The 71,199-nt window shown below is 41.5% G+C and overlaps 4 protein-coding genes across 4 annotated transcripts; all 4 read right to left on the bottom strand.

Annotated features, from left to right (window-relative positions):
- Positions 1-608: 608 nt before the first annotated feature.
- Positions 609-11,945, bottom strand: LOC107122984 (vomeronasal type-2 receptor 26-like). Its single transcript, XM_015426135.1, has 6 exons — positions 11,746-11,945; positions 9,592-9,883; positions 8,147-8,980; positions 7,263-7,490; positions 3,737-3,863; positions 609-1,513 (listed from the first exon to the last, which is right to left on the bottom strand). Exons 1-6 carry the CDS (start codon positions 11,943-11,945, stop codon positions 609-611), a joined length of 2,586 nt encoding a protein of 861 aa, XP_015281621.1.
- A 4,460-nt stretch (positions 11,946-16,405) lies between these two features.
- Positions 16,406-28,137, bottom strand: LOC107122983 (vomeronasal type-2 receptor 26-like). The gene is made up of 5 exons (XM_015426134.1): positions 28,100-28,137; positions 24,060-24,351; positions 21,964-22,194; positions 19,706-19,832; positions 16,406-17,316 (listed from the first exon to the last, which is right to left on the bottom strand). The coding sequence occupies exons 1-5, from the start codon at positions 28,135-28,137 to the stop codon at positions 16,406-16,408; spliced, it is 1,599 nt and encodes a 532-aa protein (XP_015281620.1).
- A 3,961-nt stretch (positions 28,138-32,098) lies between these two features.
- LOC107122982 (vomeronasal type-2 receptor 26-like) lies at positions 32,099-44,054 on the bottom strand. Its single transcript, XM_015426133.1, has 6 exons — positions 43,855-44,054; positions 41,166-41,457; positions 39,683-40,516; positions 37,571-37,798; positions 34,998-35,124; positions 32,099-33,003 (listed from the first exon to the last, which is right to left on the bottom strand). Exons 1-6 carry the CDS (start codon positions 44,052-44,054, stop codon positions 32,099-32,101), a joined length of 2,586 nt encoding a protein of 861 aa, XP_015281619.1.
- Positions 44,055-48,570: 4,516 nt separating this feature from the next.
- On the bottom strand, positions 48,571-61,750 carry LOC107122981 (vomeronasal type-2 receptor 26-like). Its single transcript, XM_015426132.1, has 6 exons — positions 61,551-61,750; positions 59,057-59,348; positions 57,640-58,473; positions 55,581-55,808; positions 52,837-52,963; positions 48,571-49,475 (listed from the first exon to the last, which is right to left on the bottom strand). The coding sequence occupies exons 1-6, from the start codon at positions 61,748-61,750 to the stop codon at positions 48,571-48,573; spliced, it is 2,586 nt and encodes an 861-aa protein (XP_015281618.1).
- Between the last annotated feature and the right edge of the window lie 9,449 nt (positions 61,751-71,199).

The raw sequence follows: 71,199 nt of genomic DNA, 5'->3' as shown, positions 1-71,199 counted from the left end.
TAGGATAACTCTTTGATTTGACAGAAATTAAATAGAGTTTCATATAATTTTAATAAAATAAATAAAAAGGTTTGGTTACTTGTGTACAACAGCCCTGGGGACCAATGAGATTCAACTTTGGACTCCTTGAGAAGGGTGCCCTAAGTTTTGCCAAAACCATAGAATTTTTGAGAATCCTGGAATGTCCTCCTGATGTTTTACACTGGTGTCATGCTCCAACTAGCTCCCACTAAATAACTGAGTTGAGGTGTTTGGCATCAACTGGAGTCCTTATACTGCTGTTCCTTATACTGAAGCTCCTTATAATGATGTACAATTTAAAGAAGAAGATGCAAGCCAACACTGGAGGCAATGATGGAGAAAATCTCCACAGGTGGCAAGTGTTTTCCTTGAGTGCTCAAGTAGGTAAGAAAAGAGGATTCCCCCTGCAGAAGACTAACATGCTTTGGCACTGAGACAAAAGCAGTTTATGAATATTAACAATCAGTTACATACATGAATGCAAAACAACAATTCTGTTTCAGAAGAAGAAATCAAAACATGAATGAAGCTCATATAGCATATACATGTTAATAAATTGATATAGTTAGGAGAATACATGCTCATATTCACTGATGCTTTCTTGGTATTAACTGATGCCTGTTGTTCAGCTCAGGCCTCATCACAATGATGTAGCATTTAGGGGAAAATATGCAACCCAGTAAACCAGCACTGGAGGCCAAGATGGAGAAGATCTCCACTGCTACCACGGACTTTCCCTTAATGCTGTAATAGGTGGGAACAAATGGTACCCAAACACTACAAAAGACCAGCATGCTGAAGGTGATAAATTTGGCTTCATTGAAACTATCTGGCAACTTCCTGGCAAAGAAAGCCACAGTGAAGGTGACAATGGCCAGGAAGCCCATATAGCCCAATACACAGTAAAACATTGTAGCTGAGCCCTCATTACATTCTAGAATCATTTTATCATCTAGTGACTTCATGTCCATGTATGGGAATGGAGGAGAGGAAATTTGCCAAGCTGTACAAAGCGCTACTTGAATAAGAGAGCAGGAAACGACAATAGAGTTTGCCATTCTTTTCCCCACCCACCTTCTCACTCTGGATCCTGGTTTGGTTGCCATGAAGGCCAGAACCACAGTGATTGTTTTGGCCAATACACTGGAAATAGCCACAGAGAAGACCATGCTAAAAGAAGTTTGCCGGAGAAGGCAAGTCACCCTCCCCGGCTGCCCAATGAACAGGAAGGAGCAGAGGAAGCAAAGCAGGAGGGAGATGAGGAGGATGTAGGTGAGGCTCCGGTTGTTGGCTTTGACTATGGGAGTATCACGATTTTTTATAAAGGTGATCAATATAAACACTGTCGTTAGAGAAAAAGAAAGAATAAATGACACTATAATGATCCCCAAAGGTTCTTCAGAAGTCAGGAAAATAATTCTCTTGGGGAAACATTCATTTTGGGCCTTATTTGGATATTGGTCTTCAGGGCATTTGATACAGCCATCCATGTCTGGAAAAAAACACACACACAAGAATCTCAGAAATATAGTTAAAAGATAGAGAAAAAAAATTGGGGGGGATATGAGGGGAATCAAATCAGGGCTGTTTTAAAGGGAAATTAATGCAAGAGATCTATGTGGGTCAACCTCAAAGTTAAGGTGGAGGGATTACTTGCACCTCAGATGTCAACTCCCTCCTTGACTTGCTACTGCTATTTGTATTATTATTTATTGGAAGATGGTTGCAATTAATTTTATGCAGATGTGTTCTCAAAAACCTTTGACTGAGAGGCCTAGTATAAATATTTTAACTAAATTATGTTAAATATAGGGAATTTGAAGCAGCTATTCGAGATGGGATAGTTTGAGACAAAACTGTGATACAAGGATGGGATAGGGTAGGGTTTAACTTCAAATATGAATGGCACATCCAGAAGGTTATCAAGGATTTAATGTACCAACAGAGACATCTTTTACAGGGAGCTTGTATTAGCAGTGTATTTGAGATTTCTAGGACATGCTTTGTTGGAAGGAGAGGGTTAGTGTTATCTTGGGCCCACCTACTGAGAGTGTCCATCTACTGTCCACTGGAAGAGTCCATATAAGAAAAATGCTGCCCTCCATCTGCTGAGATTGCCTGGAGATATCTTGGTATTTGGTACAGTTAATATCTCTATATATATCTGTATTTTCCTACTTTTCTTCCATCCCCAATTTTTATTTATCAGACATTAGAAAACATACACCCAAAGATTTCTATCGAATAAGTCCAAGAACACGAGATCCCATTTCTTAAATTTTTAACCAACTGAATTGTTGATCATCTATGGAAGGGATTCCTTTACTGGAAAGGAGAGTCAAAACTGGTAACCATAGCTCCAAATGATCTACCTGAGTCATAATACCTGGAACTCCAAAAAAGAATGGATTGTCCATTATTCTACTAATTAAAACTTGATCCCATAATTTAGCATACCATAAATTTAAAGAAGGGGGAATCAGTTGATTCCAGGCACTAGCTATAGTTAATCTAGCAGCCACTAAACTATTGGATATCAATACTTTGTTTGTGTGTTGGATACATACATCCACCCTACAATCAAGTAGCAAGAAGTCAGGAGAATAAGGAAGTTCTAGAGACATTATGTCACAGATCAGGGAATGAATTTGTTTCCAATTTTTTTGTATAATTGGATATATCACCATAAGTGGTATGCTCTGCTGATGTTGTTGCATTTTCTCCAACAGTAATTTATGTGGGGAAATGTACCAGTGCGAAAGCAACTTAAAAAACTGCACTCAGGTATTAGTTATTGAGGAGATATTTGCCAGTTAAGCCCATATCCATTTCCATTCTGCCTCATTAAGAACCTGAGGAAGTAGGGAATTCCACTTAAGTTGGTAGGTTAACAAGGCTTTACTTAAATTCAAGATCAAGAATTTATAGATAAGAGAAATCAAGCCCACACAAATTGGGCTTATCCTTGCTTATGAAAGTTTCAAAAGACATTAAGGGCTTAATAAAATCATTTTTTGGACCTCAAGTCATTTAGACAGGATTATAATTGATAATATGTTAGTAAAGGAGTCTTCTGACCACTGAAGTGTTCTGCTTTTTCCATCTTAATTACCATCTGAACAAAGCCAGAGAGTGAGGCTAAACATACCTTTCCCTCTCCAGCTACAAAAATAATCTACTCAGAAACCTAGACCAAACCACTCCTGGTGGGTAAGCATAGAGACCAGTGAAATTGGAGGTGCTAATGTATTTCTATGTCTATCCCAGACAGGAAACAGATTACATAGAATTGGACTTTTCCTCATGTCTGAAGCTTTGAATCTCGGTCGTGCCCACATTGTCTCTGATATCAAAAGAAGGAATGCATATTGAGATTCTTTATGTGCCCAACCAATATCAGACAGTTTGTAAGAAGGCTGAACCAAAGAGAAAATTATTGTGATCTCATAAAATGTTTTAAAATCTGGGACTCCCATACCCCATTTCTTAGTGGGTCAACGCATTATCAGATGCCTCACTTTGAGTTTTGTCCTGGTTCTATATAAAGGAGTTGATTAAGGCCTGCCAAGATTTACATTTTGAATCTTTTAATGAAATCAGTAGACCAAAATCAAAGCAAGTAATCTTAGCAATACCCAGGTTTTAACTATAGAAATTCTTTCTAACCAGGATAACGACTTTTGATTCCACATTGTTAAATCTCTTATTTTCCTACCTTTCTTATCAGAAATCTTCCCATGTGAACATGGAACACAGTCATAGCAGCAAAATGGCTCTCCCTCCTTCTTTCTCTTCCTGTAACCTGGATTGCAGTTCTCATTGCAAACAGAAAGTGGTGGAACCTGCCCATAAACATAGGAAGTGCCACTCAGAAAAATGCCTGGAAATTTTAGAATGTTTGGCTACTGAGCAAAATGGGCAATGTGGATATTGAGATGATATAATGGCATTATTGACTTGGAAGCCTTCTTTAGGAAAATATATTTTAGTAGTTCTTTGAGTTTCACAGTTGCTGCCAATGCGGTGCATGATTGGCATATAAAATATATGTGGTTGTTCCCATTAAGCTCTGGACAATGCAGTTATTTTTTCATGACATCTTGATGTTCAGCTGACTACTTTTCAGACTGCTGGGGCTTTGTCCGTATGAAACCCCTTGCTGAAATTATTTATTTATTTATTTATTCATTCCACTTTTACCCCGCCCTCCCCGCAAGCGGGCTCAGGGCGGCTTCCAAAACTGACAAGCAGTATTCAAACACAGTAAAACATAAATACAAGCATCAGTTAAAAACACAAACAATCCATATAAAACATTCATTAGATGGTGATAAAACTAAAGTGCAGTTTAAAGACACATTCAACGGTGCCCCCACGTTAGGTCGTATTGGATCGAAGTTCACACAGGGCGCTGCTGGTACGCCATCTCTCCTATTGGAATGCCTGCCTGAAAAGTTCTGTTTTCACAGCCCTGCGGAACTGTGACAACTGTGAAAGCATTGAACAGGCTTGTTTTTGTGGCAAAGAGGGCTCTTTAAAGTGTTATCAGAGTACATATATTGAAGAGGTGGCAAGGAGCTATAGATAGATTTGTGTTTGCATCTAAGAAACCAAGGACAGCTGGTAGGTATAGATATTATGGAATAAAAGATGGGGGGTGGGGGATTCCCAATATTAGTATTTATTATGATGCATATCAATTAAGGCATCTAATGATTTGGCTGGAGGGAGAGTTAGGAGAAGATCTTGGTTGGATAGAATGGGAAAATTTAGAGGTGGTAGGAGGAAAGGAAAGTTTGTTTGATAGGAAGAATAGGAAGAAGAAGATAGGTAATGAATTATCAACATTTCTGGGGCCTTATATGGTGTGGGAGAAGTGGAAAAAAGAGCTTACTCCGGGGATATCACCTCTTACCAAAATGTGGTATTATGATAAATTCACCCCATTAAGGGGATCAATGTCAAAGGAGGTAGGAGATACATTAAAGAAGATTACGATTAAGGAGTTGAAAAAGATATGGGGAACTGACGGGATGATGGAAGAAGAGAATAATGTGTTGAATAAGATGAATTGGTTGCAAAAAGGTCAGATTTCCTCATTGCTGAAGGAAGAAGAAATTAATCATATTGGGAAGAGAATTACTACTCCCTTTGAAAAATTGGTGAAAGAATATGGAGAAGATAAGGCAAAAATAGTTTCAAAATTGTATAAGGTGTTATTAGGCATAGGGAAATCACCGAGAGAAGTTTTGAAGGAATATTGGGAAACAGATCTTCAAGGTAAAATTTTGGATGAAGAATGGGATAGGATTTTTAGGTTACCTCCTTTTGTTACAACGTCTAGGTTAATACAGGAGCAGGGTTTGAAGATGATACAGAAATGGTATTCTACACCGGTTAAGCTGAGCTATATTTCAAAATCGGGAAGTAGAAATTGTTGGAGGAAATGTGGAGAGGTGGGAACGTTCAGTCATATGTGGTGGGATTGTCCTTTGGTAAAGAAATTTTGGGATCAGATTGGTATAGAAATGTCGGGGATTGTGGGAAGAAGGGTTAGAATATCTAAAGCAATGGCACTTATTAGTTTGGATGGTATAGGGTTAAGGTTAAAAGAGGAATGTAAATGGATAAATTTGATGTTAGTAGCAGCAAGACAAGTGATTGCAAGGAATTGGATAGAAGCTGAGGAACTGACGATTAATCATTGGAGGGAAAAAATGAATAACAATAATTTTAGAGTATCTTACAATGAAGATTCATAGAATGAATGGGTTAAAGGTTAAAGACCAAGAGGAGGACTGGTTTAGAAGGATGGCAGGGTATTTGGGAAAGTTTTAAAAAATTGGGGTGCTTAGTGAGTTAATAGGAAATTGAGAGATTAATTTGATTATAAGATTAATATGGACGGTTAATAGAGTAAAAGAGTTGTACTGAGATTGAGTGGGATATAATACTGTATGGAATTTTATTTATGTCTCTAATGCCTGGAAGTTGCACATGGGTGGTGTTGGTGTTGGATATGTTTTATGAAATAAAATTTGTTATTAAAAAAAATAAAAAAATAAAGTGTTATCAGAAGTTATATTAGTGGTTATCCTTTGCAAACAGCTGTCATCTGTAAACTTTGCTGACTTGCAGTTTCACCAGACCCTTCACAGAAACATGAAGTAGCACTGGCCTTAACACAAATGATCGAGACTCCTGTTATATTCCTTTCACCACTACAGTTTTGTTCCTTCATTGTGCTTCATGAATTTTAACCAGCTTACACTCAATAACGGGTCTTTCCTTGGTATCCTAAATTTTTTATTGTAGCAATTTCTTGGATGCCTTTGATAAGGCAGATTTATGCCTCCTTATTTTTTCATAATTCATTTACAGTCAATGATCAGGTGAATCTTGATGCTATTGCTATTATTTAGACTGACCTGGAAGGGGTACCTAGCATTGAGCCAATGGGGAATTAGCCCGGGAAAAGTAGCTTCTATTGTGATACAGATTGGTTGTTTGTTTTCAGGTGACTTTCTTTCTAGGGGTCGAGAAGAAGGACAGATTCTCCATTATCTCTGTGTTATTGTTGAACTATAAGCAGCTTAGAAAATGTAGCTGTTAGATGTTCTGTTTATTTTGTAGTTTCCCTGTGTACCTTTACCCTTAGAAATAATTGTTTTTAAAAGCAAAGAAATCTCTTCTTTCCCATAGAGCAAGATCCATTGATACTCTGAGTATTTTAAATATTTTTGACTATTTTTACAACAATTCTAAGCTCTCAGGACTATTACAGGTCAATATGCATTTATGTTTCCATTGTTAAATTTGCTGGATAATTATGTTCTGTAGCTATGTTTTGATTGTTTAAAATGGTGTATACTTATTGTTGTAACCTGCCCTGAGCCCTGCTGTGCAGGGAAGGGCATGCTAGAAATTCAAATAAATAAATAATGACTGATGACATTTGTACTTTCCTAAGACTGGATCAGTCCAAACACATGCATTTTCCCAATGATTTAATCATGGAATTATTCAGCAGCTCATATCATCTTCATATAAGAAGACTTCACAATAAGCTGGAAAACCATAAAGATGGTGGTAAAATTACAGGCACACAAAAGAAGGGCAAAAGCCACATGTTGTGAACTGTGCCCTTCTTTTGAAAATTAGTTAAAAATAAAGTCCCAAAGTTTTGTTTTTTTTAAAGGTCACTTGCCTTCTGTGCCAAAAGATCTGCAGTTCTCTCTTACCTGGGTAAACCATTCATGCCACACTAGGTTCTCATCCTGAATTTTCAACGTCTTCCCTGGGGGAGCATGAGGATCTAGACTTCCAACTTTCACTCGAACAAAAGAGTTATTTGGGAAAGTGACCCAGTTTGTAACATCAAATCCTACAATCAATTCTCCATTGTTATCAAAGTGCACAGCATCTCCTACACTGTTGTTGAATGAGATGCTCCTTAGAAAACGATTCAGCTAGGTTCGAAAGAAACAGTGAGAACAAAGAGTTGGAATCCTTGTGAACGGGTTGGTAAAAAATCTCTTCTAGATCTGTTTCCATTGCATCTATATCTGTCCAGATGCAGCCACAGGAATGTTCTTCCTTAAGACCAACAAACATTCATTCATTGAAAACATTTTGGCCACCTTTCCACCCCACTTAGGGTCCCCAAAATGGCAAACAATCAAAATATTACAACATCATTTATACATATGTACATATAACCACGGGTCATTTCATAGAAAAAGAGGTGCAGGAGCTCATTAGCATAACTCATTAGCATAACTTATTTGCATATGCCACACCCCCTGACCAGAAGTGTGTCAGAAGGCAACACCCACCACTCAGGCTCCACTGGACTGTTTTTGCAATGCTACTCATGTTGAAAGAATCATAGAATTTATAGGGAAAAGCTGATGTGAGGAGGAAAATGGCCAGAAATAAGGAGTCTTTTATTCGATCTGCACAAGGAAGAGGGAACATTGAAATGAGAATTTTCAGACAGAAACAGCAGGACAGAGACATTTGAAACTATCCTTCTGGAAAGAATACATCTGTAAAAATTTTACAAAGATTTGAAAGGTACTGGTATGCTGTCTGAAACAAGAAAAAAGAATTGGGCTAAAATTACCTGCCATGCTTTTAAATTCTGAGGTTCCAGCCTGAGTTTTGAACTGGATTCAAATATAATATGTATAGCATGTGATATGGCATAGACCGCGTTGTAGATATTATAACTATGGCCAGTCATGCTCATTTCAAAGAGAGGCCCTGGGAGGTCTTCCAGGTTTTCCTCCCCTGTGCAGGTTGTCTTGGGATCCACACTCTCACTTTCATTGGATTCTTTCAATAAACAGTCAAATGCCTGTTCCCAGAAATCCTCGATAAAGCCATCTGTTTTTGCCCAGGCAGGATTAACCCTCTGAAGAAATGTCCTGAATCCTGTTGGCTGATTTGAATGAATCATAAGGGATATGGCACCATGGAAATGCTGTATATCCCAATCTCTTTGATAGGTTTTCGATTCAAAATCCCAATGTGCAGTCACTATCCACACCTTGCCTATTGGTGAATTTAAGTCTACAACAAAAAGTTGCCAGTATAAATTTTCCATTGATGGAGGTTCTCCATGGACAACAAACACATTGACTTTGCTTTCCATTAAAGATGGAAATGTTTTTGCGTTACTGGAAAATGACTCCATCATTCCATATAGGTAATTCAGTTTTTGGATCCTATTTATGAAAGCAAAACAAATGCCATTCTGGGAAAACAAAGGAACTAAAGTCTGCAAAAACGTTTCCCCATTGTCATCATCAACAACAAAGAGTCCAACCCATATCCATTTAAAATGCACAAGCAACTGGACAATCCCTTTGTACTGATGGCCGTCATTGGGGGCCATCTTGTACCATGAAGAGAGGAGTTTATCATTCCTTCTTGAGAGAACAGAGCCATAGGAAAGCTATAATAAAATGTGGATAGATTTTGTTAATGGTGTATAAATATTGTGTGATCATAAGCCCATGCAGTAGATTTGCATAGATACACATGGAAATACATAAAGATACATAAAAACTCATAGGAAAGGGGACTCTCATTCCTCCACCCATTCTGTTTCTTCTACCTGCTGAATGTAGCCATGAAGGCATGAATACAGTGCATAAATTAAAAACACACATTGTTTTAATAGGAAATGGAATAATAATTTCAGGACAATGAGTCCATCACAGATCAGTTCATACCTGGTCTCAATGCCTGACATGATGTACAAGATGACTGTGGCTTTTACCCAGCTTTTCCCAAGCTATAACTCAAATAGTGAGACTTCAAAAGCTATAGTTTCTGTTATCTGTTGCCAGAAGTCAATCTGGGGAAGACTGGGAAGTCTATTCAGCCGGATGAGAAGGACTGGCATTTATATTAAAAAAATCTTTATTGAGCATGTCTACACAGTGACAAAAATGCTTACAAGGATGCAAATGGTTTCAAGTTACGCTCAGAGGAGCTTAGCTATCACTGTTCATTAGATGAGCATGGAATGTGATATTCTACCCTTCCCACTACAAAATCTACCTGTGGAGTCTTGTAGATCTTTAAGATGGTGTCCATGTAGATGGAGGTCTTAGAACCAAATCCACCAATGACAGCAACCAAATTATTTTGAACATCACACTCGTAGTTGGGGACGTGTTCATGCTGTGAGGAAAGCAGAGCTAGTGTAGCCTTAAAAGTCATGTGTGCATTGTAGTAGCTGTCATAAAGGTGGAACCCCAAAGTGATGTTAGGTAAGATGCTGGGATTGTGATTGATTTCCTTCACAGCAAAGACCAAAGCAAGGATGTGCTGATAGTGTTTTGTGTCCACACTGTAACGAGAGATACATGAACAACATTTGAAGACAGTGGCACCTTTAATACTAACCAAGTTTTATTCAAAGTATGTGCTTTCATGTACAAGCACACTTCCTCAGATGCAGACTAAAACAGAATTTCCTCAAGCCCTACATACAGGAAGCTGGAAGTGTGCAGACATACATGAGTCATAGCAACATATCTAAAGGTTCTGTAGCACCATAGAGGAAGTTTACTGTGGCCGGAATCTTTACTAGCAAAGAGATGTCTCCAAGAAAAAAAGTGACCATTCCTCTGAAATATTTTTTTCCTGAAATATATGTAACATCAGTATTCTGCAATTCTCTGCTCTTCTGGCAATGCTACCTGCAATGTGTGTTATTGTTTCAAGTCATTAATATATTTTGTTCCGAAATTATAGTTATTGCAAAGTCTAGTGTAGCCATATTTGGAACTATGGATGGAACCTTTATGAAAAGCTTAGCATTTACATAGCACTTCATAATTCTGAGACAGTTTTTACATGCGATACATTGTTATGGTACATTAACATTTATCTTTGCATCACCCCTGTGAAATAGAGAAGAATTATTTTCTCCATACTGGAGACAGTGGGGCTGAGGCTAGGAAAGCAGTGCACGGCTGAAACAAGAAGTTACTGGGGCACATTCCACTCAGTCTTGTGCATGTTCACTCAGGTTCAGGACCACCAAGTTCAATGGGACGTCTTTCTAATTAAATGCATAGGCTTGCTAATTAAACAAGACTTGCACTGATATAATGAAAGCAAGGAAGCTTGATCATTTCCATCCACTTCGTTTGCATTAGTTTATAATATGATACAATCCACCAGTGTTGAGAACTTTAATGTTGTTTGGGTTTTAAATTGTATATTGTATTTTTGTACTAAAGTATTTGATGTTTTTATGAGCATGTCTTATACTATGTAAGCCGCCCTGAGCCCTACGGGGGAGGGCGGGGTATAAATTCAAACAATAAATAAATAAAATAAATAAATGGTTGATTAATTAAGTTGTGAATGCGGATCTCAAGAAGGCAACATCCCAAGTATATATAGATCATCTCTAAAACCAGAATGTCCAATTTTGTTTTGCACTGAAATTCTTAATATCATAACTATGTAAATGTAGTTATAACACAGAATACAAAGTTTTTGCTGTCATAGTGCTTTAATGAAACAGAAGGAGCTACTGGGTTTGGAACCATGGTGGTGATGGAAAGTGCCATCTAGTTGCAGCCAATTTATGGCCGCCTTGTAGGGTTTTCAAGGCAAGAGTCATTCACAGGTGGTTTGCCATTGCCCGCCTCCGCAAAGCAACCCTGTTCTTTGTGGTCTCCCATCCAAGTACTCACCAGGGCTGACCCTGCTTAGCTTCCACGATTTGACAAGGTCAGGCTAACCTGGACTATCCAGATCAGGATATGAGAACTATAGAAAGAGCGAAACATTTCCAATTTGAAAATGGGAATAAGAGGTTTTCTTAAAAAGGAAAGCATAGTTGTATTGGAAAAGATAGACTGATTGACAGGAAACGTGAGAAAGAAGGAAGTATGGGAGGAGACCAGAGCAATTTTTGGTTAATTAAACAAGGTGTTCTGGAGGCAAAACTAAGAGTTTGACTTGACGAGCTAACAGTACACTGGACTATAGTTTGCATATTGAGTGGGATTCAGCTCCCCCCCCCCAATTCTATGAACCTTCCACATACAAGAGGGTCTTCCATAAGAAGCAACCCTTCAAAATGCAGTCCATCTGTTCTTTACGTATCCTTTCTTTTGCTATAATGATCCATTCAGTTATTATGGTCTAACACAAAAGCTTAAAACTTCTGGAGAAAAAGGAATGGATCCTTACAATGCCACCTTGATCAACATCTGAGAGGGCTGCTCACTAAAATCCATAGGGTTGTAATTGAAGAAGATCTGAGAAGCAATCCCTCCAATGATAAGATCTCCGGGCTCATAAAATTCATGTGGAATAGGGATGAAATCATTTCTGTTGCACTGAATTGAATGAGTCTTCAGGTTGGGATGAATGGAACATGTCCTCCACATGACAAGCATCAGCACGAGCAATGACACCAGTGTCTTGAGTCTCAACAAGAAAGGTGGATGATAAATGAAATAAGTAAATAGTTTTAAAAATAGGAGCCAAACTTGGAGGGCAGAATATTCTCCTGTTGTCATCATCCTGGCTACACCCACTTTGGATTGACTTGATTGATTTCCTGCTTTGAAACCTATTCCTGCACCACTGATATCACTTTCCTCACCTGTGTTCTAGGCTCATGCACCACAGTGTTCCAATGCCTGTGCACTGAGGTCTGATAGTAACTTTTAAACAAAAATCTAGAAGGAGGTCACTCTGAAGGAAACAATCAGCACCAGGTGAGGTCTGCTCAGGTTAGTTATATTGGGTTCAATCTGGTACAAATCACAGCACCACCAATTAGGGAAGGTACACCCCTAGGGCAATTGCATGCAGAGTTACTTTGGTCTGCCTCTGCATAAAATTGCACTATTCCAAGTATGTACTTCAACGAGCTTCAAGTGGCAAAGCCTATCTTTGCTGTCTGATCAAGCCAATCTATTATTACTAAGCCATTATTGAGGGCTTCATGTGTTTATTTTCCTGTGGTCTCTGCACTCCAGATGGTTCTTGGCAAGAAGTTCAGAAAAATAGTAATCATTATGGGAGAGGAAAGTACCTCCTCCAATTCCAGAAACTGCTGTGGTACCATAGGCAGAACGTGCCTTGTAAAAGTGCCCCCCCCGATAATTTCCTGAATGCTTTCCAAGGGTCTAATTTGATCATTTGCATAATGTGAAAGAGCAGGTGGCAAACTGACAATTACATCAGGATTATCCCCATCCACAGCCACTGTAAGTGCAGCCTGTTGACAGGATAATCATTGCAGAAAATGTATAGAGAAGATTTCTCATAGAGAGTCTCATGAGTGGTCATGAGTGATCACCCTTGAGCTTCATCTGGAACCACTTGTGTTTCCTTGATGGACCTTTTGCTTGGTACATGTTATACACATTCAACAGTACCAAAGAAATGCACTCTCCTGTGAATCTCAGATCCAGCCTGCCTCTATGCCAGTCCTTCTCTTGTCAAGCCACAAACATGATTTCTCCAAAGGGGTTGAAGAATAAACGGTCCTTACATGTGCCTCATGATATTGCAAAATATGAAAGCCATGAAAAGTACTGTTCTCAGCAATATCACTAGGAAATCAAAAGGAAAGATGAAGAATCGGGGCCTAATGTCTTGTCATTTACTCTTCCCATTTTTCCTCAGCCTATCTTTCTACTAGCCAGTGGTGGATGTTGCTGGCTATGCAGAAGCAGTATACACAAACTTGAAATATTGTGCTTAAAAATTGCCAGAGACTCAAGAGCATAGGGTGCTCAATGGAAAAGTCAAGGAGGGTTAATTCCTTTTCACTTGTAAGGATCGAAGCTAGGAATGCCAGTCCATTACCTTCCACTCCTGGGAGGATTTAGAGATTGGGCAAAGCAAGGCATACTGGAGCCAAAAATCCTAACTATAAATATACATTGCTGGGGTCCGAACTGGCGGTGATGGAGATCTTGAAGTCATGGTAGATAACTCACTGACAATGTCAACTCAGTGTGTGACTTCAAAAAAAAAGGCAAATGCTATGCTGGGGATTAGTAAGAAAGGGACTGGAAAAAAAATCAGACAGTGAGGAATTTTAGACAGACGATATAATCCGGAAGAGGAACAGTTCCCAAACAGTTTCTGGTCTGTCATTTCAGACAGAACCGTTTTTGAACCGGTTCCCTACCAGAATATATTTGTAATTTCACACACAAACGCTTCTGTTCCATTTAGGAAATGGGGCTGAAGCGTTTTACCTGTCAACCACTTCCAAGTAGTCTTCAGTTTCCGCTCCCAGTTCCTATACGCTATTTCCCGCTGTTTTTCACCCGCGCGGGCGATCTCCGGCTTTTTTTTAATGGTCATTTTATAGCGCTATGACAGTATAATGCTATAATGTAACTGCCTTATATCAACCCCATTGGAATGCCTGGAGTGTTGTGTTATAGCGCTATAGCGCTCTAAAGCAAACGTTAAAAAAAGCTGGAGATCGCCCGCGCAGGCGAAAAACAGCGGGGGGAAAGCTGTGCAGTCTGAAATGGCAAACTGCTTCAGATCCAGCTCTTTACCAGAAGGTGAAAGTCATGTGTGAAATGGCAGCCCTATACTGGTTTACTCCATGACCACTCAAAAACTGCTTCAAAACGAATTAAAAAGGGTAATGTGAAATTCCTCAGTATCATAATGGCCCTGTATAAATCAATGGTGTGGCCTCATTCGGAATACTGTGTACATTTGTGGGCACTGCAGCTCAAAAAAGATATTGTAGCATTGGGAAAGGTGCAGAAAAGGGAAACTAGAATGATGAAGGGGTGGAACACTTTCCTTATGGAGAAAACATAAAGAGGTTAGGGCTCTTTATCTTGGAGAAACAAAGACTGAGGGGTGACATGATAGAAGTTTACAACATGATGCATGAAATAGAGAACATAGAGAAAGAAGTACTTTTCTCCCTTTCTTCCAATAATAAACCTTATGAGGACTCAATGAAATTAATCGTCAGTAGGCTTAGAACAGATAAGAGGAAGTACTTTTAGTTGAGGGTTTTAGATGAAATAGCGGACATCCTCCTATGCCTGTGATAAGAGGAAGTACTTTTAGTTGAGGGTTTTAGTTGAAATAACGGACATCCTCCTATTTATCTATCTATTGGGCTTCCCCTTCTTCCAGGAAGAACAGACATGCAACCTGACCCCAGCACTATTTTATCTATGTTAATCTCAACCAAGATCAAGTTAATTCATGCCATAGTATTTCCCATTACTATGAGGGGGTGTGAAAGTTAGACACTGAAGAAAGCTGACAATAGGGATGGGCATGAACCTGGAAAAAGTTGATTAATTGTGGTTTGTGGTTTGTTTCAACTATGAACTTATATGAAAGTTTCTGTTTCCTAAATCAGCTGGTGGTTCATTGGGTTACTGGAATGCTCCCCCCCAGAAGTGAGCCCTGAAGACATTTAAATGCCTTCACATTCCACCTCTGAGTTTGGCCAGCCCAAGTGAGCTCCGAGAGTTAGCCTTGAAGGCCTATATAGACCTTTGTAGCTCCCAGACTGGACTCCAAAGTCTTTTTTGGCCTTACATGCTCTTATATGGGCAGGCCCTTATATGGGTAGGCCGCACCTGCAAGTGGGCCTGCCCATATAAGGGCCTGACCACAGAAGGGCATATATGGCCTATAAAAGCCTTCAGAGCCCACTCTGGAATCTCAGTTGAGTCAGGCCTCAGTTGAGTCAGGCCTATAAAGGCCTTCAGAATCACTCTTGGAGCTCGCTTGGGCCAGCCAGACCCAGAGGTGGGCTCCAAAGGCATTTAAATGCCTTTGGAGCTCACTTAGGTGAGGCTGTGGGCCAGTGGTGGGTTCTGATTGTATTTAATTCCTTTGGAGCTCACTTTTGGGTGTCCCACCAGAACCTAAAGTACACTCTGAAGTTATTTAAATGCCTTTGGAGCCCATGAACTTCTCTCCAACAAACCTCATGAACCTCACAAACCTCCGTGAAAAACATGGTGGTTCATGGGCGGATCGTGGGAGACATGTTCTCCCAAATTCCTGATTTGCAAACCAAGAACTGGCATGGTTCATGCTTGAACTGGGATTCATTTGGAAGTTAATGTTCATCCCCATCTGACAGGAATGCAGTTGATTCCTTTGAAACGTGGTGTTGGAGGAGAGAATTAAAGATATTGTGGACCATCAGAAAGACTGATTACTGTAAGAATTCTGCCTTTACTCTCAGTTCTGGACTGTACTCAACTGTTTATTTGCATTAATGGAAACAAAACATTATTGGAAAATAATTTCTATATAATCGTAAGTGAAATGATGTTGTGTACGTAATTCACAATAGGGAAATCCTCCCTAAAGGTATGCTTGTTTCTCAGGTCTATTAGTGTATGATACTAATAACTTACTTTCAGAATGTGAAAATATTTTAATTCAATAAAAGAAAGTGGATTACAAAAGTACACCATGGCCATGCTCATCATTAGATCATGGGTATTATTATTATGTCATGTTACATACTGGGTTGGATTCATCCAGAGATTTTGCTCAATCTTACCCATTTTTTCTTTCTCTTCTCAACATCACCCCACCCTACTGTCTTAAGACATCAATTGCCCAAGATAGGCTGACAAGGGGGAAGCCACAGTGTACAGAGTTTGCATCAAGGAGTTTTTCCTGCATGAAAGTTCAAACCATCATCTAAAAAACCCATTTGTAAGCTATCTTGTTCCTAAAAGAAATGCCACACAAAGTTCCCTATTCACTCATTGTGAACAAATTGAAGAAGAGAAGCAGAGTTCCATGTGGAGGGATATGGACTTCCCAGGTATAGTTGGGAGCATGGATAATTGTACAATTATTTTCATAGCTTACAGGTCTATTTCTCCTGACCATGTTTAGTTATTATATAGTTCTTGCTATTTAGGTTAGGCCGCAGGAGAATTATAAAACATTTAGGGGCAAAGATGCAAAATAATAATCCAGAACCAGAAGACAAGATGGAGAAGATCTCCACAGCTACCATATATTTGCCCTTGGTGCTCAGGTACGATGGAACAAATGATAGCCAAACACTGCAAAAGACCAACATGCTGAAAGTGATTAATTTGGCTTCATTAAAAGTGCTAGGCAAATGCCTAGCAAGGAAGGCTACAATGAAGCTCACCAGAGCCAAGAATCCTAAGAACCCCAAAACACAATTAAACATGACAACTGACCCTTTACTACACTCTATCACTATCTCCTCAGCCAGAGAGTGCATTTCAACATTTGGAAATGGAGGAGTGGTGCATAGCCAGATGAGGCAAATAACTACTTGAATGAGGGAGCCTGAAACAACAATGGGGAATGCAAGCCTTTTCCCCACCCATTTCCTCATGCTGGATCCTGGCTTGGTAGCCATGTAAGCCACAACCACAGTCATGGTTTTGGCCAAGACGCAAGAGACAGCCACTGAGAAGATGAGGCCAAAAGCCACTTGTCGAAGAGGGCAGATGACCGTCCCAGGATGGATAATGAATAATAGTGCTGAGAGGAAACAGAGGAAGAGAGAAGTTAGTAGAATGTAAGAGAGACCACGATTATTGGCTTTGACGATGGGAGTGTGTTGATGCTTGATAAAGATTCTCAGTGTCCAAGCAGTGATCAGAGCCAAACCACAGGCCAAAACACACAAAGTGATGCCCAATGTTTCATAGTATGACAGAAAGTTTAAGCGCTTGTGAAGGCATTGATCTTGGTTTTGATTTGGATACTGGTCTTCTGGGCATTTGAAACAATCGTCCATATCTGAAAAGAACAACAGAACCCTTTTCAGTCTATCATAACATCACTGTGCCATGCTCATAGAAGCAATAGCAAGAGGTAGTCCTAATATTGTGAGTTGGATTGATCTTTGTCACTTGGGGAAAGGAAGAAGGGTTTCCCCTTTTGTCACCCAGAAGGGTATGCTGTGCTTCATGGGACCTGTATAGATGATAGCCATGTGTAATGGGAACTGCTATAAAGAGGTGAAACATGTCAGTATTCCATGTTAATGTTAAGTCATGCTGTAGATCTAAGGCATCTAACAGACAGGAGCTGACAGCTCTAAGTGACAGAGGAGCTGGCTCTGACCAGTTCTGGCTGGCTCTAGCCAGAGCTAATTAACTCTGAGTAAGAGTGACTCAGCATTGGCCCTGATTGGTCAATGGTAGTATAAGTTCAGTGAGGAACTGTACTGTTCATTCCTTATTGGAATCTGGTTGTCTGCAGAGCATTACGTCACTCAGTGTAAAGTATTGGTGGAGGCTGTGTATAATAAACTGTAAATACTTGTACATAAGCCTGAAAGACTCCAGTCTTCATTGGATAACCTTGCACCCATGCCCTGTCTGCAGTGGGCTAACACCGCGCAACACTGACAAACCAAACAAGATTTAATGAAAAATCTGAATGGCTGGATTAGCTTTATGAGAAGTATTTTCCTTAAATGTCCTCAAATGATGTTATAATCTATACATACAAAACATGAGACCCTTGATTCTAGCAGAAGAGGGACAAGATAAATGGTATGAAGAGAAGCATAGTCTTGACAGAAGTATCATGCCCCCCATAGTTCCTGGATTATCAGTAAATAATATTTCTTGAAATGGTTTTAGTAGTGATCATATGTTCTACTGAATGACCAGGCACACATTATTGCTACCCAAATTACTCTTGGCATTGTTGGAAAGTGCCATTAAGTTGCAGACATCTTATGGTTACCTTGTAGGATTTTCATGGCAAGAAACATTCAGAGGTGGTTTGCCATTACCTGCCTCTACAAAACAACCTTGGACTTCCTTGGTTATCTCCCATCCAAATGCCATCTCAACCCTGTGTGGGCAGCGAGTGCGTTTTGGGTCACGCATGGAACCAAATGGACCCTATCCGGCTTCAGATGGCTCTCCGGGATCTGATGCCCCGTGGTGGCTCATTAGATGAGCTTGTAGAGGACTGACATAGCCAACTCTCTGTATCCATTAACGAAATCACTCCCCGATACCCTCTGCACCCTCATTCTAGGCTTGCTCCATGGTACACTAGAGAGACAGTGGTGCTCATGACGAAGCTACAAGAGCATCCTATAAGATGTTTATGAGATCCTATGAGATGGCAATCAAAGCTGCAAAGAGAGAGTATTATGCAGCTATGAGTGCATCTGTGAGCACACTTGACCAGGGAAATGCTGATCACCACTTTGGGGTCAGGATGCAAAGGGGGGAGGCAATTGTGAATTGGACTAGATGACCCTGGAGGCCCCTTCCAACTCTGTGATTCTTATGATGAGACTGTGAGGGAGCTCTGGAGGCTTAGCCAAAGGCCTTGTTCTTTGGAAGTTATGGGATACATCTTTACAAGTGGATAGAGCATGAGGCTTGTACGTCCTGGCAGTGGGGAGTAGAAAACAAAACTTTGTTCCATCCAATTATCTTTTTAAATCCCCTCTGCCCTTCTAGAGGGGAGATATGCTCATTCTCTGCATGGATATCATCTTTGTCTATGCCAATCCAGTCTGAGAGAGACAACTGAGCTCATCCTTTTATCATGTCATTTTTATCAGGAGATCCTAATAAAGTACATCACTCAAATTACTGCTACTTATCCGGGCAGACCTAATCAATTTTATTCTGGTCTCTTTTTAGCTGATTACTGCAATGAAACTACCACCAAGGTAGCAAGATTTTGTGCCCTGGCCTATTCAAACAGGCAGAAGATCACAACATCTTTTAAGAAAACACGTTTTAACAATTTTATTTACTTAGCGCATATTCTCATTAAATGATCAGGTATAGGCAGATATGTAATCAGTGAATTTGCTATGTATTAATCAATGTTCCCTCTAAGCTGAATTAATTTGAGCTAGCTCACAGTTTTATAGCCCCTGGCTCACACATTTCTGTCTTAGCTCAGGAAGGATGGCTCCAGAGCAAACTAATTTATGCAGTAGCCAAATCGCGCACTCACAAATTTAATGCCAGTAGCTCACAAAGTAGAATTTTTGCTCACAAGACTCCACAGCTTAGAGGGAGGATTGATATTAATGTATATGCTGCTTTAAATTCTGATGTTGGATCATAATAATAAACTTGAACTTGATGAACAATACAATATAGTGATACTGAAAGTGATGCTTATAGTGAACAATGTCTCCTACCTGTCTGGTTCGAAATCTTTCCATCTGGACATAAAATACAATCATAGCAGCAAAATGGTTTCCCCTCCTGCTTTTTCTTACTGTAACCGGGGTGGCAATTCTCATTGCAGAGAGAAGAAGGTGGCACCTGAACAGAGAAAGGTAAAAATAATTTAGTTGATGCTTAGTAAGTTAACTTCTTATTGGCTAGAATTAATTAGTGTTGAAATGATTGCCAGTTAGTTTTATTATGAAAGCATAATCCCAAAGTAATAGAAAATATATAAGATATATGAAAATTGAGCACCCAAATGACAAATATAATGCCAAGGAAATATTCCTATTAATAAAATCTATGTTATTATACCAGCATTTAATGAATAGTACCCACATTCTTCCAAACTGTACCACTGTGAGGAGGGAACATGCTAAAGCGAACTCTGTTGATTAATTTGTCATTTCTACCAAATCCAGATCTCTCTGTAATATTGGTTGTATTCTTCTCGTAAACCCCAAGGTTCTTAAAATTACCTTTACAATGCAGGAAAGCATGATAGCACAGACACTTTGACACCATCAGGTTAATGTCAAAAGAAATTCTGCATCTGAACAAACAGTGAATCCCCTAATACTTAGCGGTGATCTAAAACCAGATTGTCTTGCATGACCTCCCTAATTTGCTCTCCAAATCTTGTCAAACTGGTATAAAAATATTAACTTAAAACTGTGCTGTGTTTTAAAGTAGTGTTTTCTACAAAGGCAGTATATTTGAGTCTGTATGCAACTGTGGTGGGGCTTTCAGAGCAAGTGAGGAGCAAAGGTGGTTTGCCATCGCCTTTCTCTTCAAAGTGTTCCTTGGTGGTTGGTCACCCATCCAAGTACTGACCCTACTTCTTTTCAGAGTTCCCTCCCACCAATTTATAAGACTTGAAAAACGAAGCCACTCAAAATGGAATCAATCCCTGATAGCAAAAGAGATTGTCCAGTGTCAGAACTGGAACTGGAACACTTTCTGCTTGTGCTTGGTGTCTTATAAGGTACAATCAGATACCCACCCTATTGAAGATGCTTGGCCACATTATGCGGTTTTCGTTGAGGATTAACTCTTGGTCTCCTGAATCCGGGGGGTTCATCCTTCCCACTTTCTGACTTAAGAAGGACTTGTTTGGGAAATAAACCCAATTTCTGATATCAAAGCCAGCTGTCAGTTGACCATATTCATTGAAAGACACCTTCTCCCCAGCAGTGCTGTTAAATGAAATTCTCCACAGGAAATGATGGAGCTAAATTGTGGGAGGGGGATGAATAAAATTGATGTTTGGTACACAAATGTATGTATGTATTTATTTATTTATTATTTGCATTTATAAATGTATATGGTATATGTATGCATATATAAATGTATATGGTATATCAACGTTTGGAGCTTATTTGGACCCTTCACAAAGATCCTTCGACCATGTGCCATTTCAATTTCACTGAACACAAATCTCTGTTGTCAGCAGAATCCTTATTGTGCACATTTATTTGTTTGCTTGATTGCTTTATATCCGGCCCTCCCATGCAAGCAGGCTCAGGGTGAGTCACAACATATCAATTCAATATTTAGAAAAGTTTAAATCACGGCAACGCAGATTTTGAAAGCAACCCTAATAAGACAATACCTCCCATGGTTGTGGGAATTGCTTCCTGTCTTTCTCTGTCATTGCTCTGAGTCTCCGTCCCACTGAGTGCATGGCATGTAAAGCATGTGCTATGACATAGACGGCAATGTAGATGCTGTAACTTTGGCCGGGCATTTCCGTTTCAGAAAGTGGTCTTGGAAGGTTCTTTGGATTCTTCTTCCCAGAACACAATCCCTGGTTCTCCTGACCAACATTGAAATGTTGAGCTAAACAGTTGAATACCTCCTTCCAGGAGAGCATTGATCGGCCATCTTGTTTTGTAAAGTAAATTCTGAGAAAGTGCAGAAAAAGTTGGAAACCCAGCACCTTGTGGGAGTGAATTGCCAATGACAATGCACCATGGAAGGTTTCTCTTGTAAAACCCAGTGGGAATTTTTCTAGTTGGAAGTCCCAGTGGGCTGTCATGATCCAGACTTTATTTATAGATAACTTTATCTCATTTGCCATTTGGAATAAATACAGCACAGATAGAATGCATGGACTGTTAAAATATGTAACAAATACTTTGGTTTGGGTTCTGTTTAGAAAGAAGCACAATCTCAAATAGTCTCCTGTTAGTTCTGCTATCGTGGGCACCAACAAAATGTTTTTTACTTTTTCCGTGAAAGCAGTGCAGATACCTTTCTTGGAAAGCACTGGGGGCAGCGCCTGTATGAAACCTTCTCCTTTCTCATCATCCGGTGCAATGATCCCGACCCATTTCCATTGGAAATGCAGGAGTAGCTGTGCAATCCCATCATTCTGATCTGCTTCACTGGGGATTGTGCGGTACAAGGAAGGGATCTTGGCTTTATCGTGTTTCTCCCTGGAAAATGAATAACTGATCTAAGGGGGGGAAATCATCCATTATTACATGACAGGAATGGGTTATTTTAGCACATCTATCATCTCATTTAACACACCCAACAAATATAACCATTTCAAATTACATCCCGATAAATATATATTTGCTCCATAAGGCTGGTAATGAAAGATTTACTTGAAAATGTGGTCGTTTATAAGATTGGTCCTCAGAATCTGAAATACCCCATGCAAGATCATGGGGTTGTAGTGGCTAACACAATGAAAATGTCAACCCATTGTGCTGCAGAACTTGAGGGCATCCAATGAAGCTGATGGGCGATACGTTCAGGGTGGAAAACAGGAACTACTACTTTACACAGAGAGTGATTAAAATGTGGAATTTGCTGCCAGATGTTATAGTGATGGCCACAGGAATAAACAAAGAGAGAGAGAACAAAGCAAAGGTCAGGAAGGAGAATTCTTTAAGGGAAAGCTACACAAAAGGAAGCCTTCAATTGCTGTTGGAAGACAGTGATAGAAGGGGAGAAACAAAAATCTTTCAGTAGGAATTCCACAGTTCTAGCACCATGTTCGGTAAGACCCTCTCTCATGTTGCTATCCATCTAACTTCAGGAGGTGAGGCAATCAAAGCAGGGCCTGAGAAAATCTGTGTAAAATTTATGTAAGTTCATATGGGGAAGGCCCCAGGCTTTTGGGGGCAATAGCACCTTGAGTAGTGCCTGCAAACGAAATGGGAGTCATTGTCAATGGACCCAAACTGGAGTGATATGGTCCTGATGACTCAATTTAGTCATCATCCTAGCTGCAGCATTCTGTAGCATTTGACGTTTCCAAACACATGTTAAGGATAGCCCCACATACAATATATTGTGCTAATCTAATCTAGATGTGAACATTATTATATTCTATTTCCTGTTTGAAACATGGCAGTAGTTTAGAACTATGGCCCCGGTCACACGGAGCAGTAGGCACGCTAGAGAGACGGAAGATAGGCGGATTTTCCGGGCACGATCTCACCAACACATCTGGGAAGCGTACAGCTCCCGTGGCTCACCCGAGGCTTCACTACAAAGATGAGCTGTAAAAACTGCCGGGCAAGGGCCGGCATCAGATCACATTTCCGGTGTTAGCTCGTGGCATCCGGCAACTGCCCATGTCCCGTTGCGAAAACTTTTTTTTTGGTCATGTCTCCACGGGTGCACACAAGCACCCAACAGCACATGTGAACACTTGGGTTAAAAAAAAAACCACAACCCCCACGGTGCCACTTCTTTGCCACGCCGCAGGAGTGAGGTATGATCGGCGCCTCCCCCCAACCACGGAACGTCGGCAGGACGTTGGGCGGGATGTCTGATCCAGCTGCCGTGCGGTAGTTCACTCCGGGGCAAACAGCCATGCCTCCCCAATGTGATATCCGGCCCATGTGACCGAGGCCTATGTTTGCATTCCACATGCTGTGCTTTTGTTTTGTTTTGTAATGGGGGAAACAAAGTGTTGCCCTCAAAAATGAAGGGTTCTTTTTGTTTGGGCATTCAGAATTGCACTCCGTCTTCCACTTCAGCTTGAAAAATCCACCCACATACTCAGCTTAACTTCATCTTTGCCCCAAGCCACAGAATGAAAACCTGAGATTCTGAAGTGGGTTATACTGACATTAATTAATGGCAATTTTCTAACTTTGCTTATGTTAAGCATTGCCTTTATTTTCCTCCTTCAGTTCAGCATACCCTACCAGGCAGCCATTATCTAACAGCAAATAGGAAACCCTCTCTTGTATCAGTGAACTCATTCTCCTTAAGTTCTCCTTCTCACTACTCCTCAAGCTGTGTAATTTCAGGCTACCTTTACACGTCAAAATCATGAACTCCATATTGCCCAGATGGTACCTGTGGAATCTTGTAGGTAGTTAAAATGCCAGCCATCGAAAGAGAGGTTTCAGAGTCTGGTCCTCCAATGAAAGCTATTGGTTTCTTCTGGACATCACAACTATAGTTGGGGACATTCCTCTCTGAGCCAGATAGAAGTCTCAGAATGGTCTGATAGTTTCTTCCCTGAATGTGGTAGGCATGTTGGCTGTGGAACCCCAGAGTCACATTTGGTAAAATCTTGGAGTTGCTGTTGATCTCATTTATAGCATATGCCAAGGCCAGGACTTCGGGACTTCCTTGTGGCACAATACTGAAATGAGAAGTGATGCACAGACACACATACTTTTTAATATCATAATCCTATATCATGAAAGAAGATAAAAAGGGGAATATGAACATTAAATCTCAGTTGTGGTGTGATACAAAAATTGGTTGAACATGGAAGAGATGTGTAGGGGAAAGATGTCAAAATATTTAGGGTGTTGTACTGGAGGAAGGGTACTATTGTTTGGAACAATTCTCAAACAACACAGTTTTTTGAAGTTGTAAGTCTTTGAACATTTACTTGTGAGTAGATCCTGTTGAGTCCTCATTTGGCATAATATTTTTTTTAATAGTAAATTTTATTATCATTATTGTGTAGTTATATATTGTTACACTTTAAAATAGCAGCAGCAATGTCAAAATACCTGTGACAACAAAAAGAAAAGGGGCACTGGAACCATATCAGGGGCACTGGAACCATATCCATTTGGCATAATATGAACAGTTCTGGTTATTGTATCATGGAATTGGAAAAAGTACAGAAGAGGGCAACCAAGTATAATGTGGGGGTTGGAGAACCTTTGCTATGAGGAAAGGCTGAAGAGTCTGGGACTTTTCAGTCTAGAAAAGATATGGTCTGGGGGGAAGGAATGTGATGATAGAAGTTTGTGAAATCATGCACAGGGTAGAGAGAGTTGAGATAGATATTTTTTATTTGGAATAGTGCATGTATTCTGGAATAATTTTTTACTTGTGCATAAATATTGTTGAAGTGTGTATGACAGGTGTCTAAGTGACCAAGCAGGAGATGAAAAGACATGAAATTTTTTATAAAGAAGGACATTTGTTATATTTTCTGTTTATAGAGGTTATAGCTTGACATGTGTCTTGAAATGTTGAAAAATAGAATTACTTATAGGGTATAACTTTCCACGCGCTGGGATGATTCCTGAAGTCAGCAGGATCAGGCCTGGAGCTGAATTCATGTATGATTCCACCAATCAGAAGATCTCCTCGCTGATGATAGTACTCGACTGGCATGCAGAGGGGAGAATTCAGGCTGCATGTAATAGAGTGTATGCTACGATGTGCTTGAAGGAGCAGCAACAGGAGACGCAATAGAAATGCCACAGTCATCCTGCTCTCTCTCCATACTAAATCCAACTTTCCTTTAACTGATTCTTATCTACTGTCTGCAGATGAAATACCCTTCTGTCTATATCATTGACTTTTCTAATCAATTGGTTTCATGCCTAGTCTCTAACTCATTAAGTTAAAAAAAAAAAAAAAAAAAAAACAAGGTCCAGCCTGAAAACACTGTACTTGCCTGTAATCTTAGCTACAGTTTATAAAATGTTTCAGAGCTGGTGATAGATGTTGCTTATTATTGCTGAAACTGCATGTGGGCTTTAAAGGAAGATGGATCACAGTAATTTGAGATAATTGCTTGGTTTCCAACCAGCCCCCTAAGGTACTGTGCTCCATGTGACATAGTATGAAGTAGAGAAGCTAATGAATTAATGCTTTTCCTGCAAAAAAGTTGTTGGTGAAAAGATTTAACCCTTTTTGATGGGCTCTGATTCAGCATCCTAGACTTGCCAGGCTCCTGGTGGGGCCTGGAGATCTTCCAGTATTATAACTGATCTCCAGATGACACAGATCAGTTTTCCTAAAGAAAAGGGCTTCTTTGGAGGGGTCGACTCTATGGCCTGTGAGTCTACTGGGTTCCCTTTTTTGCCTAGGCTATATCCCCAGATGGCCAAGAATTTAATTTCCAAATCAAGAATTGGAAATCCTAATCTGGACACCTTCCCTTTCTAACATCTTATATTTATATAATGTAGATGTTGTAACTCTCTGGTTGAAACAGTGTCTATAAGGACACCAAGGTTTTTGAGGTTTTTAAAACAATTTTTAACTTCTTTTTACTCCACTGAAGAGTAAATTTTAGCAGAGCCCAGCAGCTGTGTGGCTAGGCAACTTGCCACCCCAGTTAAGATAATTAATTTGTTTGATTTAAATGCTGGGAGTCTGAGAGGATTCCAGGGGAAGTCTTAAATTTGACCTCAGACTTTGTGGTCTTAAAGGAAATTTTCTCCTGGGAGTCAAAAATTAGTAAATAAAGCAACTCCCTACAGAAATCACCAGATGTATTTTTATACTCTGCAAATAGAGGAAATGAGGCCTCAAAAGCATGTGAGAGAAATGGAAGCGGTCCCATACCTTGTCTCTAAACAATCAAAGATTGGTGGTTACTTCCTGGAAATAACTTGTTCTTCTTAAATTTCTCAAATCCCACTTCCTAACTAGCTCTCATTACTGGCGGATGCTCCTGACAACACGCTAGAAGCTTTCTCCTCGAATGCTTCCCCTAAGACTGTAAATAATGATGCAGGATATTCAGTTCCTTCAACCCATGAAACAATGCCACTGCTGTAAGTGATGCAAGTAAAGCCTTTTGAACAGTGAAAACAGTGAATTTTCTTTGTAGAGATCAGAAGCTGCTACACTCTAAATTAGAGGATATTTCCAGAATGATACCTGGTCCAAGTAGCAATAGGGCTGATTCTGAAGCCACTAATCTGTCTAGATCGGTCAGATTTGTCAGCTTTTATTAATTATTATTTATTTATTAACTAGTCAGATTTTATTAATGGCCCAGATTTTAGTCAGATTTTATTAATGGCCCACGGCCAGTATATAAATAGATACTACAACCATCATTTATAAGAAAGATAATAAAACAATAGCATAATTTAAAATATTCAAAAATTGAATGCACAAATTTAAAACTCTGATAGGATGGTTATGTTCCTGTAGAAACTAGTCAGATTTTATTAATGGCCCAGATTTTAGTCAGATTTTATTAATGGCCCACGGCCAGTATATAAATAGATACTACAACCACCATGTATAAGAAAGACAATAAAACAATAGCATAATTATTTTAGTCAGATTTTATTAATGGCCCACAGCCAGTATATAAATAGATACTAAAACCACCATGTATAAGAAAGACAATAAAATAATAGCATAATTTAAAATATTGAATGCACAAATGTAACACTCTGATAGGATGGTTATGCATATCAAGTTCCCACTGTTCCTTTAGAAACATAGATGGAATGGAATGTTATCTCTTGAACACAAGATTTTGCTATTTTCTTAGTAGTCTCCATGTTCTCATCAGAAAGAAATTGGAGATTTCAGGAACTTTCAGTAATATCAGCGAAACAAAGGTCAGGCAAATTTCATTGTATATCAAGCAGTGAAGTAAGATGTATGTCATCTCTATTGCATCGATGTTACAATGTTACAAGGACATACTCTCTCAGCTTGAGGGATTGAATGGGCGAGACCATATTGCATGTTGCAAAAATTGGAGAAGGATAATTGCTTGATCCAGGAAATGGGCCCGCATAAAAAAGACTCAGGTTGTTCATCTTAACTTTCTAAATTTGTTTTGAGAGACAGACAGCCAGATGTTCCCATTGAAGGCTGTAGAGGGAGAGGATCTGTTCCTGCCTAAGTTGTTGACTGAAGGTGTAGGAGCTGAAGGGTTGGAGCATCTACAGATGGCCTCCACCAGGGCCGGCTCTATCACTAGGCCAGCTAGTGTCTGGCCTAGGGTGCGCCGGCCTTCGGGGCGCCAAACTGCGTCCCTGCAACCCCCGCAACCAGCTGCCGCCACCCTAACCAGGCACCCGAGCAGCAGGAGCCATCGTGCATGGAGGCTGAAAGGCAAGGGGGTTCCTTCCAGCCCACAGAGGTTGCCACCAGTGCTGACATCTCACCCAGGGGCCTCCGACGTGGGTCCTCCCCCTGGCGCCATGGGGGCGAAGAAGGGGGCGAGGCGCCACCTCCAGCCTCCTCTTCCCCAGATGCGCCGGATCCTTCTCCTCGGGGGGTGCAGCAGCCACCCCCCGCCTGCCGGGTTCCTCCTCCCGAGTAGCCCCACTCGGATCTGCATTCTAGGGCACTGAGGAGGAGAGCAGCCTGGGCGAGGCTCCTCCTGGTGGGGGTGGGGGGCTTTCCCCCCTCCCTCTGCAAGCCCCGAAGGGTTTAAGCCCCGCAAGAGTTCCTGCTGGAGCGGCTGAGCAAGAAGCCGTGGGGGAAGGGGGGGCTGTGGAGGAGGAACCACGTGGATCAGCCCAGCAGCCGCGGGGAGGGGTCCTTGGAGGTGAGTCGCCCACTGGGGGGTACCGAGCTTGGAGACCTCCTGGGAATGGGGGGAAGGAAGTGGGGGCCACGCCCTGCACATTTGTGGGGGGGCTGCATCCTGGGAAAGGCCCACATTGGGGGGGCAGAACCTACATGCGGGAGGCCTTGCCAGAGAGAGCCCCTCCCCTTCCCGTGCCACAACTTTCTCCAGGAGGTGGGGGACTGATCTCGGTCAGCTGGAGGGGGGGCGTTGCAGCCCTGGGAGGACCTGAGTCCCGCCTGGAGTGCTGAGAACCCCGCTAGGTGCCAGTTTGGTGTTGCTCTGGATGTGAGATTTGTGGGGAACCCCCCCCCCCCGATTCCCAGGGTCTCCGGCTCCTCTTCGCCCCAGCGGCAAGGGGGGCTCCTCTTTGCCCCAGCGGCAGGGGGGAGGTGAGCGGCAGCTGGGTGACCCTCCTCCCAGCCTGGTTCTGGCGGAGAGGTCTCCAGGCCCTGCCGGGAGGTTGGTATCTGTGCTTGCCTGGAGCGCAGGACAACCTCGGGCCGTCCCTGGCCTCCACTTTATCACAGCAGCAACAGGATGAATATAAACAAGTGCTGAGCTGTTTCCAGCCTCTCTTCTCTGGCCAGAGTGAATTGCTTGTCCATCATATAGAGACAGGGGCATATGCTCCAATAAAGTCCAGTCCTTTCCCTATTGAATGGACCCATGAAAGAGATTGTGGCTACTGAGATTCAACAAATGTTGAAGTGTGTGTGTGTGGTGGGGGTAATCAAGGAGTCTCACTTTGATTGGAAAGCACCTGTGGTTGTTGTGCCAAAGAAGCAGTTGTCAGAGGATGCCCACACTGAATATCACTTCTGTGTGGGCTTCAGAAAACTGAATGAGTTAATGGTTGAGGATCTTATCCTACTCCTAGAACTGAAGGCTTGATTGAGGACTTGGCTGGGGCTGCTTATATCAGGAGTATTGATTTGGTGTCAGGGAACTGGAAAGTTTTGCTGAGCCCTGAAGCCTCTGCTAAGTCTGCCTTTGTGTTACCTTTGGGACATTACCTATTTGTCAAGATTCCATTTGGCTTAAATCACCTTCAGAGACCTTCCAAAGACTGATAACCTGAGTACTGTATGAACTACCTTTTGCTGCTGCTTATCAAGATGATATTGCCATCTATACCCCCCCCCCACTTGGGCAGAACATGGGGACCATGTGAGAGAGTTCTTCCTGAGGATCCATCAACTTGGACTCACAATCAAGGCATCTAAGTGTCAATTTGGGTGTAATTGTGTATTTGGGGTAAATGGTTGAATCAAATAGCATCGGGCCTCATGAGACCAAGATTGCTAGTATTGTGGAGGGGCCCAAACCTTTCACACAAAAAAGGAGGTACAAGCATTCCAAGGCTAGTAATTTTTTATAGAAGATTTGTAAAGGGGTTCAGTGCCTTTGCTGCACATTTGACAAATTTGTGTAAAAAGAGGACCCCTAATAAGGTGATCTGGACCCCTGAGTGCCAACAGGCCTTCATGCTAGAGCCCATCTTAGTTCCTCCCAATTATATTTTTAAAAATCCTTTTGTGGTTTGAACTAATGCTTCAGAGAGGGGCCTGGGTGTTGTGTTACTTCAAAACAGAGATGATGGAAGCTTCTATATGATCCTGTAGTCTGTTTGAGCAGGAAGCTCCTGTCCCATGATCGTACATTTTTTACCCTGGAAAATGAAGGCCTGGTTCTGGTTTGGGCCCTTAGCAAACTAAGGTTTCTGTGTATCTGTGTGGTGTCAAATTTGTTGTGAAAACAGACCATAATCCCTGTTGTGTTACTTCAAAACAGAGATGATGGGAAGCTTCTATCTGATCCTGTAGTCTGTTTGAGCAGGAAACTCCTGTCCCATGATCATACATTTTTTTACCCTGGAAAAGGAAGGCCTCGTTTTGGTTTGGGCCCTTAGCAAACTAAGTATCTGTATGGTGTCAAATTTGTTGTGGAAACAGACCATAATCCCTTGTCCTGATGAAGAGAAACAATGTACGGATCCTGAGATGGGCTTTAAGCCTCAGGATTTTAGTTTTGAAACTGCTCATGTCAAGGCCATCCAGGACATCGTGGCTGACAGTCTGTCCCATCAAGGGGGACAAGTAAGGCCTTAAGAGGGGATTTTCTGTATTTCTGCTTTGATATGAATGTTGCTCTGCTAATTTTATCTTATGCTGATTTGAAAACCTTGATCTACCTCCCTTCAGAGAAGTGTAGTTGCTTTGCCTAGGTACATAAGCTCAAGTCATGGTTTGGGCCATGAATCTCAGCTTTTCTAGGGATGTGTGAGAGGCAAAGCAATCATGCCCCCCCTCAAAGATCAATGTGAATGGTAAAGGCCTTGTTCCATCCTGCAGGTGTTTCTAATTGATCTCTTAGCCTACATAGCCCTTATCATCTTCAAGGCCAGAACTGGGAAAGTGATAACTAGCTTCTCATGAGAACCAGCAGCCCACAGGATGAAAGGCAGGAGGTCAGGAGTGATGAGGTAATTTTCTAGAGGGTTCCAGACAGACTGTGTGTTAATTGGCTATCATAATCACCTGATGTCGTTTGGCCAAAAAAACCCTACAATTGAGATAAGAACCTGGAAAAGAAGGCTAGTTTGGATTCTGATGGACTGAAGGCCTGGGCTATGATATGCTTATATTGCAATAGACAGTAACATAGAGAACGCTTCTGCTGTGACCTTTGACTCTTAAACTTCAGGGTGGTGCCATCTAACACAAATCTTGAAAACATGATAGCTAGTTAAGCTAGCTTTCTTGGTTTTTTCCCCTTGTATATAATTTTAGAGCATTGTGTTGCCAATAGATGAAATCATTGCTTTGACAGAAATTGAATAAAACTTCATACAATTTTAATAAAATAAAGAAAAGGTTTAGTTACTTGTGTACAACACCCCTGGGGACCATTGCTTTGAACTCCTTTAAAAGAGTACCCTAAGATTTTCCAAAATAATAGAGTTTTTGAGAATCCTGGAATGTCCCTGATGTTTCACACTGGTTTCATGTTCCATCTAGCTCCCGCTAATAACTGAGTTGAGATGTTTTGCATGAGCTGGAGTATCTAAGTTGACTTCCCTGGGATGCCTATGCAGTGTATATTGCAGAAGTCTGATTTCAGTGTTACTGTGGTGTGGCTCCAGGTGACCAGACAAGCTATGTCAAAGATAGAGGGCCATCTTCCGGGCGTTTTTCCTCCTTACCATGCTGTTCCTTATACTGAAGCCTCAAAATAATGATGTAGAATTTAAAGAAAAAGTTGCAAGCCAACACTGGAAGCAATAATGGAGAAAATCTCCACAGGTGGCATGGCATTTCCTTGGGTGCTGAGGTAGGTAGGAAAAGGGAACTGTTGAACAGTGTAGAACACTAACAAGCTGAAGCCTAACGTGGCACTTGGACAAAAGCATCTTATGAATATTAACTATCAGTTACATCATATTCCAAGATCTATAAAGAGACTGATGCACAAATACATGAATACAAATCAACAATCTTGTTTCAGAAGATGAAATTAAAATATGAATGAAGCTCCTATAGCATACACATATTAATAAATTGATCTAATTAGTAGCAGTACACATTCCTATTCATTGGTACTTCCTTGGTATTAAATGATGCCTGCTGTTCAGCTCAGGCCTCATAACAATGATGTAGCATTTAGGGGAAAATATGCAACCCAGTAAACCAGCACTGGAGGCCAAGATGCAGAAGACCTCCACTGCTACAACAGACTTCCCTTTAATGCTATAATAGGTGGGAACAAATGGTACCCAAACACTACAAAAGACCAGCATGCTGAAGGAGATAAATTTGGCTTCATTGAAACTATCTGGCAACTTCCTGGCAAAGAAAGCCACAGTGAAGGTGAAAATAGCCAGAAAACCCATATAGCCCAAAACACAGAAAAACATCATAGATGAGCCCTCATTACATTCTAGAATCATTTTATCATCAAGTGACTTCACGTCCGTGTGTGGGAATGGAGGAGAGGAAATTAGCCAAACTGTACAAAGAGCTGCTTGAAGAATTGAGCAGGAAAGGACAATAGAGTTTGCCAGTCTTTTCCCCACCCACCTTCTCACTCTGGATCCTGGTTTGGTTGCCATGAAGGCCAGAACTACAGTGATTGTTTTGGCCAATACACTGGAAATGGCCACAGAGAAGACCATGCTGAAGGAAGTTTGTCGGAGAAGGCAAGTCACCCTCCCCGGCTGCCCAATGAACAGGAAGGAGCAGAGGAAGCAAAGCAGGAGGGAGATGAGGAGGATGTAGGTGAGGCTCCGGTTGTTGGCTTTGACTATGGAAGTATCATGATTTTTTATAAAGGTGATCAATATAAACACTGTAGTCAAAGAAAAAGAAAGAATAAATGACACTACAATGATCCCCAATGGTTCTTCATAAGTCAGGAAACTAAGACTCTTGGAGGAACATTCATTTTGGGCCTTATTTGGGTATTGGTCTTCAGGGCATTTGATACAGTCATCCATGTCTGGAAAAAAACAACAACAAGCAAATCTCAGAATCAAATCAGGAAATTAATGCAAGTGATCTATGGGGGACAACCTCAAGTGTAAGATGGGGGGATTACTAGAGAGAGGCTGTTTTTTGTTGGGTAAATAAGGCACAGAGACTAGAGTTGTAAATGAAAATGAAGTTCTTTACCTAAACCTATTAGGAATGGGGAAAACAGAAAAGCTCTAATAAAATAACAAAGTCCTGAACCACATATTTGTATGGCAAAGTAAGCTAATAGATATCACAAGTCTCTAAGAGGAAAAACGTAGAAGTCTAGGATGAGGCTGCAAGCAAATAACCTCTCTTCTAGAACCTTAACAGTAAGAAGCTCAAACTCATAAGCCAACCCAAACACTGGTAAATTGAAACCATCCAATCAGTTGCTCAAACACACCAGTTAACATACAGGATTGTTCTGAGCCAGGTTGTACTTCCAGGTCAGGAAGAATGATAACAAATATGTTAACCCTATAATGAATGAAATATAGATCTTGCCATATCCCAACAGCCTTTCCTCAAGATCTAACTTGGAAGTCATTTCAAATTACATAATCCATATCATTTGTTGTTTAGTCGCACAGTCGAGTCCGACTCTTCGCGACCCCATGGACCAGTTCCTGCCAGGCCCTCCTGTCTTCCGCTGTCCTCTGAAGTTGGCTCAATTTCATGTTCGTTGCGTCGATGACACTGTCCAACCATCTCATCCTTTGCCATCCCCGTCTTCTTTGACCTTCAATCTTTCCCAGCATCAGGGTCTTCTCCAGTGAGTGCTCCCTTCTCATTTGGTGGCCAAAGTATATGAGCTTCAGTTTTATTATCTGGCCTTCCAGGGAACAGTCAGGGTTGATTTCTTTTTGGATTGACTGATTTGATCTTCTTGCAGTCCAAGGGACTCTCAAGAGTCTTCTCCAGCACCATAGTTCAAAAGAATCTATTCTTCGGCGCTCGGCCTTCCTTATAGTCCAACTCTCGCAGCCATACATGACTACTGGGAATACCATTGCTTTGACCATGCGGACTTTTGTTGGCAGGGTGATGTGGTTACAGACTTCACGTTCCTGGGATCCCAGAACACCGCAGACTGTGACTGCAGCCATGAAATTAAAAGACGCCTGCTCCTTGGGAGGAAAGCGATGGCGAACCTAAACAGCATGATAAAAAGTAGAGACATCACCCTGCCAACAAAAGTCCGCATGGTCAAAGCAATGGTATTCCCAGTAGTCATGTATGGAAAGATTGAAGGTCAAAGAAGACGGGGACGGCAAAGGATGAGATGGTTAGACAGTGTCATCGATGCTACAAACATGAAATTGAGCCAACTTCGGAGGACGGCGGAAGACAGGAGAGCCTGGCGGGAGATTGTCCATGGGGTCACGAAGAGTCGGACTCAACTGTGCGACTGAACAACAACAACAACAATTACGACACAGTTATTTCATCCAGCCACTATGTTTAATTCATTCATCATTTTATAATCCTCCTTTATCTTTTGATCTGGTGGGCGATAAACTCCCAGTGTTATATTTCCTTTTGGGCCCCACCTCCCCCCTATTCTTCTGATATATTTTATAACCAGGAATCACTGTATCCCACTAATTTTCCTCATCCCACCACCATATCCTACTGATTTTCCTCATCCCACCAAGTTTCGGAAATACCCACAATGTCTATTTCCCCCCCAACACCAAGCATTCTAATTATCCAATTTTACCTCAGACAATTCTAGTATTTGTGTATAAACACTTATTTGAGATTTGTGTATAAACACCTCTTTGAGATATCTAGGAAATGCTTTGTTGAAAGGAGATGGTTAGGCCTGTCTTAAGACAATCCACTAAGAGTGTCCATCTACTGTCCCCTGAGATTGTCCATATCAGAAAAATGTTGCTTGTCATCTGCTGAGATTTCCTGGAGATACCTTAGTGTATGGTACATTTAATATCTCTCTATATATCTGTATTTTCATACCTTTCTTATCAGAAATCTTCCCATGTGAACAAGAAATACAATCATAACAGCAAAATGGCTCTCCCTCCTTCTTTCTCTTGCTGTAACCTGGATGGCAGTTGTCATTGCAAACAGAAAGAGGTGGAACCTGCCCATAAATATAGGAAATGCCACTCAGAAAAATGTCTGGAAAATTGAGAATGTTTGGCTGTTGAGCAAAATGGGCAAGGTGGATGTTGAGATGATATAATGGCATTACTGACTTGGGAACCTTCTTTAGGAAAAGATATTTTAGTAGTTCTTTGAGTTTCACAATTGCTGCCAATGTGGTGCACAGCTGGCATCTAAAATATATGTGCTCGGGACGAGGTGGAATGGCTTTGTGTTTGGTGCAGGGAAAATAATTTGATCGTTAATACCACCAAGACCAAGGAATTGGTAGTGGACTATAGGAAGAACAAAACGGACATCCAGCCACTGTTTATTGGTGGAGAACGTGTGGAGAGGGTGGCCACTTTTAAGTTTTTGGGAGTGATTATTGAGCAAAACTTGACCTGGAGCGCTAACACCACTGCTCTGGTGAAGAAGGTCAAGCAGAGGCTCTTTTTTCTCAGACTTTTAAAGAAAAATAACTTGAGTGAGAAAATACTTATGTCCTTCTATCATTGCTCAATAGAGAGCATTTTAACTGCATCTGTGCCTGGTTTGCCAGCCGTACGGCTGTGGAGAGGAAAGCACTCCAGAGAATTATCATCACAGCCCAGAAGATTATTGGCTGCCCTCTCCCGTTCCTGGAGGAATCGTATAGTTCTCGATGCTTGAAAAAAGCAAAGAACATTCTGCAGGATTTGTCACACCCTGAACACTCCCTGTTTGAACTGCTGCCTTCGGGTAGAAAATATAGGGCAATTAAAACAAGGACAAACAGATTAAAAATAGTTTTTATTCGAGAGCTATTATTGCTTTAAATGCTGTATGAAATTGGAATTTGGGTGACATTGGTGGTTTAAGTTGCAATGTGAACCTTAAGGGACTTATGGGATGGTTGTGAATGGTTGTGTGAGTGTATATGAGTATTGCTGTAGATCACTGAAATGATTGCACCTTTAATTTCATTGTACTATGTACAATGACAATAAAGTCTATTATTATTATTATTGTTGTTGTTGTTGTTCCCATGAAGCTTTGGGCAATGGCGTAGTGGTTGAGTGCACAGACTCTAATCTGGGAGAACTAGGTTTGATTCCCCACTCCTCCACTTGTACCTGGCTGGATGACCTTGGGCAAGCCATAGTTCTGACAAGAGCTGTTCTTGAAGAAAGAGCAGTTTCTGTCAAGAGCTCTCTCAGCCCCACCTACCTCACATGGTGTCTGTTGTAGGGAGGGGAAGGGAAAGGAAAGCTGCTCTGAGACTCCCTTGGGTAGTGAAGGTTGGGGGTATAAATCCAATCTTTTCTTCTTCATGACATCATGATGTTCAGCTGACTAGTTGCCAGACTGCTAGGGCTTTGGCCATAACAAACCCCTTCCTGAAAAGAACTGAACAGGTTTGTTTTCCTGCCAAAAATGGCTCTTTAAAGAGTTACCAGAATTTATATTAGTCAACCTTTGCAAATGGCTGTCATCTGTAAACTTTGCTGACTTGCAGTTTCACCAGACCATTCACAGAAACTTGAAGTAGCACTGGCCTTAATACAAATGATCGAGACTCCTGTTATATTCCTGTGGCTCAGGGGTGAGGCTTAAAGCAGGTTTGCTAGCTCTCTCTGGGAGGACTGCAGGGGGAGGAAGGCAGGGAGTGCCAGGGCGTCACTTCCTGTTTCAAAATTGAAAATGGTATTATGAAATTCTAGGAAGTTTCAAATCTCTGTGATTAAAATTCCTACCGTTTCCTGATGTCACATCCTATTATGAAGCAAGAAGTGACATTTCAGTATTAATTAACACTATTCCACTCCAATACAGTCCCCTCCAGTGCCCCATTGGCTTTCCCTTCTCCACCTGGCACTATTCATTCTGTGCCTCTGTCTGTGACTCTTGCCCACTTGCTCAGGATCTGGGATTATTCTAAACACTCAGGTCTATTACAGGTTAATATGCATTTATGTTTCCATTCTTAAATTTGCTGGATAATTATGTTCTGTAGCTATGTTTTGATTGTTTAAAATGGTGTATACTTATTGTTGTAACCCACCCTGAGCCCTGCTGTGCAGGGAAGGGCATCCTAGAAATTCAAATAAATAAATAACGACTGATAACATATGTACTTTCCTAAGACTGGATCAGTCTAAACACATTCATTTCCCCCAAGGATTTAATCATGGAATTATTCAGCAGCTGATATCATCTTCATATAAGAAGACTTCACAATAAGCTGGAAAACCATAAAGATGGTGGTAAAATTACAGGCACACAAAAAAGGGCAAAATCCACATGTTGTGAACTGTGGCCAAGATAAGAATTTTGAGAATTAGTACCTTAATGTCCTATTTTAATTGTCACTGTAACTAGATTCCTGTTAAAAAAAATAAGTGCCAAAGATTTTTTTTAACGGTCACGCCATCTGGGCCAAAAGACTTGCTGTTCTCTCTTACCTGGGTAAACCATTTATGCCACATTAGGTTCTCATCCTGAATTTTCAGCTCCTTGCCTGTGGGAGCATGAGGATCCAGACTTCCAACCTTTACTCGAACAAAAGACTTATTTGGGAAAGTGATCCAGTTTGTAACATCAAATTCTACAATCAATTCTCTATTTTCATCAAAGTGCACAGCATCTCCTATACTGTTGTTGAATGAGATTCTTCTTAGAAAATGGTTCAGCTAGGTTCAAAAGAAACAGTGAGACCAAAGAGTCAGAATCCTCATGAACATGTTCCTAAAAATCTCTTCCAGGTATGTTTCCATTGCTTATAGATCTGTCCAGATCTAGCCACAAGCATGTTCTTTCTTAAGACCAACAACTATCCATCCATCCATCCAAAGCATTTTTGGCCACCTTTCCACCCTTGTTTGGGCCCCCAAAGTGGCAATCAAAAAAATTAAAACAACATATATACATAAGAATATGCACATATGTTTAAAACCATTACACATAAAAACAGAGAGACAAACAGGGAGGAGGGTCAATGAGAGGTAGTAAGGAAATGCCAAACAAAACAGATTAAGTCTTCACCCACTTGTGAATGACAAAGCTAAAGGGAGACAGATAAATCTCACCGAGGGAGGGAATCCCAACACTTTTGGTGCCACGTCTGAGAAGAGGTGTCTGAGTCAAGAACCTCCCTTGCCAGATGCAGTTTGTCCCAACCCACTGGAATGTCGCCAGCCCAGAGATGAAAGAGGAATTGAGAAAACAATTTGATGGCTGGCCATTGTGGGCAGTAGCAGAAAGTCCACTTAATCCTTTATTAACCTAATCAACCAGAGCTGTCATCTTCCAAGGCCCTGCTTTGGGTGTCCCCATCTTTTGAGATTAGGCAGGTTACAATTCTGGAGAGGGTCTACTTGGTGGTGGCACCAAAACTCTGGAACTCTCTCCACAGGGGGGATTTTTCTGTGCCCTTCTGTTGCCATCTTCCACCAATGGGTGAAGTCTTTTATGTTTTATTTGGCATTCTCTCACTGATATCTCCTTCCTGCCCTATGTTATAATTGTTGTGTTTATGTTATGTGCATTTTAACTTTGATTTTTAATTGTTTTATTGATGTGTGTTTTGTTAGTTTTAATGGTTTTTAAAATGTGATTTTATTATGTAGGTTTTTAATGTGCTAGCTGCCTTGAAAGTTCTGATGAAGGCAGAAAGCTGGAATATAAATGTTGTAAATAATATAAATAAATAACCCATTCCCAGCTTCCTTGCTGACTGGGCTTGACGCATGAGAGAAGAAAGTGAAATTGAACCAGTGATCATGGGGTTGGATGCAACCAGCTTCTCCACTGATGAAAAGGGGAAGGAGGGATACCGTTTAACCTCAAGACAGGCTATAATGGGGATAATGGGGCTGGCACAGATACAAACTATTTGTGATAGGGTTGTACCAAGGAAAGGAACTGGGTGATATTTAGTGAAAATCTCAGTGGATCATTACTAATGTTCCATAAAGTGAGCTATTGTTTCATAGTGAACAACAGGACAGCTACATATATTTCTACCAAGAGCACTGAGGCTTTGTAGATAATAGTTACCACATTTTACATTTCCTTAGTTTCCTCAACTGTTATGATTTTCTGCCTTTTGGTGTCACCGATGCTGTATTCTTTCTATTCTGAATTTATACAGATGTTGTATGGTTTCTATTCTCAGTGTTATTTACATTCAATGACAGTTCATCCCTGGGATGGTGCATAGAGAAGTATCTTCCCCACTGTTGCTACCTGAGTTCCCAGAAGGTAAACCTGGGACTCCCCAGGATCCAAAACCTCTGATGTACCATACACATAATATACTTATTTTTTGCAATGCTAATCATGTTCAAAGAATCATATATTTTATGGAGAAAAGCTGATGTGAGGAGAAAAAAGGTCAAAAATAAGTAGTCTGTTATTTCATCTGCAGAAGGAAGAGGAATTTTCAGACTGAAACAGCAGGACAGAGATATTTGAAACCATCCTTCTGGAAAGAAGACATCTGTAAAACTCTGCAAAGATTGGAAAGGCAATAGTATGCTGTCTGAAATAAGAAAACAGAATTGGGGGGAAATTACCTGCCATGCTTTTAAATTCCAAGGCTCCAGCCTGAGTTTTGAACGGGATTCAAATATAACATGCAGAGCATGTGAAATGGCATAGACAGCATTGTAGATATTATAACTGTGGCCAGTCATGCTCATTTCAAAGAGAGGCCCTGGGAGGCTTTCCAGCTTTTCCTCCCCTGTGCAGGTTGGCTTGGGCTCATCACTCTTCCTTCCATTGGATTCTTTCAATAAACAGTCAAATGCCTGTTCCCAGAATTCTGTGATGAAGCTATCTGTTTTTGCCCAGAAAGGATTAACCCTCTGAAGAAATGTCCTGAATTCTGTTGGCTGATTTGAATGAATCGTAAGGGATATGGCACCATGGAAATGCTGTATATCCCAATCTCTTTGATAGCTTTTTGATTCAAAATCCCAATGTGCAGTCACTAACCACACTTTGCCTTTTGGTGAATTTGTGTCTACAAAACGAAGATGCCAGCTTAACTCTTCCATTGATGGAGGTGCTCCATTGACAACAAAGACATTGACTTTGCCTTCCATCAAAAGTGGGAATGTTTTCCACTTATTTAAAAACAACTCTATCATTCCAAAAACATAAGTCATTTTTTGGATTCTATTTATGAAAGCAAAACAGATACCACTCTGAGAAAACAAAGGAATCAAAGTCTGCAAAAACATTTCCCCATTGTCATCATCTGCAACAATGAGTCCAACCCATATCCATTTAAAATGCACAAGCAACTGGACAATCCCTTTGTATTGATGGCCATCGTTGGGGACCATCTTGTACAATGAAGAGAACTGTTCATCATCCCATCCTGAGAGAACAGAGCCGTAGGAAAGCTATAATAAAATGTAGAGAGATTTTTATGAACTATGTATAAATAGTGTGTGATCATAAACACATCCAGTAGATTTGCATAGATATCAGTTTATGAGCAAAGGAGCTATCTCCTTCCTAAAGTTTCTCTTTAGTAAGATACATGTGGAAATACATAAAAACTCATAGGAAAGGGGAGATCTCACTCCCCCACCCATTCCTTTTCTTTTACCTGATGAATGTAGCCATGCAGGTATGAATACAGTGCATAAATTAAAAACACACATTGCTTTTAATTCAAAGTGGAATAATAATTCCGGGACAATGAGTCAATCACAGATCAGTCCAAACCTGATCACAATGCCTGACATGATGTACATGATACCTGTTGTTTATACTTCTTCCAAGCTATAATTCAATTACAGAGACTTCAAAAGCTATGGTTTCTGTTATCTGTTGCCAGAAGTCAAGCTGAGGAGGATTGGGAAGTCTATTTAGGAGGATGAGAGGGACTGCCATTTCTAAAAATCTCTGTTGAGCATGACTACAGAGTGGCAAAGATGCTTACAAGAATGCAAATGGTTTCAAGTTGAGCTCAGAGAAGTTTACCTATCACTGTTGATTAGATGAGCATGGAATGCATTCTTCTGCCCTTCCCACTACAAAATCTACCTGTGGAGTCTTGTAGATCTTTAAGATGGTGGCCATGTGGATGGAGGTCTGAGAACCAAGTCCACCAATAACAGCTGCCAAATTATTCTGAACATCACACTTGTAGTTGGGGACGTGTTCACGCTGTGAGGAAAGCAGAGCTAGTGTAGCCTTAAAAGTCATGTGTGCATTGTAGTAGCTGTCATAGAGGTGGAACCCCAAGGTGATGTTAGGTAAGATCCTGGGATTGTGATTGATTTCCTTCACAGCAAAGACCAAAGCAAGGATGTGCTGATAGTGCTTTGTGTCCACACTGTAACGAGAGATACATGAACAAAGTTTGAGTACACTGGCAGCTTTAAGACCAACAAAGTTTTATTCAAAGTATGGTTTTTCATGTGCAAGCATATTTCCTCATATACAGACTAAAACAGAATTTTCTCAAGGCCCAGATATAGGAAGATTGGGGGGGCAGAGGTACATGAGTCATAACAACGTATCAAAAATGTCTGTAGCACCATAGAGGACATTTCCTATACCGTAAAATTTTACTTGCATAGAGATGTCTCCAAGATTAAAAAAAAACAGTGAACACACTTCTGAAATGTATGTAACATTAATATTCTGCAACTCTCTGCTCTTCTGGCAATGCTACCTGCAATGTGTGTTATTGTTTCAGGTCATTATATATTTAGTTCCCCCAAACCAGAAGGAAATAGTTATTGCAAAGTCTATTGTAGCCATTTTTGGAAGTGTGAAAGAAAAGTAACTGGAGTCTTTATGAAAAGCTTGGCATTTACATAGCACTTCATTATTCTGAAACGGTTTTTGCATGCATTACAATGTTATTGGACTTTAACACTTATCTTTGAATCAACCCTGTGAAGCCGAGAGGGATTATTTCCTCCATACTGGAGACAGTGGAGCTGAGGCTAGGAAGGCAATATATGGCTGAAGCAAGAATTACTTGAGGCACGTTCCACTCAGTCTTATGCATGCTCACTCAGCCAGAGGGCCACCAAGTTCAATGGAACTTCTTTCCAATCAAATGCATAGGATTACACGTTGGTATATCATTCCCACTTCACTACATCATATATATTCTTTACTCCCTCCCAAATGTTGGAAGAATTGATGTGAGGAGGGATCACTACTACACAGTTGGTGGAGGTGTCATTCTGTTCTTTTATTTTGGGAAAAGATAATAAAACACATTCATCTAATTACTGGATATTGGATTCAGGAATCTCATTAATTTTAATTTATGGAATAACCCTGAGATTCCCAAGATCAGACAGGAATTAATTTCTCTTCTACTGACTGTAGCTAAATGTTTAATGGCAGCCAAATGGAAAAATTGTGTTCTGATGACTATTGATGATTAGTATGTTAAAGTGTGGGCATTTCCCCAAATGGATAAAATTGCAGACTCTGCCTCTAAACATGGCACTGATTTACTATTATCTAACATTAGAAAAATGGTTCTTTCAAACCATATTTCTCTAATCAACAATAACAGTTTGTTATCATATTTTAAAAATATTATTAGCTTCCCTCTAAAAGTTTATTGGTGCATTTCTGTTAAAAGATCATTCATTTCTCCCCTGTTTTCATAACAAGCCACTTTTGTAAAATGCTATGCTATGCTCGATTTTGATTTTACTTTGTTTTATCGGTGAATTTTCTTGTTACAGGTAAATATGATGTATATTGGTAAGATTTAATAAAAGCTTCATTGCTGAAAATGCACAGGATTGCTAATTAAACAAGACTTGCAACAATAAAATGAAAGTAAGGTAACTTGATCACTTCCACCAATTTCATTTGTGAATTTATATTCTAACATAGGAACAGGGTGTGGGAGGGTAGAGTTGATTAATTAAGTTCTGAATGCAGATCTCAAGTAGACAACAACCCTAGTATCTATAGATCTATAAAACAAGAATGTCCAATTTTGTTTTGCACTGGAATGCTGAATGTCATAACTATTTAAATGTAGTTATAACATGGAATAAAATGTTTTTTTACTGTCATGGTGCTTTAAAGAAATAGAAGGAGCTACTGGGTTTGAAACCATGGCAGTGATGAAAAGTGCCATCAAGTCACAGACAATTTATGACCACCTTGTAGGGTTTTCAAGGCAAGAGACATTCATAGGTGTTTTGCCATTGCCCGCCTCTGCACAGCAATGCTATTCTTTGAGGTCTCCTTTCCAAGTACTCACTAGGGCTGACCCTGCTTAGCTTCCAAGATCTGACAAGGTTGGGCTAGCCTCGACCACCCAGGTCAAGGCATGAGAATCAAAGAGAGAGTGAAACATTTCCATTTTGAAAATGGCAATAGGTTTTTTAAAGGCAAGCACAGAGATATACCGATTGATGGGAAACATGAGAATGAAGGAAGTATGGGAGGAGACCAGAGCAATTTTTGGTTAATTTAACAAGGTGTTCTGAAGGTAAAACTAAGAATATGACTTAATCATCTAACTATCCACTGGAATATGGTTTCCATATTGGGTGGGATTTTGGTTCTCCCCCCTCTACAACTCAGAACCATCCACTTACAAGAGGGTCTTCCATAAGAGACAACCCATCAAAATGAAGTCGATCTGTTCTTTATGTTTTCTTTCTTTTGCTGTATTGATCCATTCAAGTATTATGGTCTAACAGAAAAGCTGAAAACTAATGAAAAAGAAGAAATGGATCCTTACACTGCCTCCTCGATCAACATCTGAGAGGGCTGCTCACCAAAGTGCACAGGGTTGTGATGGAAGAAAATCTGAGACGCAATCCCTCCAATGACAAGAACTCCTGGCTCATAACATTCATGTGGAATAGGGATGAAACCATTCCTGTTGCACTGAATTGAATGAGTCTTCAGGTTGGGATGAATGGAACATGCCCTCCACATGACGAGCATCAGCATGAGCAATGGCACTAATGTCTTGAGTCTCAGCAAGAAAGTTGGATGATAAATGAAGTAAGTAAATAAATTAAAAAATAGGAGCCAAACTTGGAAGGCAGAATATTCTCCTGTTGTCATCATCCTGGTATACCCACTTTGGAGTGACTGTTGATTTCCTGCTTTGAAACCTATCCCTGCACCAGTGGTATCACTTTCTCCATCTGTGTTCTAGGTTCTTGCACCACAGTTGTCCAATGCCTGGGCACTGAGGTCTGATTGTAACTTTTAAATAAAAATCTAGAAGGAGGTCACTCTGAAGGAAAAAATAAGCACTAGGTGAGGTCTGTCCAAGTTACTTATAGTATGTTCCATCGGATACAAGTCACAGCACCACCAATTAGGGAAGGTACACCCACAGGGCAATTCTATGCAGAGTTACTTTGCACTATCCCAAGTGTAAACATCAAAGAGCTTCAAGTGGCAAAGCCTATCTTTTCTGTCTGCTCAAGCGAATCTGTTATTATTAAACTATTATTCAGGGCTTCATGTGTTATTTTCCTGTGGTCTCTGGACATCTGATGGTTCTTGGTAAGAAGTTCAGAAAAGCATTAGTCATTATGGGAGAGGAAAGTACCTCCTCCAAGTACAGAATCTGCTGTGGTACCATAGGCAGAAATTACCTTGTAAAAGGATTCCCCCCCCCGCTATTGTTCTGAGAACTCACTAAGAGTCTAATCTTTTGCATAATGTGAAAGAGCAGGTGGCAAATGGACAGTTACATCAGGATTGTCCCCATCCACAGCCAGTGTAAGCACAGCCTTTTGACAGTATAATTACTGTAAAAAATTATCAGGGAAGATTTCTCATAGATGGTCTCATGAGTGGTCATAAGTGATCAGTCTTGGGCTTCATCTGGAGCCACTTGTGTTTGCTTGATGGACCTTTTGCTTGGTACACACTGGCTGCGGTCACACGCAACATTAGCCACGCAAGAGATACGGAAGACAAGCGGAGTTTCCGGTCGCGATCTCACCAGCACATCTGGGAAGCGTAGCGCTTCCGTGGCACAACTGAGGCTTCCTGCCGAAAAAGCGCAGCAAAAAACTAGTACCTTGGAGGTACTAGTTTCCAGAAACTGCGGGGCAAGGGCGGGCGTCTGATCGCGTTTCCGGTGGTATCCGGCGCCCGCCCATGTCCCCTTGCGGAAAAGGGTTTTTTTCCCCCCACGTCTCCGTGGATGCGCACACGCACCCAACGGAGCATGCGCATTCGTAGTGTACACAAAAAAAGAAAACCAGTTCGCCGTGCCGCGCGCTTCTTCATTGCGCGCAGGCGTGTGTTGTGATCGGCACCTCTCCCTTGCCATGGAACCTCCACAGTACCTCCACAGAACCTCCACAGTAGGTCTGATCGCTTTACTGCATGTTAGTTTGCCCCGGGGCAAACAGCCACACTTCTCCTCTGCAGTTTCCTGCCCGTGTGACAGGGGCCACTATACACATTCAACAGTACCAAAGAAATGCACTCTCCTGTGCCTCTCAGTTCCATCCTGCCTCTCTGCTAATCCTTCCCTCATCAAACCACAAACATGATTTCCCAAAGGGACTGAAGAATACCCAGACCTTACATGTGCCTCATAGTCATGCAAAAATATGAAAACCATGAAAACTACTGTTCCCAGCAATACGAACTAGGAAATCAATTAAAAAAAATATCATGAATCGGGGCCTAACTTCTTGTCATTCACTCTTCCCATTTTTCCTCAGCCTATCTTTCTACTAGGCAGTGGTAAATGTTGCTGGCTGTGCAGAAGCAATATACAGCCCCCTCAAAATATTGTTTTTCAAAATTGCGAGAGACTCAAGAGCATGTGGTGATCAACAGAAAAGGCATGTAGGGTTAATTCCTTGTCACTTGTGAGGATTGAAGCAAGGAATGCCAGTCCACTACCTGCCACTCCTGGGAGGATTTAGAGAATTGGGCAAAGCAAGGCATGTTGGAGCCAAAAATCCTAACTATAAATATACATTGATGGGGGTCTGAACTGGCGGTAATGGAGATCTAGGAGTCTTGGTAGATAACTCACTGACAATGTCAACTCAGTGTGTGACAGCAATAAAAAAGGCAAATGTTATGCTGGGGATTAGTAAGAAGGGGACTGGGGAAAAAATCAGACAGTATCATAATGCCCCTGTATAAATCGATGATGTGGCCTCATTTGGAATACTGTGTACGTTTTTGTCACTGCACCTCAAAAAAAGGTATTGTAGCATTGATAAAGGTGCAGAAAAGGGCACCTAAAATGATTAAGGGGATGGAACACGTTCCCTATGAAGAAAGGTTAAAGAGGTTAGGGCTCTTGAAGAAATGAAGACTGAGGGGTGACATGTTAGAAGCCGATGAGGTAATTTTCTAGAGGGTTCCAGACAGACTATGTGGAGATGTGGTCAACAATTTTTTTTTAAAAAAAACTATGATTGAGCCAAGAACCTGGAAAAGAAGTCTAGCTTGGTTTCTGATGGACTGAAGGCCCAGACTACAATATGCTTATATTGCGATAGCCAGTTATACATACAAAAATGATGCTGTGGCCTTTGACTCTTGAACTTATGGTTTGTGCCATCTAACAAAAGTCTTGAAAACGTGTTTGCTAGTTAAGCTAACTTTCTTGGTTTTTTCTGCTTTATGGTTTTAAAGAATTGTGTTGCCAATAGAACAAATCTTTGTTTTGTCAGAAATTTTAAAAAGAAACCATACAATTTTTTTGAGGTCCATCAGTGGCTATTAGCCACAAGGTATAGAGAGGAACTCTCGGTCTGGGTCAAGTGATGTACGTATTCTTGGTGTTTGAGGGGGAATTGTGGGAGAGTTTCTAGTGTCCTAGCCCCACTGCTGGGCCTCCTGATGGCACCTGGTATTTTTGGCCACTGTGTGACAGAGTATTGGACTGGAGGGGCCATCGGCTTAATCCAACATTGGCTTCTGTTTTGTTCTTATGTTATGTACATAAAAAAGAAAAGCTTAGGTTACTTGTGAACAATAACCCTGAGAACCCATGGGGTTGAGCTTGGACTCCTTGACAAGGTGCCCTAAGTTTTGCCAAAACTGTAGAGGTTTTGAGAATCCTGGAATGTCCCCCTGATGTTTCACACTGGTGTCATGTTCCATCTAGCTCCCACTAATAACCAAGTTGAGGTGTTTTGCATCAGCTGGAGTCACTGAGTTGAATTCCAAGGGATACCTAGGCAGAGTATATTGCAGTAGTCTGACCAGAAAAGCTATGTCAAAGGTAAAGAACCATCTTCTGGGCTTTTCTCCTCCTTATCATGTTGTTCCTTATGCTTAAGCCTCCTTATGATGATGTAGAATTTAAAGAAAGGGATGCATCCCAACACTGGTGGCAACGATGGAGAAAATCTCCACCTGTGGCATGGGTTTTCCTTTGGTGGTCAGGTAGGTAGGAAAAGGGAACTTCTGAACACTGCAGAAGGCTAACATGCTGAAGCTTTGGCACTGGGACAAAAGCATCTTATGAATACTAACTACATTATATTCCCAGATTTGTAAAGATATAAATGCATGCTTACATGAATACAAAACTAAAATCCTATTTTAAAAAATGGAATCATAACATGAATGAGGCTCATATAGCATACTGTTGGGGAAATGGGGGATGCAAGACCCTTTGCATGCACCCTCATTCCAATTGTGTTGAATTTTGGGCGGGAGGGGAGCTAGCTTCCCTATTAGAGAGAGAGAGAGAGAGAGAGAGAGAGAGAGAGAGAGAGAGAGAGAGAGAGAGAGAGATGTTCTAAATCAAGACTCAATTTATTCCATTACGCATTCTTACATCAGAAAACATTTTGTAGCATTTCAATATTCAACTTTAGATATTTCAACACAACTGCAATACGTAAATAGTGTACCTGTAATTCTGTAAAGGATATCCTTGGTTATTTCGCCAAGACCCATAACTGAGTGTGGTTGATCAGAACAACCAGGAACAAGACTAAAATCAAACATTAAGTACTCTTTTTTACCCCCTTGAAGCTACTGTAACTGTCAGTCAAGTCTGTGATGAGTATTTGGCATACATCTGACATATACAACAAAATCAGCCCTTTTATTTCTATCTCTGGGGTCCGGAAAGTCAAGGGAAGCTGGGTTAAGCTAGGGTGACTCACATAATCAAGTTTAACTAAGAGAATCACAGGAAGCTAGCTTCAGATACCCTACAGATGTAAAATTTGATAGTGAATTCTGACTGCTGTACAATATAAACATTCCCAGTAAGCAAAAGTCACGTGAGTCAAATTTGTGTCCCGTGAAGGGCAAAGCACCCAGCAGAGTCCTAAAGCTTCAACTATATAGCTGATAAAGTTTCAACTTTATAGGCTAATAACTATAGATGTTATAGGTGTACCAGAGGTTTTGTAAATTTTTAGCAGAGGACAGAGATTCAATCCAACCCTAATTCCACATATACAAGTTAATAAATTGATATAGTTAGGACAATTCATATTCATTGGTACTTCCTTGGTATTAAATGATGCCTGTCGTTCAGCTCAGGCCTCATCACAATCATGTAGCATTTAGGGGAAAATATGCAACCCAGTAAACCAGCACTGGAGGCCAAGATGGAGAAGATCTCCACTGCTACCATGGACTTCCCTTTAATGCTATAGTAGGTGGGAATAAATGGTACCCAAACACTACAAAAGACCAGCATGCTGAAGGTGATAAATTTGGCTTCATTGAAACTATCTGGCAACTTCCTGGCAAAGAAAGCCACAGTGAAGGTGACAATGGCCAGGAAGCCCATATATCCCAAAACACAGAAAAACATCATAGATGAGCCCTCATTACATTCTAGAATCATTTTATCATCGAGTGACTTCATGTCTGTGTATGGGAATGGAGGAGAGGAAATTAGCCAAACTGTACAAAGAGCTGCTTGAAGAAATGAGCAGGAAAGGACAATAGAGTTTGCCATTCTTTTCCCCACCCACCTTCTCACTCTGGATCCTGGTTTGGTTGCCATGAAGGCCAGAACTACAGTGATTGTTTTGGCCAATACACTGGAAAGGGCCACAGAGAAGACCATGCTGAAAGAAGTTTGCCGGAGCAGGCAAGTCACCCTCCCAGGGTGCCCAATGAATAGGAAGGAGCAGAGGAAGCAAAGTAGGAGGGAGATGAGGAGGATGTAGGTGAGGCTCCGGTTGTTGGCTTTGACTATGGGAGTATCATGATTTTTTATAAAAGTGATCAATACAAACACTGTAGTCAAAGAAAAAGAAAGAATAAATGACACTACAATGATCCCCAAAGGTTCTTCATAAGTCAGGAAACTAAGACTCTTGGAGGAGCATTCATTCTGGGCCTTATTTGGATATTGGTCTTCAGGGCATTTGATACAGTCATCCATGTCTGGGGGGAAAAACAACAACAAGCAAATCTCAGTATCAAATCAGGAAATTAATGCAAGTGATCTGTGGGGAACAACCTCAAAGGTACGGTGGGGAGATTACTAGTGAGAGGTTGTTTTTAGTTGGGTAAATAAAGCACAGAAACTAGAGTTGTTAATGAAAATAAAGTTATAATAAAATAACAAAGTCCTAAAGTACATATTTGTACAGCAAAGTCATAGAAAAAGAAAGAATAAATGACACCACAATGATCCCCAAAGGTTGTTCATAAGTCAGGAAACTAATATTCTTGGGCGTACACAGGGGTCGTTTCATAGAAAAAGAGCTAGGGAAGCTCATTAGCATAACTCATTCGCATATGCCACACCCCCTGATATCACCGGAAGTGTGTCATAAGGCCACACCCCCTGAATGTGCTCGCCCGCTTCGGGAGAGGAGATCAAAGTGTAATACAAGCCTCCTCCAAGACTTGATCACACCAATCTCAACTCTCTCTTGGGTCTTGATGCCTGCCAGTCATTCCCCCTGCCTGGGGGAAGCTGCGTTGGACCAAAATACAGTCCAAACTGCTGTAAGGAACACTCGTCCACCCTGAGCACTTACAGGGTGCGTCAAATCGCCATTTTACCCTGACCGGAAGCAGGGGGGGGCTTCGACGTGTGCCCCGCCCCCCACACCTCACCTGGGGGAACTGCGATCCCCCCCCCGAAATGACCCCTGGGCGTACATTCATTTTGGGCCTTATTTGGATATTGGTGTCTGGGCATTTGATACAGCCATCCATGTCTGAAAAAAACCACAAGAAAATCTCAGAGATATAATTAAAATATAGAGTAGAAATCACTCCTTGGGGATATGAGGAGATTCAAATCCAGACTGTTTTAAGGGGAAATTAATGCAAGTGATCTATGGGGAAAAACTTCAAAGATAAGGTGGGGGGACTACTAGAGAGTGGCCATCTTTATGGTTGCACTTGCACCGCAGCTGTCACCTCCCTGAGCTTCTACTGCTGTTTTTATTGCTGATTATTTACTGGAAGTTTGTTGCAATTGATTTTATGTGGCTGTAATTTCAAAAACCTTTGATTGAGAGGCCTGGTATAAATATTTTAAGGAATTTGATAGTTCCATCGGGAAGGAAGCTGGGCAACTCAGAGATCAGAACTTTAAAGCCTTTCTTTTGAAGCAGCCATTCGAGACAGGATAGTCTGGGACAAAACTGTGATATAAGGATGGGATAGGGCAGGGTTTAACCTCAAATCTGAATGATAAATGCAGTAGGTTCTCAGGGGTTTAATGTACCAACACAGACACCCTTATCACGGAACTTCTAGCAGCAGGTTATTATTTTTTTAAGTCCCCCAAAGGAGATTTTTATTGCATTTTTAATATACTATAAACTACAATGAAAAAAAGAGGAAGGGAACTACATCTAAGGAGAAAGAAAAGTTAACCACTAATAACTAAAACCCCAAGAATAGGAGATCATAACAACAGCTTGTATAAGTACTAATCTAACATTGCTAAAATTACATTGAACGTAGTCTATTATGCTAAATTATTTATCGTATTATCTATTGATTTAACTATTTAACGAAAACTTCAAGAGCATCTTCTATAATAAAATAAAAAGTTTAAGGCACAATTCAGAGTCCTTCAGCCTTCACTTTGTTTTATCTTTTCTAATCCTCAGATGATATGCTTGTTTAGGGGCAGCCACCCCTTTATCAGAAGCAGAATCCTCATCGGAAGACTCTGAGTCCAATTCGCCACTAGATTTGCTGTCATCTTCTCCCTTAGCATCCTCAGCTGTCTCTCCCAGTTGCAATCTCCGGAATTCATGTGCTTTGAAAACGGAGTCAATCTTTTCTTTTTTATTGTGTAATTTGAAAGTGACGCATTTTGGAATCAACCATCTGTAGGCAATGCTATTTGTTCGTAGAAAAAGCACCAAGTCTTTATACTTCTTCCTCTATTGCCTTATTTCAAATGGAATGTCTTTAAGGATCCTGATGGTGTTATCTCCGATTTTCAAGGGTGTTCCCATAGTTGCTTTTAGGATTAAGTCCTTCATGTGTTTCTTCGAGAATCTGACAACTATCTCCCCAGGCAGATTATTTTTCTTAATGTAAATGGAATAGGCCCTATAGACCACATCCATTTCGCTTGTAAGGTAGTCTGCTTTCAAATCTGTAACTGGGGCTAATGCTTCGCTCAGCAGTTGCTTTAGATTCTCACCTTTTGCCTCTGAGACCCTTTGAAACCTGAGGATCAGATTTGCTTTCTCCATTTGTAATTGTAGAAGTTGAAATTCGTCCGAAGCTTGCCTTTTTTCCAGCATTTTCACTTTTTTCTTAACTTTTTTGTTGTTTGCATCCATTTCCTTGGCTTAGCTGTTTGCTCCATCTTTTTTGCAGTTTCAGTCAACTGGAGCTGCTGAGTTGCAAAATTCTGATTTAGAGTTGTAAGCTGTTGATTGACATTAGTTATCTGTTCCAGTAGAGGGCGCAAGGAATCTGCCAACAATTTAGAGAACTCAATGACCTCTTCTGGTCAGGGGCTCATGCTTACCACTAGTTTCGTTTTTCCTACTCTGTCTCTCTTCGACTTCTTCCCCGCCATCCTTATGGATTGTTTACTTTTAGAAAAAGTTGCTAAAGTCTCTGAAGTTCACCCTTCCACTTATCCATGCTCTGGTAAGTCTCTCAAAACAGATTTCAATGCTTTCACCTTCACTCCACCCCTTGGTAAATCACTTTTTTGTTTGTGCGTATGGGAGGGGCCCCTCCCCCGCTTGCTTTTCTCGCTGTTCCCAGGGGGTGCTTTCTTTTTCTAATCCCATCATTCGCTTTAACTCAACTCACAGTTCATTGTTGGTCTTACGACCTCGCTCAGAATACATTTCCAATGCCCGATCTCTGACGCTTGTCCCAGTCAGCGGCTCTAGTTCCATACAGACAACTCAGCGACAGGACCGTTGGGGCGGAAGAGTGCCTCAATTCCCCAGCAACATGCTGGTGAAGAGGCTACCCTTCAAAAGCCCCATGATGAGGAGCCTTTTGCCAAGGCTCCCGGAGGGTGGCAAGCAGTCACCCCCTCTCTTATCCACTGGTTCGCAGATCACATCCCCGGGAGGTCCGGGAGATGTGTCCGCTAGAGTGTTGCCATAGACTGGATGCCTAGCAGCATCTTATTTGAGATTTCTAGGACATGCTTTGTTGGAAGATGATTAGTGCTGTCTTGAGACCATCTACTGAGCATGTCCATATCAGAAAAATGTAGCCCTCTATCTCCTGAGATTGTCTGGCTATAACTTACTATTTGGTACATTTATTATCACTCTATATGTCTGTATTTTCCTACCTTTCTTATCAGAAATCTTCCCATGTGAACATGGAACACAATCATAGCAGCAAAATGGCTCTCCTTCCTTCTTTTTCTTCCTGTAACCTGGATGGCAGTTGTCATTGCAAACAGAAACAGGCGGAACCTGATGATGAATATAGGAACTGTCACTCAGAAAAACGTTTGGAAATTTGAGAACGTTTGGCTGCTGAGCAAAATGGGCAATGTGGATATTGAGATGATATAATGGCATTACTGACTTGGAAGCTTCTTTAGGAAAAGATACGTTAGTAGTTCTTCGAGTTTCACACTTGCTGCCAATGTGATGCAAGACTGGCATATAAAATATATGTGGTTGTTCCCATGAAGCTCTGAACAATGCAGTTATTTTTCATGACATATTGATGTTCACCTGACTGGTTGTCAGACTGCTGGGGCTTTAGCAATGCTAATCTGGCCCCACCTGGCAGGTCAACAGCCGTACCGCTGGGGGCCGCCTTTAGCCCCTTTAAAGGATAGGGAACTGGCGGGATGCTGACTCATGGCTTCTGGGCCTTTTGGGGGGGGCTGGCACGTTTAATGGCTGGCTCCACTCCCTCTCCCTTTTCAGTTGCTGCCTTTCTCTTGGCCCACCCTCCCACCCTGATTGCTGTTCAGGCTTTGCTGGTCGCCCGTTTGCAGGGGGCTGGGTAGGATTTTTTTCATCTCTGACTGATTGGTGGTGGTTGGAGATGTTTTTCGCCTATGTGTACAGTCTGTCAGGGGGTTGTCGAATTGACTGGGGTTGCTGCCTTTGTTGTAGGGTGGTCGATTTAGTTTGTGGGTTGGGGGGTGGTGAGCACCAATTTAACAGTCCCAGTTGGGGGCTAGGCATTTGGCCAGACTAGTCTTTGGGTTACGTGACCCGGGGTTCAGGAGGCAGACTGCTTGGGGCTGCAGCGATTGAGCTTCTACCTAAATTGTATGGTTTGGTGGGGGAATATCCATGGCATTGCCCATTTGTGAGCCAGACAGAGATGATCTTAATGGGTTGGTTCAATCCAAGGCATGGTGGCTTCCTGTTATATGAGTATGGAATGGTCGCGGATGACCACTTGCCTGGCATTTCTGCAAGTCATTGGCCCTTGCCGTTGAGTTCAAGTTAATATGTTAAATAAAGTGGCCCTTTAGTTCATCCAACCCTTTGTGTCTGTCTCTACATTCCAAATAGGGGGGCAAACCCCTTCCTGAAAAAAAATTGAACAGGTTTGTTTTGGTGCCAAAGATAATCAGTTTAATTTAGTGGTCAAGTGTGTGGATTCTGATCTGGGAGAACCAGGTTTGATTCCCCACTCCTCCACTTGCAGCTGCTGGATGACTTTGGGCAAACCATAGTTCTGTCAGAGCTGTTCTCTCAAGCAGAGTTCTGTCAAGAGCTCTCTCAGTCCCATCTACCTCACAGGGTGTCTGTTGTGGGGAGGGGAAGGGAAAGGAGTTTGTAAAATGAGTAAAAGGCAGGGTATAAATCCAATCTCCTCCTCCTCCTCTTCTTTTCCTTAAAGTGTTATCAGAATTTATATTAGCAGCAAACATTTGCAAATGGTTGTTACCTGCAAACTTTTCCACCTTGCATTTCCACTAGACCATTTACAGAAACATTAAGTACACTGGCCTTTATACAAATGATCTAGAACTCCTGTTATAATCCTTTCACCAATTTCTTGGATGCCTTTGATAAGGGAAATTTATTCTTCCTTATCCTTTTATAATTCATTGAACAGTCAACGATCCAGTGAATCTTGATGCCTATTGCTCAGGGGTGAGGTTTAAAACTAGGTTTGCTTTCCCTCCCTGGGAGAACCACAGTGGGAGGAAGGAAGGGAGTGCCATGATATCACTTCCTGTTTCAAAACAGAAAATGGTATTATGACATTCTAGGAATTTTCAAATCTCTGTGGTTTAAATTCCCGATGTGGTTTAAAGTCCTGATGTCACATCCTGTTGTGAAGCAAGAAGTGACATTTCAGCATTAATTAACACCATTCCACTCTAATACATTCTCCTCTGGCACCCCATCAGCCTCCCCTACTCCATCTGGCACCATTCAATCTGTTCCACTGTCTGCAACTCTTGTCCACTTGCCCAGGAGCTGGGTTTATTCTGAGCACTCTGGTCTAGTATAGGCTAATATATGTTTTAATTGTTACATTTGCTGTATAATTATGTTCTGTAGCTATGTTCTAAATTTTTTAAATTGTTGTATAATTATTATTATAACCCTCCCTGAGACCTGCTGTGCAGGGGAGGGAGGGATAAAAATTCAAATAAATGAATAAATAAATAAATAAATAAAGACCGATAACATAATTCCCTCCAAAGACTGGATCAGTCCAAACACATGTATTTCCCCCAATCATTTAATTATGGAATTACTCAGCAGCTGACTTCACAAAAAGCTAGAAAAGCAGAAAGAGGAAGGTAAAATTGCAATACCAAAAAAGTGCAAAAGCCACATGTTGTGAACTGTGGCCAAAATAGGAATTTTTGGTACTTTAATATCCTATCTTAATTGTCACTTTAATTAGATTCCTGTTAAAAAAAAATAAAGTCCAAAAGATTTTTTTAAATTGTCACTAGCCTTCTGTGCCAAAAGATGTGAAGTGGTCTCTTAATGTCCTATTTTAATTGTCACTGTAACTAGATTCCTGTTAAAAAAATAAGTGCTAAAGATTTTTTTTAAAGGTCACGCCTTCTGGGCCAAAAGATGTGAAGTGGTCTCTTACCTGGGCAAACCATTTGTGCCACACTAGGTTCTCATCCTGAATTTTCAGCTCTTTGCCTGGGGGAGCATGAGGATCCAGACTTCCAACTTTCACTCGAACAAAAGAGTTATTTGGGAAAGTGACCCAGTTTGTAACATCCAATCCTACAATCAATTCTCCATTTTCATCAAAGCACACAGCATCTCCTACACTGTTGTTGAATGAGATTGTTCGTAGAAAATGGTTCAGCTAGGTTCAAACGAAACAGTGAGAACAAACAGTTGGAATCCTTGTGAATGTGTTGCTAAATAATTCTTGTAGATCTGTTTCCATTCCTTCTATATCTGTTCAGATCCAGCCACAGACATGTTCTTTCTTAAGACCAATGACCATTCATTCGTTTGTTCATTCATTCAAAACATTTTGGCCACTTTTCCACTCCACTTAGGGCCCTCAGTGGCAAACAATCAGAATATTAAAACAACATATATAAAGTCTTCACCCACTTGTGAATGACAAAGGTAGAGAGAGACAGGTAAATCTCACCAGGGGAGGGAATTCCAAGAGTTTTGGTGCCACAACTGAGAAGAGGTGTCTGAGTCAAAAACCTTCCTTGACAGATGCAGTTTGTTCCATTCCACTGGAATGTTGCCAGCCCATAGATAAAAGAGGGATTAGGAAAATGTTTTGACGGCTACCCATTGTGGGCAAAAGCTGAAGCCCCACCTAATCCCTTATGAACCTAACAAGTCACTGCTGTCATCTTCCAAGGCCCTGCTTTCATTGACCCCGCCTTTTGAGAGTAGGCAGGTTGCAGCTCTGGAGAGGGTCTTCTTGGTGGTGGAACAAAAACTCTATAACTCTCACAGGGGGGATTTTTCTGTGCCCTTCTGTTACCATCTTCCGCCAGTGAGTGGAGGCCTTTTTGGTTCATTTGGCATTCTCTCACTGATCTCTCCTTCCTGTCATTTGCTATAATGTTTTTGTTTATGTTCATGCCATGTGCATCTTACCTTTGTTTTTAATTGTTTTATTGATGTGTGTTTTGTTAGTTTTAACAGTTTTTTAAATGAGATTTTATGATGTATGTTCTTGATGTTCTGGCTGTCTTGATTGTTCTCATAAAGGCGGAAAGGTGGGGTATAATTTTTAAAAATAAAATAAATATATAATCCAGTCCCTATTTTCTTGTTAAATTGGTCCTTCAGTCAAATTGATTGCAAACTGGGCTTGATGCATGAGAGAAGAAAGTGAAGTTGAACCAGTGACGAAAGCATGGGGTTGGATCCAACCAGCTTCTCCACTGGTGAAAAAGAGAAGTAGGGTACCTTTTGACTGACAGACAGGTTATGATGGGGATAAAACGATTTCCTTAGCTCCTCCAAAGAAGGGAACTGGGTGATATTTAGTGAAAATCTCAGTGAATCAAACTGATTGTTAATCAATCATGTTGCATAAATTGAACTATAGATTAATAGTAATGGCTACATATACTTCAACCAAGGACAGTGAGACCTTGTGGAAAATAATTGCCACATTTTACATTTCCTTATTTTTCTCAGTTATGATTTTCTGCCTTTTGGTGTCACCGATGTTGTCTGGTTTCTCTTCTCAATTTATACTGAAGTTGCATGGATTCTATTCTCAATGTACAGTTTTGCTCAGAGTTATTTACATTCACTGGCAGCGGATCCCTGAGATGTTGCATAGAGAAGCATCTTCCCCACTGTTGCTACCTGAGGTCCCAGTAGATAAACATGGGACCCCCCTGGATCCAAAACCTCTGGTGTGCCATACACATAATAGACTGATTTTTTACAAGATTAATCATGTCGAAAGAATCATATGTTTTATGGGGAAAACCTGATGTGTGGAAACAAATGCTCAAAAATAAGTAGTCTGTTGTTTGATCTGTAGAAAGAACAGGAAAAACTGAAATGAGAATTTTCAGACTGAAACAGCAGGACAGAGACATTTGAAACCATCCTTCTGGAAAGAGGACATCTGTAAAACTTTATGAAGATTTGAATGGCACTGGTATGCTGTCTGAAACAAGAAAACAGAATTGGGGTAAAATTACCTGCCATGCTTTTAAATTCCAAGGCTCCAGCCTGAGTTTTGAACTGGATTCTAATATAGCGTGTAAAGCATGTGATATCGCATAGACAGCATTGTAGATATTATAACTGTGGCCAGTCATGCTCATTTCAAAGAGTGGCCCTGGAAGGTTTTCCAACTTTTCCTCTGCTGTGCAGGTTGGCTTGGGCTCATCACTCTTCCTTCCATTGGATTCTTTCAATAAACAGTCAAATGCCTGTTCCCAGAATTCCGTGATGAAGCTATCAGTTTTTGTCCAGAAAGGATTAACTCTTTGAAGAAATGTCCTGAATCCTTTTGGCTGATTTGAATGAATCGTAAGGGATATAGCACCATGGAAATGCTGTATATCCCATTCTCTTTGATAGTTTTTTGATTCAAAATCCCAATGTGCAGTTACTATCCACACCTTCCCTATGGGTGCATTTAGGTCTACAAAATGAAGATGCCAGCTTAACTCTTCCATTGATGGAGGTGCTCCATTGACAACAAGCACATTGACTTTGCTTTCCATCAAAGATTGAAATGCATCCCACTTACTTAAAAATATTGCTATCATTCCATCAATGTAATTCGTTTTTTGGATTCTATTTATGAAAGCGAAACAAATGCCATTCTGGGAAAACAAAGGAATCAAAGACTGCAAAAACATTTCCCCATTGTCATCATCAACAACAAAGAGTCCAACCCATATCCATTTAAAACGCACAAGCAACTGGACAATCCCTTTGTATTGATGGTTGTCATTGGGAACCATCTTGTACCATGAAGAGAACGGTTTATCATTCCCTCCTGAGAGAACAGAGCCATAGGAAAGCTATAATAAAATGTAGAGACATTTTAGGAATGGTGTATAAATACTGTGTGATCATAAGCACATCCTGTAGATCTGCATAGATACCTATTTTTTAAAGTTTCACTTTAGTAAGATACATGTGGAAATACATAAAAACTCATAAGAAAGGGGAAATTTCATTCCCCCACCCATTCCGTTCCTTCTGCCTGCTGAATGTAGCCATGAAGACTTGAATACAGTGCATAAATTAAAATCACACATTGTTTTTAATTGGAAATAGAATACTAATTTCAGGACAATGAGTCAATTACAGATCAGACCTGGTCTCAATACCCGAGATAATGTACAAGATGCCTGTGGCTTATACCCAGGTTTTTCCAAGCTATAATTCAATTACAGAGACTTCAAAAGCTATGGTTTCTGTTTTTAGCAGGATGAGAGGGATTGGCATTTATAAACATTCCTGTTGAGCATGTCTACAGAGTGGCAAAGATGTTTACAAGAATGCAAATGGTTTCAAGTTGAGCTCAGAGAAGTTTACCTATCACTGATCATTAGATGAGAATGGAATGTGATATTCTGCCCTTCCCTCTACAAAATCTACCTGTGGAGTCTTGTAGATCTTTAAGATGGTGGCCATGTGGATGGAGGTCTGAGAACCAAGTCCACCAATGACAGCTGCCAAATTATTCTGAACATCACACTTGTAGTTGGGGATGTGTTCATGCTGTGAGGAAAGCAGAGCTAGTGTAGCCTTAAAAGTCATATGTGCACTGTAGTAGCTGTCATAGAGGTGGAACCCCAAAGTGATGTTAGGTAAGATCCTGGGATTGTGATTGATTTCCTTCACAGCAAATACCAAAGCAAGGATGTGCTGATAGTGCTTCGTGTCCACACTGTAACGAGAGATACATGAACAAAGTTTGAGTACACTGGTAGCTTTAAGACCAACAAAGTTTTATTCAATATGATTTTTTGTGTACAAGCATATTTCCCCATATACAGACTAAAACAGAATTTTCTCAAGCCCCAGATATAGGAAGATTGGGGGGGGCAGAGGTACATGAGTCATAACAACATATCAAAAATGTCTGTAGCACCATAGAGGACGTTTCCTATACCCTAAATTTTTACTTGCAAAGAGATGTCTCCAAGACATTTAAAAAAAAAAAAAAAACAGTGACCACTCCTCTGAAATGTATGTAACATTAGCATTCTGCAACTCTCTGCTCTTCTGGCAATGCTACCTGCAATGTGTGTTACTGTTTCAGGTCATTATATATTTAGTTCCCAAACCAGAACGATATAGTTTTTGCAAAGTCTACTGTTGCCATTTCTGGAACTATGGATGAACAGTAATCGGAACCTTTCTGAAAAGCTTAGCATTTACATAGCACTTCGGAATCCTGTTTTTACATGTGGTACAATGTTATGATAGACTAACATTTATCTTTGAATCAACCCTGTGAAGTAGAGGATTATTCTCTCCATACTGAAGATAGTGGAGCTGAGGCTAGGAAAGCAGTGCATGGCTGAAACAAGAAGTTACTGGGGCTAATTCCACGTCGCGATCTCACCAGCACATCTGGGAAGCGTAGTGCTTCCGTGGCACAACTGAGGCTTCCTGCCGAAAAAGCGCAGCAAAAAACTAGTACCTTGGAGGTACTAGTTTCCAGAAACTGCGGGGCAAGGGCGGGCGTCTGATCGCGTTTCCGGTGGTATCCGGCGCCCGCCCATGTCCCCTTGCGGAAAAGGGTTTTTTTCCCCCCACGTCTCCGTGGATGCGCACACGCACCCAACGGAGCATGCGCATTCGTAGTGTACACAAAAAAAGAAAACCAGTTCGCCGCGCCGCGCGCTTCTTCATTGCGCGCAGGCGTGTGTTGTGATCGGCACCTCTCCCTTGCCATGGAACCTCCACAGTACCTCCACAGAACCTCCACAGTAGGTCTGATCGCTTTACTGCATGTTAGTTTGCCCCGGGGCAAACAGCCACACTTCTCCTCTGCAGTTTCCTGCCCGTGTGACAGGGGCCATAGTGGAGCTGAGGCTAGGAAAGCAGTGCATGGCTGAAACAAGAAGTCACTGGGGCAAATTCCACTCAGCCACTCAGGCGCAGGGCCACCAAGTTCAATGGAACTTCTTTCTAATTAAATGCATAGGATTGCTGATTAAACAAGACTTTCACTAATATAATGAAAGCAAGGAAGCCTGATCATTTCCACCAATTTAGTTTGCAGTAGTTTATTTTCTGATATAAATGATATGGTGTCGATAGGTAGAAATGATTAATTAAGTTCTGAATGCAGATCTTAAGTAGACAACATCCCAAGTATCTATATATCGATAAAACCAGAATGTCCAATTGTGTTTTGTACTGAAATGCTAAATATCTTAACTATGTGAATGTATTTATAACACAAAATGAAAAGTGTCTAATGCCATGGTACTGTAATGAAACCGAAGAAGCTACTGGGTTTGAAACCATGGTAGTGATGGAGTGTCCCGCCCCAGCCACTTTATGGCCACCCTGTAGGGTTTTCAAAGCAAGAGACATTCAGAGGTGTTTTGCCATTGCCTGCCTCTGCATAGCAACCTTGTTCCTTGTGGTCTCCCATCCAAGTACTAACCAGGGCTGACGCTGCTTAGCTTCCACAATCTGACAAGATCAGGCTAGACTCTGCCATCCAGGTCAGGGCATGAGAGCCATAGATGCAGTAAAACATTTCCATTATGAAAATGGTAATATACATACAAATACATATATATATACGAAGGAAAGCACACTGGTATCAGAGGAGATATATATCAGAGGAAGGGAAAAATGAGAAAGAAGGAAGTATGGGAGGAGAGCAATTTTTGCTTAATTAAACAAGGTATTCTGAAGGCAAAGCAAAGAACCATCTACCTGTACACTGAAATATGGTTTGCATATTGGGTGGGATTCAGTCCCCCCCCCGCTACTATTAGCCTTCCACTTACAAGAGGTTCTTCCAGACGAAGTAACTCTTCCTTTCTTTTGCTGTAATCAATAGTTCAGTTATTGTGATCTAGCAGAAAATATTAAAACTGCTGAAAAAGAAGGAATGGACCCTTACATTGCCTCCTCGATTAACATCTGAGAGGGCTGATCCCTAAAATGCATAGGGTTGTGATGGAAGAAGACCTGAGAGGCAATCCCTCCAATGATAAGATCTCCTGGCTCATACAATTCCTGTGGAATAGGGACAGAAGCGTTTCTGTTGCACTGAATTGAATGAGTCTTCAGGTTGGGATGAATGGGATGTGTCCGCCACATGACGAGCAGCAGTACAAGCAATGACATCAGTGTCTTGAGTCTCAACAAAAAAGGTGGATGGTGAATAAAGTCAGTAAATAAATAAAAAAAGACAGGAGCTAAATTTGGAGAGCAGAATACTTTCCTGTTGTCATCATTCTGGCTACAACCAGCTTTGAATTGGCTTTGTCGATTCCCTGCTTTGAAACCTATTCCTGCATCCCTGGTATCACTTTCTCAATCAATCCAGTTACCTTTATTGGCATGTAACCCTTGCAAACCCATATGCAACAAAAACAAAAAAACAACCACAGCATAGAATAATACTTGCAAAATACAGAAACAAGGAATTACCAAGTAAGCATACCCATCAATTAAATAAAGGGCGAATAGAAATGGCACCAAAAAGAAATTTAGCAACAGTTTCCATTATCTCAAGGTTTGGATTATAAGAAGAATAAGGATCTTTAGACAATCAGGATATTCTTCTAATTGAGCCAAAATAAATTTTAGAAATTTCAGTCGTAGCACATGGTAGAAGGGGCAGTAAACCATTTATCCAACTGTTTTGTAGGTTCATGCACCACAGTGTACTATTAAAGCTCTCTGTGCACTAAGGTCTGATAGTGACTTTTAAACAAAAAGCTAAAAGGAGGTCACTCTGAAGGAAACAACTAGGACCAGGTGAGGTCTGACCAAATTATTTATAGTATGTTGCATCTGGTATAAGTCACAGAACCACCAATTAGGGATGGTATACCCCCAGGGCAAATCTCTGTACTTACTTTGGTCTAACTGTGCATAGAATTGCACTATCCCAAGTGTGAACTTGAAAGAGCTTCAAGTGGCAAAGCCTACCTTTGCTGTTTGATCAAGCTAATCTATTATTATTAAGCAATCGTTCAGGGCTTCATGTGTTGTTTATTTTCCTTTGGTCTCTGCACATCTGATGGCTCTTGGCGAGAAGGTCAGAAAAGCATTGGTTATTGCAAGAGAGGAAAGTACCTCCTCCAAGTCCAGCAACGGCTGTGGTACTATAGGCAGAAAGTACCTCTTAAAAGGACTCCCCCTGGCTATTCTCCTGAGCGGTCATCAAGAAGACAATTTGACCTTTTGCACAATGTGAAGGAGCAGGTGGCAAATGGACCTTTACATCAGGATTGTCCCCATCCATAGCCAGTGTAAGCATAGCCTGTTGGCATTGTAATTGCTGGCGCAGGGCTTAGTAGGAAGGGGTCCTGTAGAGGTCCACAACAAACACACCACACAACAATCTTGGGATAAAAAACAGGCCACAGCTTTTATTGATTACAGACCAAGGAGCATTGGCAAAGCATGGGGGTGGATCCTGTAAAATCGAGTGACCCGCCTGCCACCCGATAACCACGTCCCTCAGCCTGCCTGCTGAGGGCAAAACCCAGGAGTGACAAATACTGCTGGTATCACAAGGGCGGCTGCCTCTGCGTGGTACGAATTTGACACCTGGGGTGATCCTGGGCACAGCCCCCGAGATGGGCCTACTGTGTGTTGGCTCAACCCCCCTGACCCCTTCTGGGGATCCCCAAAAAGGGGGAGGTGGACACGCAGGCCCGTCTCCCCGAAAAGGATCCACCCTAGATGCACAAAAATGCCAGCTGTGACTGGAAAGAACTTAGAAAACCTTTTAAACACCGGGGGGTGGGTGGGGATCTGACAAAAATCGCACTGCCGCTTCGGCGGGAGGGCGGGGTAGAAATGTAATGAATAAATTAAAAATAAATAAATAAAATAAATAGTATTCTTACTATATCTATAGTCTCTCTTTATAGGAGCTGCGGTGGCTCAAGTGGTTAAGACGCTGAACTGCAGGCTGTGGAAGGTCGGTAGTTCAGCAGTTCGAGACCCGAGTGTGCCGCATGACGGAGTGATCTCCCCTCTCTAGTTCCAGCTCCTGCCAACCTAGCAGTTCGAAAGCAAGAAATTGCAAGTAGATAAATAGGTACCACTTCGGTGGGAAGGTAACAGCGTTCCGTGCGCCTTGGTGTTTAGTCATGCTGGCCACATGACGACGGAAACGTCTTCGGACAGCGCTGGCTCTTCGGCTCTGAGATGAGCACCGCAACCCTAGATTCGGATTCAACTGGCTTTCGAGCAAGGGAACCTTTACTTTTACCTTTATATATAGTATTGCATAAAGGTCTGATAGTTGGAATAGAACTAGAGAGCACTGGGTTCAGATTCCCGATGGCCAATGAAATTTATTTCATTTTATTTATAAATCAAACTTTTAGACTATCCTCCCCTGTGTACACAAGGCCCAGGGCAGTGAACAACAATAAAAGACACCCATACATTAATGAAACCAGTTCAGAACAGTAAGCTAATACATAGTTAAAACTTTATCAGGTGGCACTAAAAATTGAAATTGTGCAACTGCCTCATGGGGGAGGCCGAAGAGAAGCAGGGGACAGGGAGTGCCAGGCAGTGTGGAACCCGTCGCTGTCCTCCACCAAAACCCTGGCAGAACATCTCTGCTTTACAGGCCCTGCAGAAATGCATTAGGTCCTGCAGGACATGGATGTTTCTTGGCAGAGAGTTCCACCAAGCTGGAGCCAGGCAAAATGTCCAGATTAGGAATACCTATTTATATTATTAATGTAATTAAAGAGAGAGAGAGAGAGAAAGGAACATCCTCCAGGCTATGATGGTGAGTCCTGGTCAAGTCTGCATTGTGCTTATAGCTTCTGCTGGCTATGGGGTAAGAAGAAACAAGTCAGACCTACCGATCCAGAGCAAACTTCTTTATTCCAGCCAGCTGTAAACTCCAGATCCTTTCACTGGGGGTGGGGGGGAAGTACTTTACTGTAGAAGTTCACAATAGGCTTGCCAGCCTCCAGGCAAACAGAATAACCCACAGAGCTGCATTTTTACCATTTCTTGGAATCAAATTCTGGAGATAAACACAGTAAAAGGAAGAGAGGAGGAGGAGGAGGAGGAGGAGGAGGAGGAGAAGAAGAAGGAGGAGGAGGAGGAGAAGAGATTGGATTTATATCCCGCCCTTCACTTGGAGTCTCAGAGCGGCTTACAAACTCCTTTCCCTCCCCCTCCCCACAACAGACACCCTGTGAGGCGGGTGGGGCCAAGAGAGCTCTGACACAGACTGCTCTTTTTCAAGGACAGCTCTGACAGAGCTTGTGACTCACCCAAGGTCACGCCAGCAGCTGCATGTGGAGGAGTGGGGAATCAAACCCGGTTCTCCCAGATTAGAGTCCGCACACTTAACCACAACACCAAACTGGCTTAAAAGACATGATCTAACCCTGCAAGGACAAGGGGCTGCGTGGCACTTCTATGGGTAAAATATGGATTGCTTTTTAAAATATATTTCTTAATTTCTCTTCCCTTTAGCTGTGGCCATCTAATCTGGGAGGCAAAGGGGAACTCAGTGCACTGTGCTTCTTCCATTTCAAGGCAAAGGGAGAGCAGAGATTGACAAGTTGCTTGGGAGAGGGCACATTGAATCACATCTACTCCCCCCCGACCTTCCAAAGCAATAACACTGCCTCCGTTAATTAATTTTTGCTTTGCATAAACACAGCACAGGTTCTGCTGACGTTTTAATGCTGAGACGCAAGCACATTCATCTTCTAGGCTGATATCTTTATTCCAGATATGAGAGCCAGTTTGGTGTAGTGGTTAAGTGCGCAGACTCTAATCGGGGAGAACCGGGTTTGATTCCCCACTCCTCCACTTGCACCTGGCTGGATGACCTTGGCCAAGCCCTAGTTCTGATAAGAGCTGTCCTTGAAAAAAGAGCAGTTTCTGTCAAGAGCTCTCTCAGCCCCACCTCCCTCACAGGGTGTCTGTTGTGGGGAGGGAAAGGGAAAGGAATGTGTAAGCTGCTCTGAGACACCTTTGGGTAGTGAAGGGCGGGGTATAAATCCAAACTCTTCTTCTTCTTCTTCTTCTTCTTCTTCGTCTTCTTCTTCTTCTTCTTCTACATTGCACTTCTGGGTAGATCAATAAGGGGTCCCAGTCCTGTGCCACCGCTTGCAGTGGCAGTGCTTAGCAGGACTTGGAGGAGGGGGGATTGTCCACTCCCACTGGGGGCTTGGCAACCCTAAACCAAATGTACTTCCATACTTTTGCCTGGCAAAAGGTACTTCCACATGCTACAGTTTCCACTCAGAACTTCAGACAAAAAACTCACAGTGTTTTCTCATGTCATGCTTCAATTGTACCGATCATTGCATTTGTAATGTATGGACAAGGATTCGGGTCAAGCTGGGTTTTGTATAAGAACACAGTATCAATTGCTCCGGGAAATCCTTGAAGCCTTATGCCCAGAAGCTCCAGGTATGAAAGGATGTAGTTATGAGCAATGCTCCCTCTATGCTGTGGAGTCATGTGAGCAAAAATTCTGCTTTGTGAGCTACTGACATTAAAATTGTGAGCAAGAGGTTTGGCTGCTAGATAAATTAGTTTGCTCTGGAGCCATCGTTCCTGAGCTAAGACAAAAATCTGTGAGCTGGAGAGTAGAAAACTGTGAGACAGCTCACACTAACTTGGTTTAGAGGGAACACTGGTTATGAGATAGGCATTCCCCAGTCTACATCATTCATCAGTAATAAATGCAACAAATTGTCTTAGGTAAGCCACTGATTATCCATCTGCACTGGTGAGATAATACCATTTTCCAGCTTTGTAGTGCTTTACATTTCCATTATTCATCTGTGTCCCAGCCTACCTCTCTGATGTTCCCCACAAGAGTTATCCCCTTTTATCCCAACAACACACTTCAAGGTAGATTAAATTTAAGATGAAAATAGATATGATGAAGATCACTGTTCTATTTCTTATCCATGTAAACATTCCCTTTTGTTGTTGTTGTTGTTCAGTCACACAGTCGCGTCCGACTCTTCGCAACCCCATGGACCAACTCCCGCCAGGCCCTCCTGTCTTCCGCCGTCCTCTGAAGTTTGCTCAATTTCATGTTCGTTGCATCTATGACACTGTCTAACCATCTCATCCTTTGCCGTCCCCATCTTCTTTGACCTTCAATCTTTCCCAGCATCAGGGTCTTCTCCAGTGAGTGCTCCCATCTCATTTGGTGGCCAAAGTATTTGAGCTTCAGTTTCATTATCTGGCCTTCCAGGGAACAGTCAGGGTTGATTTCTTTTAGGATTGACAGGTCCCCTTATTATGTCAGGTGTGTTTAACCTTGTTAACTGGCCCATGTAGTCACATCAATCTGCCCTGCCCTATGTTTTTCATGTTATCCTTCAGAACTAAAAGGGAGGGGGGAGAGTGTTGATTTCTGAAAAGCCAGGCTGGACTGTTGTCTCCTTGAGCCATTGGTCCTGAGACAAGAACATGAAGCTGTAGGGGGCATATGCTGTACATAGAGAATGATAAACATTGTTTCTCCTTAAGAACTATTATTAACTCCTATGATCAGGGCACTGGTGCAGAAATAGGTATGTGAGACAGTTATTTTTCTGAAGGAACAGACAGCATCATTTGGCATTCAGGAAAGAGCAAAACAAAATTGCTGCTATCTCAACAGTCTTGTAAATGGAAACACAGAAATCTGCATGTCGAAGAGAAGGTTTGCTACCAGGATGGTGGTGGTACTGATGTTGCTGCTTTTGCTCTTGGGTCGTCCTGTCTGCAAGACTCGTTCAGCTCATTGCACCATATATGATGATGGCTTCTCTATTTCTCATGAATTTTATCAGCCAGGTAACCTTGTCATTGGTATGGTTGCCAGTCACATCTTCTTGTTTTACAGTGCTCCCTCTTTCATGGAACATCCCACAATGAAATTGACTGATAAACCGTAAGGATTATTTCCCCTTTCCTTTCAGTAAATGCTCGCAGTCTAAAATTGAGAAAATAATGATTGGCTCTGTTCAGATATAATGTGAAGCCATCGTTTACCATAGTTGATTCCCCAAAGGTGGAACACATCATTTTTATTTATTTTAGATATAAATTCAGCTTATAGACTTCCCTCCCCTGTGAAACAAGGCTCTGAGTGGCGTACAAGAATTGTGCAAGCACATTCAGATCAATTTAAAAACAGTTAAAACAGTAAGCAATATAACAGTATCAGATGGCCCTAAAATGAATTGGTTTTTATCACTACCCCATTGGGGGGAGGAGCTAGGCAAGATGGAAACCATTGCTGTCCTCGGCCATAGGCCTGGCAGAACATCTTTGCCTTACAGGCCCTCCAGAACTGCATTAGATCCCTCAGGGCATGGATGTCATTCAGCAGAGTTCCACCAGGCTGGAGCCAAGGGTGAAAAAATCCTGGCTCCGGTTTAGGACAGCCATATATTTTTGGGCCAGGGATCACCAGTAGGTTTTTCTTTCCTGAGCATAATGCCCTTCAGGGTGGTTTACCAGGAGAGGCAGTCCTGAAGATATGTTGATCCAAGACAATTTAGTGCCTTGAAGGTTAATATCAGAACCTTGAAACTGATCCAGTATTCAGACATGAGCCAGTACAGCTGGTGGAGCTCTGGTTGAGTGTGTGCTGTCTGTGGGGTTCCAGTAAGAACCTGTGCCACCAGTTGTAATTTCCAGGTCATTCTCAAAGGTAGCCCTATGTGGAGTGAGTTAGAGTCGTCTAGCCTGGAGGTGACTGTTGCATGGATTACTGTGGCTAGGTCAGGGCAAGATAGGGAGGGTGCCAGTTGCCTGGCCTGGGGTAGCTAAAGAAGAAGAAGAGATTGGATTTATACCCCACCCTTCACTATTCAAAGGTGTCTCAGAGCGGCTTACAAACTCCTTTCCCTTCCTCTCCCCACAACAGACACCCTGTGAGGTAGGTGGGGCTGAGAGAGATCTTGACAGAAACTGATCTTTTTCAAGAACAGCTCTATCAGAACTACGGCTTGGCCGAGATCATCCAGCCAGTGCAAGTGGAGGAGTGGGGAATCAAACCCCGTTCTCCCAGATCAGATACCAGTCTGGCAATGTTTGAGATCTGGGCCTCCATCAATAAGGAGGCATACAGAAACACACCCAGGCTTTTGACCATAGTTAGTTGATCATCGAAAGGTGGAACTCAATGGTTACTTCAGGTGCCTCAAATCTGAAGATGCATCTAATTTGTACAAAGTGACATTTCAGCCTTAAAAACATGGAAAACTCTGTGTGGGTCCAAGAAGGGATGGCCTGCCCTTGTGCCCTAATAACCATATTTATGCAGAGGTCACAAAATGAAGCTTTTTACATCACACATATAAAATTATTACCTGTGGCAATGATGAGAATGTATACTGTTTGGCTAACTAGTCTGTAACTCTTATTGCAGTTCTGTGCTAAAGAATTACCAGAATATCTTGGCTTTGGCATTTGCTATAGAAGAGATCAACGAAAATCCCTACATTTTACCAAACATCACTTTGGGCTTCCATGTCCTCAGTGGGTACTACCTTCCAAAGATGACCTATAAGGCTACCCTAAATCTGCTTTCTACACCTCATCGGTTTATACTCAATTTCAAATGTGACACAAATAAAAATCTTATAACTGTGATTGGGGGAATTGACCCTGAAACCTCTGCTGATGTGGCCACTATTTTAGCTTTTTACAGGATCCCACAGGTATCTCATGTTCACAAGCGTGTGCATTTTCTACAACTGATGTTTACCATTTTCTCCCCAACCGTCTAAAATAACTTTACTTTCTTCCCAGTTCGCTTATGGAACATTTTCCCCAGGACAGAGTAAAAATATGCTGTTTCCTTCCTTGTACCAGATGGCTCCAAGTGAAGCCTACCAGTACAGAGGAATTGTACAGCTACTTTACCATTTCAGATGGACATGGATTGGACTCTTTGCTGTGGATGATGACAATGGGGACAAGTTTCTGCAGACAGTGGTCCCCATGCTTGCCGTCAATAGCATCTGCTCTGCCTTCACACTAAGAACACCAAAACGGAGTTACTTAAATGTTTCCATGGATATGCTTTGGAGTCTTCTGGGAAAATATCGAGTTATTGTGGGCAGCAGAGCTAATGTATATTTAGTGTATGCAGAACTCACATCAATACAGGCTTTGAGAATGTTGATGATCTTCGCAGAAACATCTTCACATCTAACTCTGGGTAAAATATGGATTGCTACATCCCAGTGGAATTTCTCCTCCCTGTCCCTTCAAAGGTTTTGGGATATACAAATCTTCCATGGTGCTATATCTTTAATAGTTCCCTACCATCAGCCACCAGGATTCCTGAAATTTCTTCAGGTCATAAAGCCATCCTGGAGAAAAGGAGATGGCTTTATCAAGGAATTCTGGGAGCAGGCATTCAACTGTTCATTGACAATATCTAGTGAGGATGTGGCACATGAGAAAACCTGCACTGGGGAAGAGAAGCTGGAGAGTCTTCCTATGATTCTGTTTGAAATGAGCATGACTAGCCACAGCTACCGTATCTACAATGCTGTCTATGCTGTGGCACATGCTTTGAATGCAATATCTATGCCAAGACAGAAGCACAGAAGTTTGGAGTTTCAGAATGTGCAGCCATGGAAGGTAACCTCAGATCTACATTGCAGTTTAAATCAAACTATCATATAATTGAGAAACTGTGATAACTCAGCTTTATAACCCATTTTTGGTAAATTGTGCTACCACCTGTTAACTTAACTGACTGTATCTTGAGCCAAAATAACACCACAATAGCAAAATAAAAAAATACAATTCACCATCAGAATAGTCTTCATCTACATAAGCTAATGTATTCTAAGGCCCCTGCCACACAGCAGGGAACAAACGAGGAGAAGCGCGGCTTTTAAAGCCGCGCCAAAAAAGAAACGCCTCGGCGTTAGCGGCACGCCGTTGCTCCCCGGCACGATCAGATGCCGGGGAGAAAGAGGCGAGTGGGAGGGGGAGGCTGCCGTACTGCGCATGCTCGAGCATGCGCAGTACGGCAGGGGGGCGGGGATGCGACGGCGGCAAGACGCGCCGCCGATCCCACGGCCAGGATGAAGCGCCTCAACCGGATGAACCACCGAAGTAGGTGGTTCATCTTTGATGCGCTTCATCGGGGGAAGGGCCGGGTTGGAGGCGGGAGCGCGACGCCAGGCAGATATTGCCGTGGGATCGCGCCCGTCTGATGCGCCTCCAATCCGGCCCGCTCCCGGCCCAAACTGCCTCGTATGAACGGGGCCTAAGTTTCTTTGTAAGGATTTCAACCCCTCGTTGATCATTTCTTTCTTTTCTCTACCTACTTAGCTTCATCACTTTCTAAGGACCATGGGGTTCAACAACAGCGCTGGAGACTCTTCACATTTTGATCATAACAGAGAATTAGTGGCAGGTTTTGATGTTATAAATTGGGTCACTTTCCCCAATAACTCATTTGTTAAAGTAAAAATTGGAAGACTGGATCCTCAATCAAAACAGTTAACTCTTAATAATGATTTAATTGTTTGGCCTAGAAACTTTAACCAGGTAAGACACATATGACTTCGATG

Source organism: Gekko japonicus, unplaced genomic scaffold (assembly GCF_001447785.1).
Source record: "Gekko japonicus isolate JY-2015 unplaced genomic scaffold, Gekko_japonicus_V1.1 scaffold171, whole genome shotgun sequence".
NCBI lineage: Eukaryota > Metazoa > Chordata > Lepidosauria > Squamata > Gekkonidae > Gekko > Gekko japonicus.
The sequence above is the reverse complement of the archived record's forward strand: the minus strand, read 5'-3'. Positions and strand labels throughout refer to the sequence as shown.

What these genes read in the sequence shown, in the direction of transcription:
- LOC107122984 (XM_015426135.1), bottom strand. Translation starts at nt 11,945, where the DNA reads ATGTGGAGGACATGTTCCATTCATCCCAACCTGAAGACTCATTCAATT. An exon ending in ATGTTGATCAAGGTGGCATT is followed by an intron (nt 9,884 to 11,745) that starts GTAAGGATCCAT and finishes CTCTCGTTACAG; the next exon opens with TGTGGACACAAAACACTATC. An exon ending in GGCATGAATGGTTTACCCAG is followed by an intron (nt 3,864 to 7,262) that starts GTAAGAGAGAAC and finishes GTTTATGGGCAG; the next exon opens with GTTCCACCACTTTCTGTTTG.
- LOC107122983 (XM_015426134.1), bottom strand. Translation starts at nt 28,137, where the DNA reads ATGGCGCCAGGGGGAGGACCCACGTCGGAGGCCCCTGG. An exon ending in CCCACGTCGGAGGCCCCTGG is followed by an intron (nt 24,352 to 28,099) that starts GTGAGATGTCAG and finishes TTCTCATTTCAG; the next exon opens with TATTGTGCCACAAGGAAGTC. An exon ending in CTACCTACAAGATTCCACAG is followed by an intron (nt 22,195 to 24,059) that starts GTACCATCTGGG and finishes TCCCCCCCTTAG; the next exon opens with ATCAGTTATTCATTTTCCAG.
- LOC107122982 (XM_015426133.1), bottom strand. Translation starts at nt 44,054, where the DNA reads ATGTGGAGGGCATGTTCCATTCATCCCAACCTGAAGACTCATTCAATT. An exon ending in ATGTTGATCGAGGAGGCAGT is followed by an intron (nt 41,458 to 43,854) that starts GTAAGGATCCAT and finishes CTCTCGTTACAG; the next exon opens with TGTGGACACAAAGCACTATC. An exon ending in GGAATTTAAAAGCATGGCAG is followed by an intron (nt 37,799 to 39,682) that starts GTAATTTCCCCC and finishes TTTTGAACCTAG; the next exon opens with CTGAACCATTTTCTAAGAAG.
- LOC107122981 (XM_015426132.1), bottom strand. Translation starts at nt 61,750, where the DNA reads ATGTGGCGGACACATCCCATTCATCCCAACCTGAAGACTCATTCAATT. An exon ending in ATGTTAATCGAGGAGGCAAT is followed by an intron (nt 59,349 to 61,550) that starts GTAAGGGTCCAT and finishes CTCTCGTTACAG; the next exon opens with TGTGGACACGAAGCACTATC. An exon ending in GGAATTTAAAAGCATGGCAG is followed by an intron (nt 55,809 to 57,639) that starts GTAATTTTACCC and finishes GTTTGAACCTAG; the next exon opens with CTGAACCATTTTCTACGAAC.